The sequence below is a fragment of the Helianthus annuus genome, chromosome 12, assembly GCF_002127325.2.
Source record: "Helianthus annuus cultivar XRQ/B chromosome 12, HanXRQr2.0-SUNRISE, whole genome shotgun sequence".
Taxonomy (NCBI): domain Eukaryota; kingdom Viridiplantae; phylum Streptophyta; class Magnoliopsida; order Asterales; family Asteraceae; genus Helianthus; species Helianthus annuus.
In genome coordinates, this window is record NC_035444.2 from 9,295,490 (window position 1) to 9,354,288 (window position 58,799).

Sequence of the window (58,799 nt, forward strand, 5' to 3'; positions counted from 1 at the left end):
CCCTTGTTTAGAAACATGTTTAGGGTTACATTATTTAACACAAAACTAAAACCAAGAGTCCGAAACTACATTAAAACGCACAAAACCCAAAGTAGTCTAAAATAAAAGTGCAAACTTCAAACAAGTCTAAAACAAAAATAGCCATAGCATAACATAACTTCCAAGTTCAAACAAGATTTTAAGGTTCAAGACTCAAGCGAGTAGTGAACGCATAGGGAAGATGGATTAAGGCTAAGGTGTGCTATTAGGGTGAGAGGGGCACTCCTCTCTTAGGGGAGTCCCCTCTCTTACACACACCCAATCACCAATCACCACGCGTCACGTCAACTCCTCCCTTAACTCCCCCCATACCACCAATTTGATGGCGTCACTCCTCTCTTGGGGGACTTGTTTTTTTTATATAAATATTTTTATAAAAGTAAAACATAATTTAAATAAATTAAAACTAAATAAAAATAAAAAATAGAACATTTCATTTAATTAAAAACAAATTTGAAGGGTATTTTCAAAAGTAATAAAAAAATTATAGAACATTTCATTATTTTTCTTCTTCTTCTTTATATTTGAAAATGTAACAGGACTTAAAAATCAACTCACAAACTCAGCATGTATATTAGATTATCACAAGGAAAAAACAAAAAAAAAAAGAAAGAAAAACTCAAATATATACAAATCTCATCGGTGAACTCTCCACGCTCCCGCTCCCCGATTTGATGGCGGGAACGGGACTTGGCTCACCGCACGCCTCCCCGCAAAGTACCCCCGAACACCCTTAGATGGACACTGGCAAAGAACATACACATATTATAATTATATAAAAGTTAAAAATAAAATTATATAAAAGTTAAAATAAAATTGTGTAAATAGGTTAAACCAAATTACTCGAATTAAATAAATTGTCAACCCAAAAACCAAACCAAAAGACAGAATATGAATTCCGTTATGGTTACAAGCCGAACCAAATAACCGAATTTTTATTTTCGGCTTTACGGTTTCAAATTCGGTTTAATTTTCAGTTGATTAGGTTATAACCGGATAATGAACACCTCTAGCTAACCTAGGTTAATACCAATCCTATTGAAGAATGAGATGCAAAACTGAAGGAAGTATGTTTGAAATTTCAATTATTGTTTTGTTTTAAACTAGTAAATTTTCTCGCGCGTTGCGGCGTCTTTGAAACATAAAGTAACATGAATTTATACCACCTAATGAAAATATATTATATTTAAGTCGACTCGTTTCCGAACAAAACATACGTCAAAACGTAGATCAGCTGAAAACGTAATAAAATAAACACGAAAACTTATTTTATTTGACCTGACTTATTTGCGAAAGAAATATATGTCGAAACGTAATTCAACTTAAATTTATACGACACGTACATAAAAATAAGTATGTAAAAAATAATGTTTTTTATAGTTAAGGAATGGTACGCCGCTACAGTCAAAACATAAATGAACTCAAATTTAGACCGCCTAATGAAAATCTATTATACTGACCCGACTTATTTTCGGAAAAAAAATATTGTTCTAAAACGTAAACCTGCTGATAATGTATATGAAAATAAAAAAAAATGTATTATATTTGACCCGACTCATTACCTAAAAAAATACGTTGAAGTATAAATTAACTTGAATTTATATCGATACATAAAAAAACAAATAAAACTCGATTACAAACTTTTTAGAAAATTGAGTGATTATAGATAGTAATATTAAAATTAAAGGATAAAAGTAAAAAAACAAATAACACAAAAAAACAGCCAATAAGCGATAGGTCCTATAGACTAACTTTTTTTTTTGTATACAAATATAAAAACAATACAATTTCCATTTTTTTCTTTTATGGTCCAAGTCGTTAAAGGTGGTATTGACGCGTAGACCGGAAACAATTAATGGAATGTGACAAAACACATGTGAAAGTTATATAATCCCGTCAACTGAAAATTTGATTTTGCTGAAAAATAATAAATATAAGGCCAAGCTGTAATAAAACTATATGGTGTGGGGATCATGGTTGGGACATGATTTGTCACCTAGGAACATGAATGGAAGACTACACCACCCCCTTGATTGATCCACCATAGTTTGCATAGATTAAACCATGACAACCATGGTCCTCCTTTCCATTTTTCAACAAATCATTTCCTTTTTGTTTAGACAATAAATAAGGGGCTAATGGTTTGAGTCATGACCATACCCAGTGGCGGATCTAGAATTCCGACCAAGCGGGAACGTTTTATAAATAGGCGGTAACGAAATCGAAAAAACGTCAAATTTTTCCAAAATTTACACTAAAAACGTCAAAAATTTTCCGACCAAGCGGTAGCGGAGGCTACCCCTTGTATAATGGTAGATCCGCCCCTGACCATACCCTTAGGGTAGTGGTTTTGGATGGTGGATTAAAGATTAGTTACATGACACTAACATGGAGGGTCATGGTAGTCTTGAGGGTCATTACCATACCCTATAGCCTAAGTAAAATTAAACACGTATCTTAACAAAAATAGTGTACGTAGTTTACCAACTTAAATATTATTCTATTTGTAAGACCATGCCGAATATCAAATCGCTTGCTCTGATAGTTAAAAATGGTGAACTTGGTCTCGAAAAATAAGATGCAACACACTCATTGTGAACCATCATACATCTCCATTACCACCATTATCGTCCTCAACCGCCTCAGAATCTAATACAAACAACACCAAAGGCCAAGTCTTTTCAATTTTTACGAGACCCAAATGAAAAAAAATATTATTTGATGAAGGTCGCTCAATCCCAATGTATTCCCCCAAAATGATAGCCTAAACCGATCTTCAAATTTCAATGATCAAACCGGATTGCCAATTTACAACGAAATCAGAGACATGAACAAGGATGGGGTGGGGGTTGGGTGTTCTTTGAGTTTGATGTAGAGAGGGGGAGACCAAAGAGAGAGACATGAACGATGATGGTGTTGGATGGTTAGGTGCTTTTTTTATTGATATTCTAAGACCAAAGGTAAAAGAGTAAATTTACATCAGTTTAATAAATAAAGGATCATGCTAATCACACACGCCAAAATAATTTTCACACCCCTAAGCGCTCCGCTTTGGCCATAGCGCGGCGCTTAGGGCGACAAAAGGTGATACGAGGTTTCGAATGACTGACTGAGTGACAGACTGACAGACATAAAGGGTGACTAGGTTTCAGTGAGCTCGTGAACCCTAAGCGCCGCGCTTTGGCCATAGCGCGGCGCTTCGATCCCAAATTCTGGCTTTAAATCACTGGCCAGACAACAGTTTCATCACTCGAATTGTTTTCGTTTTCTGTCGATCTTATTTGCTCTATTAGTTAAATTTTTTGAAAAAACGATGTCGTGGTTCAGTAACTATCTTTTCGGTGATTATTCTGACGAGTCGGTTGTTCCTGATTCTTACGAGGGGACCGCTATTTCTGACTCGTTTGAGAAACCGGTGTCGTCCAACTTGAGGGAGACAGAGGTTGTATCTGGCATTCGTTATCGTGATAACACGGTGCAGCTGGATTTGAATACCCCTGTGGAGGACCCTTACGCACAACAAGGTTATTCGAATTTCGGTTACGGTGGGGACTATAGCTTTGTACAGCAGGAGTGTTATCCAAACGACAGTTACGGTTGTCATCAAAGTTATTCAAATTTCGGTTACGGTGGCGAGCAAAGCTTTGTACAGCAGGAGTGTTATCCAACCCAGAGTTACGGTTGTGAACAAAGCTTTGAACATCAAGTCTATTCGAATGTCGGTGACGATGGTGAGCCGGAGGATGTGTCTGTTGACGAGGAAGGTTGTTACCCGGTTACATTTTCGTTTGATACAACGCAGACCTTTTCGTCACGTAAAGAGATGGTGCGTTGGGTACAAGACACGGCAAAAGACAATGGTTACCTCATTGTGACAAAGAGGTCGAATAAAAGAGGAGAGAATTACAAGATTTGGTTTCAATGTACTTTTGGTGGGGAGCATAAGAGTGTAGCTACACAGAGGAAAACGGGTAGCAAGAAAATAGGCTGCCCGTTCGAGATGATCGGGTTTTCGGAATCATCCGGAAGTGTTTGGAGGATCGAGGTGACGAAGGCGAAGCATAACCACACTCCTATTGAAAACTTCGAGGGTCACGCGTATGCGAGAAGGCTTTCTTCGGAGGACAAAAAACTGGTTAAGGAGTTGGCAGAGCAAGATATTCGCAACCAAAGTATTTGGCGAACGCTGGCAAAAAACAATCCGGCTAGAAAGCTTATTCCGAAAGATATACACAACGCTGTTCAGAAGATCAACGCCGAAAAAAATGTAGGTAACTCTCCGATGCAAAAACTTGAAAACATTCTTATCGAAAAAAATTACACTTATTACATGCGCACGAATGAGATATCGAACGAAGTTGAAGACGTCTTCTTTGTTCACGAAAAATCATTCACTATGTGGTGTGCCTTCCCGCATGTGCTAATGATTGACGCCACATACAAAACGAACATGTACAACCTGCCATTTGTTCAGGTCGTAGGCATGACGTCGACAAACAAATCGTTTACGGCTGCTTGTGCTGTAATTTCCGCCGAGAAGTCAGAGAACTACCTATGGGTGTTGCAGAGGATCAAGTCTATGCTGGCAGGATGTATGGAACCGCGCGTGATTTTAACAGACAGGGATTTTGCGCTAATGAACGCGTGTGAACAAGTTTTTCCAAAAGCGCATAAGTATCTTTGTCGGTTCCATATTCAACAAAATATTAATAAGAACAGCAAGAGGAAATTCTCTGACAAGGAGTGGAAAGAATTCGTACGTACATTTTGGACATTGTGCGAATCTACGACCGAGGAAATTTACATGTATAACTTGGAAAACTTTGAAGCACAGCTGAAAGAGGCTGACCGTGAACGTGAGTATTTCTTACATAATTATGTTCAAATTTTATATAATAACAAAAACTGACTATTTACGTTTTTTAATTTTAGAGGTTTATGATTATATGAAGAAATCCTGGTTGGATCCGTACCGTGAAAAGTTTGTATCTTGCTGGATTAACCAAACTATCAACTTTCGCCAGACTACGACCAACAGGGTTGAGAGCATGCATGCAACATTAAAAAGTCACTTTCCAAGTCATCGCAACACACTGGATAAACTTGTACTGTATGTTGATCATGTTGTTGCTAAACAATACGCCGAGATTAGAAGTACCTTTGAAACAAGCCTCCGAAAAGTGATGACGCACCACAAGAAGCAGCCCATGCTTGCATATATTCTCAGAAAGGTTTCAATATATGCGATTGAGCTTTTGAGTATAGAACTAAAGCGTAAGGAAGACGGGTTGAGAGCCTACGGTGCAAGCTGTGGTTGCCAACTTTTTACCAGCAGTGGTTTGCCATGTGCCTGTCGTTTGGAAAAGTTGGAAAATAAAGGTAATTATTATTTTTGAACTTTCTCGTTATGATTTTGCCACCTAATTTGTTTTCATCCACAGGTCAGCAAATCCGGATCACACACTGAAGGGGTATGGTCCCAAAACGACCATTACCCGCATCAAACAAACCCCTACCAGTAATCAAACCGCACCCATGCGGTCACATCCTTCGAACCCATTCGGTTCGAAGATGAATAGCTTGACCCAAGTACGAAAGAAGATGAACATATCGATGCGGCTGGCACCGCATCATATGGCCATTTTCGTCACGACAAGGGAAGCGAGCAAATAGTCTCCACATACGATGATGCGGCCAACACCGCATCTCGCGTATTTCTTGATCACAAGTAGGAGACGCGGTAACTTCAGACGTTACCGCATGCAGCGATGCGGCTTGCACCGCACCCTGCATATCCAGCAAGTGGACTGACACGCCAGGCAAGTGGCTGACACCACGAGGCAAGTGGCGCCGGCGACAGTCCCCTGTCAGAGCTATTAAAGCAATGGGCTGACGTGGCGTAACCCCCACGGCCGGCGAGACTGACACACCTGCAACGGTGCAGCTCGTCGTCAGCCCATCCATCAATCTCCTCCTTCACTCCTCGGCTATAAATACCGACCCCAAACCAGGTTTGAGGTATCTCTACACAACTCTCTCACTACTACTATAATCTTGCTTTGCTTCCCAAGCAAACTACTGATTCTCACGCCGGAGAGTGGTAACAAGGAGCACCCCCCACCCCATCCTCCTTGTTACGAGTCACGGCTTGTTTCCTTGTGCAGGAGATCATCCACCGGTGACCCAGCCAGCGATCTCCGAGAGGAAGGGATTAACCCTTCTTGACGAGACCAGTGTGTTAACCCTGCCCGGTTAACCATTGTTTCATCACACACATAGACGTGTTTTGGAAGAAGCTTGACTTCAAGCCTGCAAGGAATAAAATAGAGGATATTGATGTAGACGCGAAATTTGAAAAATTGAAAAAACAGATCGATCCAACACCCCCTCAAGTGAAAAGGAGCTTCTTTGAAAAGTTTCAGCAAATCCTCAATCCAGGGAACAGTAACAAAAAACCTCCTGCTGTTCTGAAGAAAACTCGTGGTCGACCAACATTGAAAAGGCAGGAAGAAAGAAAGGTTGAAGCTGCTAGACAAAGCTCTTACAATCCGTCAGAAGAAACTTGGGTCGATGCCTCAGACGATCTTCCCCGTCACAGCTCGTACGTATCAGCCGAAGATTCTTGCAGAGGAAAGAATACCAAACCGCTCAACCTACACCCTGATTTCCCGAATATCAAGCTCGGTCCTAAGACGGATATAGCGATCCGCAACTACGCATCTCAGATTCCCAACGTGATCCATCCATACATCGTTAAAATAAAGGACATGAAACCAGATGGTCATTGTGGATTTAGATCGGTGGCTGTTGGGTTAGGATTGAAACAAAATTCATATTTGAAGATCCGGGAACAGCTTTTAAAGGAGTTACGTATGCACGAATCGCTTTGGAGGCAGGTTTTCGTTCCGGAAAATGTAGGACATTATGATGAGCTGGTTAAACGGATCGATTTCAAGGGGGTGGGACGAGCAGGTATCGAAAATTACATGACGATGCCTGAGACGGGGTTTCTTATTGCCCAACGATACGGTGTGATTGTTCACACCTTCGACATTCGTGGGAGCGATACAATTTTCCCTATGCTGGGCGGCCCAAACGAAGCTGATGAACCTCACCTGGTAGTTGCGGTTGTGTTTGTCGACAAGGGTCATTTCATACATGTAGAGCTTGGAGGTTCTTATCCAATGCCTCCCCCAAACCTACTATGGACAGCGAACAGAACAGAGCGCGCAGCAGCCTGGCATACATTATACAGTGATCAGATCAACACGTACGAAATGCTTACGTATCGTGCCCCCGACCTTAATGCAACCCCATATGTTCACGATGTATCTTAAATGTGTTTAATAATAATCACGTTTGTGTTCGTGTATCCTAAATGTGTTTAATAATAACCACGTTTGTGTTTGTTCAATATACGCGTTACATCACGTTAAAAACCGAATGTCACCGACACGACCCAATCGGATTCAATACGCACTTGTACGACCCGAAATGACAACATACATCATAATACTACAATTAATGAAAAATTAAGTCACGTTCATGTACGGTAGGCGGTTGTTACACATAACACTTCTCACAGGAGTACTTGTGATTTCAAACCTAAATGACACGAGATAACGGAATAAGACATCACACGTAACCGATTTGATCCGAAACTTGCCGTATAGTCCATATATATTAAAAAATGATGTATAAAAGAAAAAACGGCAAATTTAGACTATTTATTGACCCGTTTGTTAATTAAATACAATTTTAAAAAATTTAAAAAAACACCAAAACGCCCCGCTATGGACAAAACGCGGCGTTTTGGGTCCAAAGCGCCGCGCTATGGCCATAGCGGGGCGCTTTGGTCCCTCGTTATACCCTGAAGCGGGGCATCTTCCCCCTCACTTCACCCAAACAACCAAACACACACAAACAGTGCGATTTACACACACTCGAGCAAATTTCGTTGATTTTCAGAGCTTATCTACATTATAAAGGTTAGATCTAAAACCCTTAGTCTTCGTGTATCATTTCATTCGATTATATTGCATGATTGTTGTTGATTTGAGGTTGATCCGCTGCCATGGGGGGTTCTGTTCTTCAGAATGAAGAACCAAAGCGCCGCGCCTAGGCCATAGCGGGGCGCTTTGGTTCATGTTGATTTTTTTTTATTTGTTTTATTAAATAATCTGTTTAATTATTATTATTAGTTTATTAATTTTAATTATTATTTGTTTAATAATTATTAATATTTGTTTAATTATTATTATTTAATTATTATTTGTTTAATAATTATTATTTGTTTATTTATTATTAGTTTATTAATATTTGTTTAATTATTAATATTTGTTTAGTTATTATTATTTAGTAATTATTTGTTTAATTATTAATATTTGTTTAATTATTATTATTTAATTATTATTTGTTTAATAATTATTATTTGTTTATTTATTATTAGTTTATTAATATTTGTTTAATTATTAATATTTGTTTAGTTATTATTATTTAGTAATTATTTGTTTAATTATTAATATTTGTTTAATTATTATTATTTAATTATTATTTGTTTAATAATTATTATTTGTTTATTTATTATTAGTTTATTAATATTTGTTTAATTATTATTATTTAATTTTTATTTGTTTAATAATTATTATTTGTTTATTTATTATTATTTAATTATTATTTGTTTAATAATTATTATTTGTTTAATTATTAATATTTGTTTAATTGATCAACGTGCAGGGATGGATTTATCCGATGAGGAGATTGAGCATATTGATGAGGGAGTGGAGGGGGGCGAGGAGGAGCCGGAGTGTCCGTATCTTCAGTTTCCGGTGGGGTCACGGGCGAGGGGGAGATGCGCTAGGTTGCGCACTATACCGATTGGGGAGCACGTAGGCATAGACTGGGAGCTGCTAGCTACCGTGGGGGAGATCGAGCGGGCGCGAGAGATAGTTGGGCTAGATACTCCTTGGTCGCGCCTATTTCAGTTGGCGATGGAGGACTCGTACCCGGAGCTTACGTACGAGTTTTGCTCTACGTTTACATACGCGCCGCATCCGGCGGATTACGTGGAGGACCCTTTATTTCCGGTACACGAGGTTACATTCCGTCTGGCCGGTCACCAGTTTGAGATGAGTGTGCGGGAGTTTGCTGTCCACACAGGTTTGTACACTGAGCCTGAGCTTGATACTGATTTGTATACGCAGGCTGTTACGATGATGGACAGGCAGACGCTTATTAGTTTCTGGAGGGCCATTTCCAGGGTTCCCTTTGGGAAATCCTGGCAAAAGGCCACCACCATTGTAGATCCCTTGTACCGATACCTGCACCAGGTGATTGCGTCGACTATCGTGCCGCGGGGTTCCAGCAAGGAGAAGGTCAACCTTAGTGACCTTTTCTTTCTTTACTGCCTACTACGCCGCCAGCCCTGCGATCTAGCAGCCAGCCTGGCAGAGTACTTTGCTACTGCATACCACCGGCAGCTCCGCGGGTTTCTTCACACTGGCTCGTTTATCACCGCCATTGCACGATCGCTAGGGATCGTGCCCGAGCTAGATCCGCTGCTGTCCGATCCGGTCCCGTCATCTAGGTTGGGCCGCGCGTCAGTATCCGCTATGCAGATCACCCGTACCTTTGATGTCGGTCTGCGGTTCAGGGGTGCTGACGGGCTGATTTTTCAGCCAGTGGAGTTGCCGGAGGTCATCCCGGTTGTTATTGAGGCGAGGCCTGGGATCTTAGCCCCTCCTGATGTTCAGCAGGCCGCTCGGCGGGCTCAGCGACGGGCTCTGGGCATCGATGAGCCTGAGGATCAGCCTGAGGGTCAGGCTCAGGCTCAGGCTCAGGCTCAGCCTCAGCCTCAGGCTCAGGCTCAGGATGATCCGGCGCAGGAGGACCGGGTCGAGGAGGTCCACGTACCACCAGTTGAGCCAGCTCCTGAGCCTCCACAGTACCCGCAGCACGTTTACGCTGACCTACCTCCGGTAGCGCGTGAGGTGGCTCGGGACTTCGACCGGCGCCTCAGACGTCAGGGCGCTCTCATTGACTGGATGGTCCAGACGCTCGTTGAGCTACGAGAGCTCGCTGCGTTGCCTCCACGTCCCCTCCCACCGTCCCCACCGCACGAGGATTAGTACATTTAGTTTGTTTGTTTAGTGTTTTGTTATGTATTATGTACTCAGTTGTACCTTTTTGTTGTGTATTGTATGTACAAACTGATATATATATATATATATATTGCAGTTAATCTTCTATTTACATCACGTTTAATTCTTATGGCTTTCTGTATATTTTATTTAGCGTGTTCGTTTTATTTAACGCTCGTTGAACTTATGTTATACACCTTCTATAAAAATAATGACGTAACGACGTAATTATAACGGCAAATTTAATAAAATAAAATAAACAACGTTTTAATTCAAAAAAGGCAACATTCAATCATTCAAAAACAAATAACGTGTTCGTTTTGTTTAACGCTCGTTGAACTTGAACTTATATTATACACCTTCTGTAAAAATAATGACGTAACGACGTAATTATAACGGCAAATTTAATAAAATAAAATAAACAACGTTTTAATTCAAAAAAGGCAACATTCAATCATTCAAAAACAAATTCCCATTCACAACGGCAAATCTCACATAAAATTTTTTTACTACAAAAATCTCTACCATACTAATTCAACCAAAAATCCCTAACAAACTAACCCACATCAACCCAAATAAACCCCAACCCAAGCTGTTTGTCTTTTTTGCAAATCCAAAGCGCCTCGCTATGGCCAAAGCGGGGCGCTTTGGCTTGGTCAACAGACAAGGACTGACAGAAGTCAGTCCTTGTCTGTTGACCAAAGCCAAAGCGCCCCGCTTTGGCCATAGCGAGGCGCTTTGGATGTGCAAAAAGACAAACCGCGTGTGCGAATAGACCCAGCCTAAATAAAAAGTTAACACTGTTAACCATTTAGACTGGCTCTGAAAATGAATGAATTCATGGATGAAAACAAAAGTTAAGTAACCCCTTCATCACGTTTCTTCTTTTTATTTCTTTAAAGACGCTCTACGTAAAAAAAAAAAACTAATACCCATTTTCTTGTTTGTCAAATTAACTTTCATAATATTAATTATTAGAGTAAAGTTCAACTTGCATCCATGTTGTTTGGTGGCAGAAGCACAATGCCATCTAAAAGTTTTTTTTTTATTTTTATTTTTTTCACTTTGCACCCTCATGCTTTCCATGTATCACACCATGCACACCTGCCATTAAACAGAGTTAGAATATTTAGTTAAGCATTTAATGGTGCAGGGGTAGATAGAAAATTTCACCATGTAAAAAAACCCTAAACACCCCAAATAAAAAAACCTGCTCACATCATGCCACCCCATAGTTCCCCTTTTCCTTCAATCCACTCCCACCACCAGACCACCAGCTCTCACCACCGCACCACACCAATCCGCCCCCACGACCCCTTCCTACTCCATTTGTGGCACAGAACCTCAATCGTTATCCCTTGCTGTTAAGCATTAGCCGATTGAGAAATGTTGGAGCTAATCGAAGAGGTTCCTTTGACAAACTCTTTAACCCTCAAATATTGGAGAAATCTATTTCCCTCCTTCTCTTAAGCACATACAAACCCTAATAATTCAAACAAAATTGTCACCTCCTCTCTTTAACTCTCTCTTTCTATGTTTCACGAAGAATAACAAACAACAGCATCACACACAAAACAACAACAATTCTCAAAATCAAATCTTGATCTCTTGACATTCTGTATGACTTATCAAGGAAAGCACAAAACTTTTTCTACTTTTCTGTTTATTTCTTCTTTTACTCTTAATGATGGTGCATGAAGGTTGTGACAATGTGGTGTATGTGATGGTGTCGTGAAAGCTTTCAAGTGGAGTGTCAGTGGGGTTGGCTGAGGTTGTTTACGATTGTGGTGATGGTTCGCAGATGGGATGAACAACGGTGACAGTGGTTGGAAATTAAACGGGAATTTGAAGTGACCACCAAGTGAATGGATCAGGAGGGATAGGTGGGATTTGGGTCGGAGGTTTAACCACGAGTGTATTAATATTAAAACCATAGGGACGCAATTGCAACGGGAAAAGGTAATTTGGTCTTTTCACAACAATTTTAAATGAAATATGACGTTTTAAGTGATGGAAGAGATGCAAATTATGAAGGATGAAAAGCACAAACGTGCAAAGTACAAAACAAAAAAAAAAAAAAAACTTTTAGGGGGCATCTTGCTTCCGCCATCAAACTACAAAGAGGCATATTATACTTTACTCGAATTAAATATAAAATTTTACTCTAAATTACTGATACATAGAAGGGTTTTAGAGTAGACTGCTAAAATGGTCATTGAGATTTGGTCACTTTTGCCACTTTAGTCTAAAATTCAAACCTTTTGAATTTGGGTCCCTGCGGTTTCAATTTTATTGTCATTTTCATCCAAAAGCAAAATCTGGTCAGATTTTTCAGTTAACATCCAGTTTTTTTGTCTTTTTCCTCTCTTTTAATGAAGGGCTAAAATGATCAGATTTTTTTGATTTGCTATAATAAAACGTTAAAAGACTATTTTGTCTTCATTAAAAGAGAGGAAAAAGACAGAAAAGTTGGATGTTAACCAAAAAAATTGACCAGATTTTAATTTTGGATGAAAAATGGTAACAAAATTGAAATCACAAGGACTCAGATTTAAAAGATTTGAGTTTTGAACTAATGTATTAAAAATGACCAAACATCAAAGACCATTTTAACAGTTTTATGAAGATATTATTTATATGATAAGGCGAATCATTTTTAATTGCTTAAAATGGAAAAGTAATAGATTCTAGTGTTTTACACTTTTTACTGTTTTATGTGGGTCTTGAATGTTGTTGAAAAACACACTGTGTTGGAAAGTCTACGTGTCAGTATATTTAATTTCATCACGTGGTGTATGTACGTCAACCTTACCAATCATATATCGTATTCATGTGCGCATTAATTCATGTCCTACACTATAGTTCACATATTGTGAACGGTGTTTAGAAATTGAATAATTTAACATCTCGTGTTATATTAGTTATTCTATCATTCACACGTTTAGAATAGCATTTTTAATTAATTAATTAATTATTTATTTATTATTATTATTATTAGAAATAATAATTAAGTTAGTCCTTATGATTTATTAGTTTATCGTCTTCATATCTATTTATTGAAAATTACATAATGATATCAAGTTTTACAATAGAGAATGGTTTCAGAGACTACCATCACCGGTACTAATGGTGAAACAATCTACAGAAAATACCAATGGTGCAATTTTCACAAATAGATATGAAAGTTACAAAAAAGGTAAATTACGTGTACAAAGTATGAAGCATTTTTTTAAATGGCAACGCTTACTCTAATATTCACTGAAATATTCTAAAATTTTCATCATTTCATGCACGAAGTACGAACCATATAATTAATTATAATTATTAGTACTACAACTATAAAACTATTATTACAATTACTACTAATACTAACTTATTGTTACCATTTCTAGTGGAATAAAAAAGGGGCAATGACCGCAATGTAAAGAAAAACAACAATAAGATCACCCTGTGTAGGCTAGCGTCCCGTGCCCCCAACATCAATTCCCGAGCGCTAATGGGAGGCGCTATCAGGTGATTCATTTTGAGGGTGGCGAGCACTAAAGCGTTGAAAATGATGAACTGAATGTGGAGATGATCGTTGGCAATGGTCAATTAACAAAAATACAAATATTATATGTATTACACAAGTCATTCAACCAAACTACATACAACCCAATCATAACTCACAAAAGAGTCTAAACCCTCAAACACTTTAAATATTATTTGCTTTTTGTAAAAAAAATGTCTTCCGACTCGCCATGCGACTCATCGGGTTTTGACGCGGGAATGCTCGGCAACTTGATTATCCAAGCCGCTAAAGAGACGGTTTACGAAGTTGAATCGTCTCATCCACGTACAAGACAAGGACCCTTGAACGAGATCGGTTAAGTGCTCATCAATGTTTGTTAACTGATTATTTTGTTCAAAACCCTTTGAATGATGATAGGCGTTGCTTTCATATGAGTCTCCAACTTTTTTTTTTTTGAGAATTTAAGTGGATTTAGAACGCAAGTATACATATTTCAAACAAAGAGAATATGCTAGACGTCAACTTGGATTCTTTGGTTTGAAAAAATGTACCGCCGAAATTCGTCAGTTGACTTACGAAATTGCGACGTACGACACTGCAACGGATGCATGGGACACGTATTTGCGAATGTTGCCGAGATACACTTGAAAATTTATGAGAAGGCACTCTTTTAATTTATTATTAAAATTATTATTTTTGTTGTAATTTTTAATACTTTAATAATATCAGGAATTATCAACCTCTACAGAAGGCGATATTTGAGGAATCCGACGTTTATCGACATCCCACTTTTATACGAAGCCCACCAACGAATACACGGGTTTACCAGGATGATAGTTAGCCTAGACTGTACGCATTGGTCGTGGGCTGCTTGTCCAACTACTTGGAAAGGGCAAACCATCGAGGTGACAAGATTCATCATATGATGTGATAGGCGGGTTGAACTAGATTCATCATTTTAAGTAAATGATGTGGAGTATAAATATGTGTTTTATCTTGTTGATGGTATTTATCCAGGATGGATTGTGTTGGTGAAAGTCTTTCATATCTTGATGACGTCAAACAGGTGTATTACAAGAAGAAGCATGAGTTGGCAAGAAAATATGTCGAACGGGCATTCGGAGTGTTAAAGAAATGGTGGACTATCAACGTCCAACCCTCGCATATAATTGAAAAGAGAAAAATGAGAAACATAATATATACGTGTATTATCTTACATGAAATGATCTTGTAGGACACGTGCAGAGCCTTTTGTGCCAACTTCGGTGATACCTTTCAATCGATGAACCCACTGCTTAACTACCCCTAGAAAGAAGCTATCTAAATGAAGATACTGATATGCGCCAAATGCAACATATAAATTATATCAAATAAGGTATAAAACAATCATTTTTAGTACTAATGTTGGAAAAAGTGTGTTTCTTTGTATACTTTTGATTTTCAGGATTAAAAGAACTTAAATGTACAAAAGGAACAAATTAACGGCAAAAACTAGCATGAATACAAAAGAATGGAAGTTGATACAATATACCAAAACTCCGAGCTTCATCCCAAGACCAAAAACAACATATCAGAAGACAAGCACAGGCCGTGCCTACCGGGCATGGGGTCGTGCCCCACCCAAGATTCTAGGAAGAGGAAGGCAAACAAAAGCAGACGAGAGACACGGGGCCGTGTCTGATGGACACGGGCCATGGTCAACTTCCAGGTACGCAAATCTTGGATAGTACACCAAGTACAATGGCCACGGGGCCGTGTGAGCATCCGGTCTGACAAGCTCATTAAATGAAGACAGAGAAGAAGGAAGGCACAGGGCCGTGCCCACGAGGCAAGGGGCCGTGTAATGCTTTTGTTTTCAGCTATAAATAGGGGTGCTTGGTTCAGTAGCAAACAATCCCTTGGCAAACCACTTCTCTCACATCTGCCACCACTCCACCACCACAATACCACCATCATCCATCTCTAGAGTGTATGTAGTAGTCCCGAGATCCAAGATTGACCGTAAGAGTTTTTGTCAAACAAAGGCCATGCGTGGCTAATCTTTTATATCACTTGGTGAAGACAAGTCATTTATGTATTACTTTTGATTTCCATTCTTTGGTTAACTTTTTAATTGGGTATGTATTAATGACTTTAATAACTAGGTTTTTATATTGATAGTGAACTTTATCCTATCATCTCTTCATGTTTCGTTAATTCACTCATCCGTATCTTTATGGTCTATATAAAACACGTTAACTGCCTGGAAGGGGGTTAGAAAAGTGGTATGGGTAAAGTTCTTGCCTCGTGATCCTGCGAGGACTTGATTCAAGCTTATTAGGACTTCCTTTGAGGCAGATTGCATCAAATTGGGGGAAGTAAGAACAGCTTGGATCCTTTATACATAAATTACTATTAAAACTTTAAACCGGCCTTGTGGGAATGTATCCCTGCTGACTCGGGCCAATATGTCCGAGGGTAGGGTTGCCTCCAAAAGAGGAACATGCCACATTTTGCATTAATAACTTACTTAATTATCTTTCAATATTCCGTCCTTGCGGGACTGTATCCCTGCTGACTCAGACCAATATGGCTGAGGGTAGCGTTGCCTTCAAAAGAGGGACATGCCACTATAATTAAGATAATCTCTTAAAAAACCCAAAGCGCGGAAATCATCAAAGGATACATAAAAGATGAGTCGGAGCCAAGTGATTCTATCTTGTCTATTTGTTCATTTATTTATTTAGTTTCTTTATTTTACTTATTAAAAATTTTTCCTCAAAATTGATTAGATTAGACGTCGACGATATTACGGCACTAAAGACTCTTGTGTACTTGGACGACCCGGTATCTTACCATCACTATACTATGCCAACGATGAGTGCACTTGTCCTAGCATATTGTAGAGAATGATAGTGTTGTATCGCGTTTTATAAATTTAAAACTTGATAAAAGAGTAAAAAAAAGTACTTAAAAATGAATAAAAATCATACACTCTCGCTCCACCTTAATACGTGACAGGGAATCACATTTGAATTTTCGAGCGGATTTGATTGAACATCTATAGAGTAAACTGCAAGTTTGAAAATCACTTATTGGTAAACTGCAAGTTTGTGAAAGAAAAAAATCTGGGTTAGAATAGACGTTTGGTGCAAGGTTATGTCTTTAGATGGGAATTTGGTGCATGAGATCTTTAAAGAGGCAACAACAATAAGGAGAAATAATTAGTAGAGAGCCTTATCTAATTGATTGTGTTGGCTAAATGCCAAATAGTGGTCCATTTGGAAAGTTAGTAATGATAAACTCTTCAACAACACCAACTAAAGTCCTTGAAGATATCAAGGTTACATTCTTTCATTGGATCAAACATATAGCCGTTAAAAAAAAAAAAGATTGAAATGCCCGATGTAATTTTGTTTTTTTTTTATTTAACTTTGTATTATGAGTTATAGCTTCTTGATAGAGCTGTTTCTGTTGTTTTAAAATTTTAATATATTTTTCTATTTGTTGGTCTTGTCTATCTCCGAGGCTTATCGGAAAAGAAATACTGAGATATGAATCATGTAAGCTTTTAGCGACAACGTTCCTCAAGGCGGTACAATAAACGGTCCATCACTTCTATTAAATACCCCTATAAGTTTTGAATCATCAATATCAAGTAAACCCCTACTCAAATGATTTACAATTTCTAGTCCATCCTATCACAAACAAACTATGATAGTACAGTATAATAGCCATCACCACTTTGGTGAGGTGGTTATGGTATATATCCCTACAAAGTGCAATCTCTACATACATAATGAAAGAAAACACCACTGGAAAGGATTCGAACTCGTAGCAAAGTTTAAGAGCTTGTTCTCACCCTAACAGAGTTAGCAGATGTCTTCGTAGCCATCTTAGCCGTTAAAAAAAATGATATGCTATAGTATGTGTAATTTCATGACACCATCCATATAGTAAAGATATATAATTCTTTAATACTTAAGAAAAGAATAAAAAACATAATGAATTAAATAAAACATAGAGAAATTACATCCACTCATGACTCAACCAACCCCACCACCAAAACAACCCCTATAAATAGCCCCCCACATGTGCAATAACAACTTATAATTACAACAATACAAAAATCCCTTTTCCCCCAAATCTCTCTCAGTCACTATATTACCGTTTTCATTTTTCATGGATGACATTATTGACGAATTCACCAACATCGGTGACGAGTATCAGAACTACTGGGAAACCAATATGTTTCTCCAAACCGAAGAACTCGATAGGTAATTCATTATTCATTAATTCATTATTCATCGTTCTCTTTTTGTTTTATCTGCTATTAACTGGACTGGACCGAACTGAATCATATATTAATTTTTCCCAATTCTCGACGCGCAGTTTTGGCGCATTAGGAGACACGGTTTCCAGCTACTACGACTCGAGTTCTCCCGACGGACCGCAGTCGTCGGCGGCTTCGAAAAACATTGTTTCCGAGAGGAACAGGAGGAAGAAGCTCAATGATAGGCTCTTTGCACTTAGAGCAGTGGTCCCCAACATAACTAAGGTGTGGACTCTTGCACTTGATTATTTAACTGTATGAACAGTTGACTGCCGCGTTATTTATTACTTTGAATTATTTGCATAATTGGTCCTTTGGTTTTGTATTAATTACAACATGGTTTATAAGTTTTAAAGTTGTGTGTACTTTTGTTTTTAGATGGATAAAGCATCAATAATTAAAGATGCAATTGATTATATTCAACATTTGAATGATCAAGAGAAGCGTATTCAAGACGAAATAAGGGAACTCGAGGCTCAGAGAGCAGAATCTGGGGTGTTTGATTTTGATCAGGATGCGGTGATTGCGCCAACAGACTGGACGAAAAAGAAAAGGGTTGATCAGTCTTTGGATTCCCGAGAAAGGGCGTTTCCTCTTGAAATTATTGAGGTAAGTTTTGAGTTTTCTTTTTTTAACTTAACACTTGTATTATTTTTTTTATTGGAATTAAGTTAACTTGTATATATTGTTGATAAAAGTGTGCTATGAATTGGGTGTTGACAGTTAAAAGTGTGCTATGTGGGGGAGAAGACAGTGTTGGTTAGCTTAAAATGTAGGAAAAGAAGAGACACAATGGCCAAGATTTGTGAGGTGTTTGAATCATTGAAGCTCAGTGTTCTCACTGTCAATATTACTGCTTTTACAGATACCCTTTTCATGACCCTCTTCATTCAGGTCCTTCTCTCTCTCTCTCTCTCTATATATATATATATATATATATATATATATATATATATATATGGGTAAATGATAAAACGAAAACCTATTTGAGGTAAAGGATAAAACGAAAATCCACTTATTTTTAATTTTTTCTAAAAATACAGGGAATGTAACATATATTTATTTGAATATTTTTATAAAATGTAAAAAGCGCCTACTATTTTTATTTTTAAATAAATGTTCAAAATTTGTATGTTACATTTTTTTGGACATATATATTATGTAACATGAAATTTTTAATATCTTTTAAAAAATAAACTATTCGACGCTTTTTTGTTTTTCTTTTATAAAAATGTTCAAATATATGTATGTTACATTCTCAATTTCTTTAAAAAAAATAAAAATCTTACATGGGGTTTTTATAAAGGTTTTTGAGTTTCTCAACTTAATTTTAATTCTTCCCGGTATACACAATTGTATCTTGTCATAATAACAACATGTTCATGTAGACATGTTTGTCAGCTCTAAATAATACTAGCGTGCAACAAAACAAAACATTCACCCTCACAAAAAGCAACACTTCTTTGTTTCGTAAATGATCAGCATATGAAAAACGTATACTAAATAAATTAATTATTTAAAAACTGATAATTTAATTTATAATTATTTCTCTAGAAGTCTCGCTAATAAAGAATATTATAAACTAGATTAAGTTGTAATTTAATAACTGGCCAATAATTGATAGAGATTAGTGTATCGCATTATTAATTCGTGGTTAAATCACGACCATATCCTTTATTAATTTTTAATTGCATAACGTATACTATTATTGTATTATCATCCATGTAAAGTGATATTAAAATATATAACTTCTTTTTACTTGCGGCACCAAAAGAACCAAATAGACGTTATACCAACTGCTTTTAATATGTTAAATAATACGTTTTTTCAACTTTATTTTCTCTCTCTTGTCAAATGTTGTTGTCTTCCATATACAAATGGTTACAACATTTCTTAACCTTAACCGGTTTTATTTAACATGGCCTTATCCATGGGCGTATCATAATGGGGGCGTACCATAGTGGAGAGTATGTAGTTTTTGTATATAATTTTTTTGGTATATAAGTTTTCAACCCCGTTTTATAGATTTTTTTGGGTGTATACGTTTTGACCCCCCGGTCGAAAATGTCGAGATTGGCCATTGGCCTTATCCATAAAACTTGGACATAAAAGATTTGTCTCTTCAAAAGGGTCATTCGCATATATCAATTTGTCTTTATATTATAAAACTTACATGTTGTTTTATGTTAGATTGTCAATTGTCAATCATGAAAAGTCAAAATAAGATTCTTAGCCTTATGAAGGGTACAACTAAATGGCACAACTTTCATATAATAAACGAGGTGTTGAATAATACTATTATCCTTGTCATTCCAAAATTACAAATCATATATCACACATGTTTATTAATTTAATAATACATATGTTAAATATATTACATTATATTATATTATATTTGTGTAAATCTACATAATCAATGCTCCATAATTTCTACAGGCTAGCGAGGAAGAAATAGAGTTCTTGAAGATGCAAATTCATAATGCTGTATCAGCTCTAAATGATCCTTCAAGCCCAATGAGCACCTAATGTCCTGTTTTTATAAAATAAAACTTGTTTTCTTTGTTGTTTACCTTTTTGGCCTAGGTTATTAGTTATGAAGGAGTATTTTTCTTATTGATTTTTCCTGGTTTGTTTTCTCGTAAGGGTATTTTAGTCCAGAGCTATCAATAACATAACCTTCTTTAGAGGGAGTTCCTTGTAACTTGTAAGAATCATATTTATACAATATAAATTATATAAATTAGTAACTATTTTGTGCATTGTGATTTGTACTCCTAGCTTAGGGTGAGTTTCAAAAAAAAATTTGATTTTTCACTTTTAACCCAAGTATTTTCATATTTTGTATTTTAATCCCTTTTAATTTTTTTTCTTTTAACACAAAATTTTTCATCTTCTATAATTTAACCCAACACTTTATTATATACAACTTTGGTCCCTCATACTTTTTATCTTTCGCAAGTTTTTTGTTTTACGTTTCGTTCTAAATTTTGCGAGTTGACACGTCGTAGCGTGCATGTGAGGTTCAACGTTTTTTTCTCTACTTTTTCGATTTTGATAGGCCCGTCGCAACGTGTCCATTTTTCCTCTTTTGGCAAATTCGCTGCAATGGACGGGTCCTTGATCGACTAAGTTGTTATTTTCTACGTTTTACGCTCCTGTTTAATTTCTTCGCATTAACACACTGTAACGGGTGTGCGTGGTTCAACGATTTTAAGTCTGCTTTTCGTTCGGGGTATTTTTTCCATTTTATCTATTTTATTTTTACGAGTTTTTCCGATATTGGGAGTCGATGCCGGTGTGGCATTAGTGCTACTTGGCATGGTTTTACGAACGTTTTTAACCTATTAAATTTTTTACTAATATTTTGTTTCGGTTTACCCTTATACTTTCTTTACTTAAAAACTATTTTTTACGTGCATATTTTATGTACGAGTAGGTATAAATATGATTTGTTATACATATCGACGTAAACTTTTTTTATAAACAACTCTAGGTCAAATATAATACGTTTTCGTTTAAAAAAACCATTTTTACGTGCATATTTTTTATGTACGTTTCAGTATAAATTTAAGTTGTTCGACGTTTCGACGTAAACTTTTTTGGGAAATGATTCAGGTCAAATATAATTTGTTTATGTGTTTATTTTATGTATGTTTCGTAGAGTTTGTTTCGAACCGAGTAGAGTCAAATTATGGTTTCTTTTTTCCCTTTTATTCGAAACTCTAATTACTCCCTTTCGATTACATGTGTCTGATTTTCCTTTATACCTGTTACGTTTTTTATGTATGAGTTGGGTACACATAATACGTTATGATTGCTCGATATGAATTTGTTTACTTTACGTTTGATCCAATCATAATGCTTATACAAGTTACATTGAGTTCAACTGGATACGTCGAAATATGTGGTTTCATATGGTTAATGCATCATAGAACGTTTGGACTAATCCATTCAATTTTACGATGTACCCGCGCCGCGCCGCAACGCGGGCGGGTCTTAATCCTAATTATTATATAAATATTAAGAGAAAGAATCCCGTACAAGACAAAATCTTAGTGCAAAGCATATGTGAGAAAGAGGAAATGACAAGTGTTCTTGGCAGGAATGGTAATTTTGTCTTTTTTTAAGTGAACTAGTTTCTCTATTGATTAACTTTTTCATTTGTTAATATTATTTTAATAAAAATACGCCGTATTAATGAGCATTTCATTTTCTTTAATTCAAACAATTTATATCTATAGTTTTCTTAAAAAATTACAGGATTTTGAATACTTATTACGTGATTTTGAATACTCAGTACCAATTACGTGATTTTGAATACTCAATACATGACTACGTGATTTTTTAATAACATTACGTGATTACACATTAAACATTAAACATAAATCATTACACATTTGATATAAATTCATTACGTGATTACACATTCAATATGACTTGTTATAACTAAAGTTATTACAATTATGCTTATTACTTGATTACACATTCAATAATAAGAACTTGATTGTTTATGCTTTATTACGTGATTAAATACCTAATATATGAGAATATGTGGTTATTATAGGTTGATTTGGTTAATGTTTTGTATATAATTAATCCTTAATACGTGATCATATCTGAAATATTAGGTATTCCATATGAAATATTATGTATTATATGTTTTGTTTTTACGTGATCACTCAGTGGGGTTTCACATAAAAAAATAATGAAATCATGTAATCACGAAATGGGTATTCAAAATCACATAGTCACGTAATAATAGTTATAATACATAGTCAACTATTGTTACGTAACTACGTAATCACTTGGTGGGGTTGCACATATAGTACTAGGTATGGGATCAAATACAAACTCTTATGTTTGTAAGAACCATAAGAACTAATACATAAATAACAAGTGTTCTTCAATTAAAAATTAGTTTAGGGGTAATTTAGATCTTTTGACCCTATTTATTTATAACTAATTAAAGTTAATTATCAAAATATCCCTAAATCCGCCCAAATTAATTCAAACCAAAATTTGAATTTTGTAACATATCCAGATCAAACTAACCTGCATGAACCACCACCACCAACAAAAAAACATAAGCACACCCACATAAACGACATTAGCACAATCAAAAAAGGAACTTCCATTATTAGCACTCTCGTTTCAATAAAAAGGGAACTTCCATTATCAACGATCTTAGCACAATAAAAAACGACATTAGCATAACATAAGACCATCCACATTATCAGCATTCTCGTTTCAATCATAAAAGGAACTTCCATTATCAACGACATTAGCACAATCAAAAAACGATATTAGCACAATCAAATAACGACATTAGCACTCTCTTAACACCACCGTCTGGGCATCTGATAGTAACACCAACATAAACAATATTAGCACAATAAAATAACGACCTTCCAACGAATTTATTTCTAAATAGGCCCTCAATAACAACACAAAAAAATACCAACAGATACTATTACAAACTAGCACAATTTCATTTCTTTTTTACTTTTATAAACAACACATATTGTTCTAATTTCATTTTTTTTAATTTTATAAACACATATTGTTACATAGTAGCACAATTTCATAACTATTACATAACTAGCACAATTTCATTTTTTTTTAATTTTATAAACAACACATTTTATAAACAACACATACTGTTACATACTAACACAATTTCATATTTTTGTTTTAATTTTGTAAATAACACATACTATTACATAACTAGTAGAAAACAAATTTATTTTTAAATAGGATCCCGATAACAATACAAAATGAAAAAAATAACAACACATAAGATTACATTCCAATATGGTACTCATTTAAAATCAACACAATATATTTTCATATTAGCACATTCCAATTATATAACTAGCACAATTATAAAACACCTTTTTGTAACTTTTTTAAAAGTCATTTTTATAAATAAAAAAAAGTATAGCAATATGTTATTCATATTAAAGACAAAAAAAAATACTTGATTTTATGGTATATTTTTTTTTCCAAAATTAATGAAATATATAAAAGTTATTTTAGTTTAAAAAAATTGGTGGAATTAGTATTTTATGGGAAATGAGTAAATGACTAAAATACCCTTAACTTGATAGTATTAATTATTAATTATAGGGGTTTTATTTGTAATCAATATCAACCCTTGATTTAGACTATCAATGGCTCAGATCTGTTCTTACGGTTCTTACAGTTATAGCACTGTGTACATGATCTCAACTCATTAAATCACGTAATCACGTAATGGGTATTTTAAATCACGTAGTCACTTACTGGGTATCTAAAATCACGTAATCACGTAATAGATATTCAAAATCATGTAATCTTTTTAAGAAAACTATAGCAATAGGTTGCTCGTTTTAAAGATAATGAAATGCTTGTTAATACGGTGTAACTTTTTAAAAAAATATTAAAGTGTGAAAAAAGTATAACCATCTGAAAATCAAGGGGAAGGAGTTCAATGAGAAAAAGACCAGAATACCCTTTCTCTATTTGTTTCTTCAATTCCTTGAACCTCATATTTACCAAAATGTGACCGCTTAATTTTGAGCCATTGATCTTGGGAGATCAATGGATGAGATTTTCCCCTATACTTCGCACAAACCTCATATTTACCAAAATGTCACCGCCTAATTTTGAATCAATAAGTCCATGAAAACTAGAAGAAGAAAATATCTCAACGTCAAACTTAATATAAGAACGCCAACTATTAACCGATAGTTTTGTTTGAAAAATATGCGCAATTGTTAAACTTAACTTCCGATTGACCGATGGATTCAATCCACCAATTGAAATCACCTCTCCATATGCAGCTAGCTTTTCGGTGCCAACAAATGCAACGGGCACACCTCTTTTACAAATTATTTGTTTTCTTTTTCTCTTTTCAGCCATGTGCTCCGATCTTCTTCTTTAGAGCTCGTTTTTCCTCGTTAGCACACTTATAACCTGCAAGATACTATACAACATAAGTGCGATAAAACATACACAAAACAAAACGGCTCGATAAAATGCTAAAAAATATACAAAACTAGTGCATTTACACCGTGTTGTTACCAACACATCACCCTTAGCTAATCTATATAACAGTATGAAATTGGTTTTTTAAAAACATTTTGACTTGGAATTTTAGATTCAAAACGATCCATATATCTTGAAATAACTATATAAATATTTGCAATAGACTAGGCAATGAGGTTCACCTACAATAACACAAACATCATGGAATTAATTAAATACAACATATTCGATTTTGTTTGTGTGTTAAATTGATAAGTTATCAGGTAATACAAGTTTTATGTCATTGTGTGACTGAATTTGCTTGCATTTATATCATTATATGTATAAACAATGACTTTTCTATATGTCAAAGTAGTGGTCTTCTGAAAACTATTTGTAAAACTAGTTAACCCGGGGTGTTTAACCTCCATAAACCATTTCTCCAACTCCCAAAATCTAAGTTTCAATTACTGATACAGAGTTTATAAAAAAGACATGTGGTCTTCATATTTTTCTTTTGAACGACAAATTTGGATCACTGACGGATCACTGGAGTATCATCGTGCCACCAGCGGAACCACCCGATCATATCCATCTCCACTAGGCAATAATGTCTATACACCAATTCAGGAGGAAACCCAATAAATATGGGAAAAACCCCCTTGTGGGAATCGAACCCAGGACCTATTGGTCCCAAAGCCTTATCCCATCCCTAAGATACCACTAGGCTATAAAGCCACGGGCATGTGGTTTTCATATTATGTGGAAATTTTTCTGATTTGTTGGTTCAGTTAACAATGTTGAAACATGTATTATAGAAAGTGTGGATCAAACTTGTAGACGAAGGCTTTTATTGTTTATCACCATTTTGATAATGTATTTACATCAGTTAACGGCAGATACATCTAATCCCTAATGATTTTGAAACACAAACATCAAATCAGTTAGGTTTGGTTTTTGAAAGTGGGTTTAGGGTAAGGGGGGGGGGGTGGGTAGGTGGTGATGGGCGTTGGAGATGGTAGTCGCCGAAGATGGAGGTAAGTTGAATCATTCGTTGGAGATGGTCAAGATGGAAAGGTGTTACTACTCATTAGATGGAAGTGTGACATTATTGAATGAGTTTTCCTAATAGATTAGTGACATATAACGTGTTAGGGGCTGTTTGTTTTAGCTCTTAATCGTTCAGACCTTTTACTGGTTTTGTAGTTAATAGTTCAGGTTGTTTGTTTTGCGTGAAGATGTCTGAATGGTTAAGCATTATACCGAGTCTGAATGGTTAAGACCTCTTATCTGAATTGGTCAGTCATTTGCCTTTGAATGGTTAAACATTATATTGGCTCTTAATGGTTCAGACCTCTTACTTGTTCAACACTTACTGGTTCAACACTTACCTATTCAGAAGTTACCAAACAACCCCCAGTTGATAATATATGAATACTAAATAATTAAAAAAGAAATAACATCTATCATCTTTTAATAGAAAGAATATTAACTACTTAAGTATCATATATGTGTGAGGTTCCCCATCATCTTATAAAGTTTACCCACGACTAGCAATAAATTGATGTATGTCCAGTGAATCATTTGACGGAAAGTTCGATTATATTCGTTTGTTTAGTTACGTTTAATAAATGAACGGACATGAACAACAATTTCCGTTCGATCAATCAAATAAATGGACACAAACAAAAGGTCTCGTACATTTAATTTGTTTGTGAACATTCGGTAATATGTCTATTTACGTCCACTCATGGTCGTTTTTTTGTTTAGTTTATGTTAAATCATAGAAACTTAGATCTTTGAAACACTACTTTGTGATAATTATGTTTATGATTATTAAATCGAACTTGTACCTTTGTTTTGGGATTATTATTATTATTATTATTATTATTATTATTATTATTATTATTATTAAGTGTTTAAAAAGGTGATTACGTCTAAACACTAATAATGTTGTCTTTTTATCTTTTAATATGGTATATACTCAACCGTGTTCGTGAACAAGTTCAGTTCCTTAATAAATGAATATGAAGAAGAAAATTATATTTGATATGTGTTCACGAACCATTATTAGTAAGTTGATATGTTCAATGCTAAAATAACGTATATGAGTAAGACTTCGTTTGATTCAATTTGTCTATAGCCTTACTTGCATCAGAAATATATGATGAGTATGAAGACATATGACATCTATCTTATATATACATGCATAGATTATATGTATAAAAAAACAATCAACCTAACTTTTTATATGCATGTGTTTAAATTTTGTATCGTTTACCAATACATATGTAAATAGTAACCTTCACAAATGTAGATATATAAAAATAAACAATCAAATTAATTTATTTATATACTTTTTTGAGTTTCAGTAGACAGAAGTTATTAAAACTGATTCAATCAGTTGACTAATAAAATGGTCGATTCGATATAATTACTGGTTGGATTACAAATTATGTTGACAAATATATGTTAGTTAAACATCCTTATATGTCTTATATTAAAACAATCCGCCTCTTCAATTTCAATATCAATATTTTACAATAATTAAAAACAATTCGGTGGACATCAATAATTGTGGCCTAATGGTAGGAAGGTTTGGGTTGACACAAGTTCAATCCTCACTTGTGTCATTTTGGTAGATTAGGGAAGGATAGATAGAGCCTAGCCTCCTCACAAGAGGTGCTGGATTCTTTCTTGAGGCCACCTGCGTTTTCGTTCTACCATGTGTTACGCCAGAGAGTGTTCAACTCTCGTGGTGGCACCGCGGTTGTCAGGTGGCAGTCGGCGGTGTGGTTTTCCGAGGGAACCCCAAGCTAAACTCTGAAGACAGCATGGGCTCGGTTAAGACAACATAGTCTGGTCAGAATAGGGGATCATGGCTCTCCAACTTGAAAAGTGCTTTAGCCTCATACAAGAAAGTCGTTGTTCTAAAAAAATCAATTTATTTACATAAAGTAGTAAGGCTACTTGGTATGTGGACCGGCCTAGGGCCGGCGGGCTCCGGCGCAGGGCCAGCACACCGCCCCCTAGGGCCGGCCCCGTCTTCATTGTCGTCTGCTCGCCGGGCTTATCTCTTCTTCTTTATACACAGACACACACATATAATATAGAGGAAGGTTAACGTACATTACGGCTTTACGTACATCACGTACACGACCAAATTACGCATGTTCATTTGAAAATCACGCACGTTATAAACTCAAAAAACCAACATGCGTGATTATTTCATATAACATGCGTGATTATATCAAATTTTCATTTAGCCTGGGTTTGATCAATTTCATCGAATTGGGTTCAAATTTCTTTCTGTTTCACTTCAAATTGGCTATTGTTCGGTCAATATCATCGAATTGGGTTCACATTCATCGTTGATGTTGAAAAGTTTCATCAAAATATCCACCATCGAAATCAAACCGTAGAACAGAGCCTGAAGAAAACATGACCAATCTTTGATTCAGACCGTAGAACAGAGGATGGAGAAACATGACCAAGCTTTGATTCAGATCGTAGAATAGAGGATGCATGAACATGATCAAGCTTTGATTCAAGTAGAGTCAGGGCAGTAACAGTGGTTTCACATCGTAGAACAGGGGATGCGATTTTTGAACTTGGAGGTAGGGCATGCGTGATAACGTGCGTGATTAATTATTTGTTTCATTGAGTTTATAACGTGCGGGTTTTCAAAATAACGTGCGTAATTTGGTCGCGTACGTGATGTATGTTAAGGCGTAATGTATTTTACATTTTCTATATATATATATTTAGACCCATCCTCCACACCCTAGGTCCATCCTCACACCTTCTTATGTAGACGGTTACGTGAAGAAGCATCTTTTAAAGACTAGGCGTAATGTATTTTACATTTTCTATATATATATATTTAGACCCATCCTCCACACCCTAGATCCATCCTCACACCTTCTTATGTAGACGGTTACGTGAAGAAGCATCTTTTAAAGACTACTCTCTTTCGCACACTATAACCGTATAGTCTAATATTATTAATGTCTGCCTGCCACACATCTTGTTCATGCCATCCTAAGATATCTAAGATACCCAATCATCTTGTGCCATGTAAGCAGATAAATTTGCTCTTTATTGTGTTTAGCATGGGGTGACATATACCTAATATTTTCGAATCAGGTTATCCCAATGTCCTGTCTTTTTTTGCATGTGCCAATGATTGCCAACTCATATTATTTTTAAACGTTTTGTTGTAAAAGATAAATGTTATATCTTTTTCATCATTACTCCTTAACTTTTATGTATTATAATAACATTATTCATAGGATAATATATTAAATATCTATAGATAGTAATATCTTTTTCCTAAGTTCCTGATATTTCAGTATATGAATTGTATAAAAAACTTGTCAGTTTTAATAATTAACTAGTGGTATCGGTTTAGTTTGTTAAAGTATCGATACTCGTTATAACAATCAAAAGAGAAAACTCATAAAACAAAGTCATGGTATGTTTAAAATGATATCGGCACGTCAAAATCATAAAATTGAATATTTGTACCGGTAATGTTATTTTGGTCAATACTGATTCGGTTTAGTACAATAACATTAAAGTATGAGTACACCAATAATTGTGTTACGGTACCAATACTCGATATATATTTTACGTTACAAAAAAGTACTTTATTTTGATCACAACTTTATCTTGAAAAAAAAAATCTAAACGGTTTTTAAAAAGGTTAACGGACAAAGTAATTAAAGAAAATAAAACAATTTAAATACTATCAAAAAATAAAGAAAATATATACTTAAAATACTAGTAAAGTAAGTATAATAAACCAAATAAATAAAGAAAACCAAAATCATCAAATAAGTAACAAAACACCAAAACTAAAACATTCAAATTAAAAGTTGTTGAGAGGCTTGATCGAAGTAGCCACACATATCACAAATTGTTGAGGCGTTGAATCGAAGATACAAGCACAAAAAATATGACACGGTTCATCACATGATATCGAAAATTAAAAAAGATAATAATATAATAATAGATTGTTTTACCATTCATGATCACTTCAAATTGAAAACTTACCTCTACCATCCAATGATCAAATGCTTGATATTAAAAATGTACAAAAAGTGTATTTTTCAGACAAAAATTCACTCTCACTACAAGAAACTGGGCTTTTTCGACAAGCCCTTTAGCGACGAAATGAAGTCGTCGCAAAAGGTCATGTATAGAGACGAAAATTGGTTGCTATAAGTTTTTCACAAAATTTCATTTTTCAAAACCTATGGCGACGAAAATTGGTTGCAATAGGGTTGGCGAGTTTGGGGGAAATTATCCCGCTCTGGGGAAATATGTGTTGAGACGAAATTTCGTCTCTGTAGATGAAAATTATTTAATATTTATTTTTTAGTAACTCAAACATATTATATATTATAAATTAGCAACAAAAATATGCAATATAAGTTGTACATTGGGCTTTGGGAATTTTTCAAAAAAAAAAATTGATTTTTTACTTTTAACCCAAAGGTTTTTACCTTTTTCAATTTTAACCCTACATAATTTGTTTTTTCAACTTTAACCCAAAACTTTTCATTATTTGCAATTTAACTTCACAACTTTGTCACTTATACTTTTCATCTTTCACAATTTTTTTGTTTTACGTATAGTTCTAATTTTTTCAAGTTAATACGACGCAACGTACGACTGTCGTTCAACTTTTTATTTTTGTTTCAAATTCTGCAAGTTAACACGGCGCAACGTGCATGTGTGGTTCAACGTTTTTACCTCTATTTTTTCATGTTTGACAGGTTCGTCGCAACACACAGATCCTAGGTCAAGTCAGTGTTGGTGGTCGATGACGGTTGTGTGGCATTAGTACTATTTGACACCGTTTTACGCCCCACCGCAATGCAGGGTGTGTTTTGTGGGGTTTGAAAGAAAAAAATGGTTATGCATATGGTTGTTGTAACCATGGCTTTGGGGGTTTTCCAAAAAAAAAAGATTTTTTTTTACATTTCACCCAAAAGTATTTCATAAATTACTTTTAACCCAAGACAATTTTTTTTTACTTTTAACCCAAAACTTTTTATCTTTTGCAATCTATCCTCGCAACTTTTTTTACTTTCAACTTTGGTCCTTTATAGTTTTCATTTTCCGTTATTTTTTCGCTTTATGCTTGGTTCTAAATTTAGTGAGTTAACACATCACAACGTGCGTCTTTGGTTTAACGTTTTTACATTTCGTTCTAAATTTTGCGAGTTAATACGACGCAACGTGCGTGTGTGGGTGAACGTTTTTACATCGTCTATTTTTTCCCGTTTGATAGGTTTAAAATAACGTGCGGGTCCTAGATCGACTTAGTTATAACTAAAGAATCCCCGTCGCATTGCGGCGCTCGCAATCCTAGTTAAGATTAAAAAGGAAAAGATTGTTAACCTATAGCGACGCCATGTATAGCGACGAAAAAACAGCCTAATACGACCGAGCAATAGGAACGACCCTATTGCGACAAAATGTCGTCGCCATAGCCTATCGAGACGAAATTTAGTTGTGAAAAGCCTATTTTGCTTCGTCGCAAAAAGTCGTTTTTCTTGTAGTGCGATCTACCCAAAAGCGTAACAACTTTACATTTTTCTTTCTCATCTCTTCTTTGACACAGAATAGTGTGACGACTGGATTGTTACATAAAAATCTCGTTGTAAAAAATGTAACATGTTTGTTATGTGCATTACAAAATAAGAACTATGTAAAATATAAATTTTAAAATCCATACACAACAAATAATCTAGGAAACTGCTGTTAAAAAACAATAAAAAGGTGTAACAAGTGAGTTACAAAAAAATGTGAACAACTGAAAAATGTAACATATTATTTCTCAACTGTTACAAAAATTGTGTTAGTGTCAGAAAAATGTTGCAACGAAAAGTGTAACACGTGGCAGCATAATGTCCATCCATTCAGTTTTTAGAGTTTTTGTAACTAACATGGGATACCTATATGTGTGTGTGTATATAATTTGTAGCAGAGGTCTAATATTGTTATATCATTTAGTTACAAGGGACTTTTGTTGAAACGGAAACCTGTAGTTGAGCTTGAAGAGAAAAGAAAACTATGATATTATCTGATTCTCTCCCATTGTTGACTAATGTGGCAATTACGTCATCGTCGTTTTGTGTCAAATCCGGTCACCAATAGTCGTCTCAGCTGTGTTCCTATGGACCAATATCGTCGCCATGAAAACTCGAAAGATATAGCACCATTGCCATGACTCCATCAGGAACGACCACCCGGTTTCTCTCTCTCTATCTCTCTCTCTTTGTACGGTAGTTCACGAACCAGATTGGAGGTGTTGTCTCCGTATGGCGCCGATAATCACCACATTGTATCTCCCTTTCAACAGTGGGTGTAAAAACAAAGCGTAGAGTAGGGTTTAGGGTTTTATATGGAGGGCACCAAATGTGACGTGTGGCTGTTTTCACACTGATGAGGCCACGACCGCCATATAACTTGATCAGAGCCAACCAACAACACATTCAATTCAACCAATCAAAGGGCAACACAAACACTACTCATTTGCCTTCGTTTATTAATAGCTTTTAGTGACTGGTATTAGAAATTTTAAAGGCACACAAAAATGTTTTTTTATTCTATTTAGTTATCAGATTTATTGATATTACATCTAAATCAGAGATTTGTGTTAAAGTTTAAACTCCTATCAATTTGGTTAAACCATTGTCTAAGTAACGTATGATCATTTGTCGTTGCCAGATTTTGGGTTGTTAGTTAGATGTTAATAGTTTTAGAAGATTCAAAACAAATGGGTGTGTATTATTTTCCAATCGCTAACAATAATACACTTGCACTCTTCACAATTTGTATCTATATTCAATTTTGATTTTTAAACTCCCCATTATAATATAGTATACCAAAATCCAAAACGGTTTTCCAATTTTCATCGTTCAATTGAAGGTTCATCGTCCCAACTTATACGTTCAGTCAAAGTTCCATCGTTCAAATCCATACCTATCTACCGATGTTTGAATCCGACGTTCAATACTAACGTTCCAACACTATCGACGTTCCTGCGTCTACAATCCGGCGTTCAATTCTGACCTAGTAAGATACATTTTGGAATAGGAAAAATTACAAGTTTTGTCCTTTATCTTTATATCACTTTTCAGGCGGTGTTCTTTTTAACGAATGTTGACAGGCGGTGTCTTTTACTAGGTATTTTGTTGCAAGTTTAGTCCTACACCCAACCCTGTTAATTGTTGGGTGTAAAGAACTAAACTTGCAACAAAATACCTAGGTAAAGGACTAAACTTGCAACAAAATACCTAGTATAGGACACCGCCTGTCAATAATTAACAGGGTTTTTTAACTAGGTTGGGTGTAAAGGACTAAACTTCAAAACAAAATACCTAGTAAAGGACACCGCCTGTTAACAATTAACAGGGTTTTTTAACTGGGTTGGGTGTAAAGGACTAAACTTGCAGTAAAAAAAAATCTATCTGATAATGAGCTTCCAGTAAAAAAAAACAAAAAACTTGCAACAAAATACCTAGTAAAGGACACCGCCTGTCAACAATTAACAGAGTTTTTTAACTGAGTTGGGTGTAAAGGACTAAATTTGCAACAAAATACCTAGTAAAGGACACCACCTGTCAATATTCGTTAAAAATGACACCGCCTGAAAAGTGGTATAAAGATAAAGGGAAAAACTTGTAATATTTCCTACTTATAATAAACAAACTCCGTCATATCTGTTCAATCCGATGTTTTCTTGTTTCTTCATTTCTTGCATACTTGTTTTGTTGAATATGGATGATAATCAAACTCACTCATCTGTTCAATCAAATTTTAGAACAAAAACATGTAAAGAAATAGATGAAGGGTGGAGATTATTTAGTAGAGATTATCCGTAAATGCAAAACTTTTCCGTTCGAATAATAAGACAGATTGCGTCTTCCTCAAGTTTTGAACGTAATTGTAGTGTCTTTGAAAGGATTTACAAAAAGTTAATCAATTCATGTAAAAAGTAAAAAAATAAAAAAATAAAATAAAAAGATGTGTGATGTGGAATTATAGACAGATGTGGCTCTTTGTCAAAATTATCCAACGCATTTCTTCCATGTTCTCTCTCTCAATGCCCGCCCATAAATCTTGATCTAGATTACATATTCCATGTCCATTGTCACTTCAATTTTGGGTTTTGTGCATTCATTCTTCTAAATTCCTTTGGATTTTCCCTCATATTCATCTGGATCCAATCATTTTGTTTATACACAAAAATTAGCAACTTTTAATGATTAGAGTTCAGGGTTCTTGATCTTTACAAGAACTTTCAACAATTTATGTGAATTTCTGACTTTGGTTTCTAAAAATTCTCACATTTGATCTCAATACTCCATAGATTTAGTGATTCTTGATGTTATGCTCTGTTTTACTCTGTTTTGGATGTTTTTACATTTCTTGATCTGAATCCAAATACCCATAAATAAATTCAGGGTTTTTGTTTGTTTAGTTCATATTTGTGATTGGAATCCAAAAAATGTCATCTTGTTTAAGTGGAAGAACTTATGGATATAATCTTGAAAACCTTGTTAAACCTTCATCATCATCTTCAAATTCAAATTCAAATTCAAATTCATGTTCTTCTTCATCAACTCTTTCGGGTTCAAGTAGGGGTGTGCATGGGTCGGTTTGGTTCGGTTTTTACTATTAACCATAACCATAACCGCTAGTTCGGTTATGGAGTTTTGGTAACCATAACCATAACCAAACTTTGGTTACGGTAAATCGGTTATGAAGTCGGTTATGGTTCGGTTTTGGTTAATTTCGGTTGAGTAATCAAGCAAGGTTTGAAATAAATAGGGTTGTGCACGATTTGAACTTAGCTTGAGCCTATTTTATAAGATAACGGAGACTAAACTTGTTGGTTAAACTACTGATTTGGGGTTCTTTTTAATAAGGTAATTCTCAAACAAAAAAAAAATATGGACATAACACCTTAGTTCTTTATCAAAATAAATGGCATCTACATCAAGATCATTTTGTTACTAACATACTTTTATCTTAGTAAAAACCCTCTATATGGTTTTGTAAAACACAAATCCATTATATAAAGTTAACATTACAAGTTCGGTTCGGTTTCGGTAATATCGGTTAACCAAAGCTTCATAACCATAACCATAACCGATTGAGCGGTTATACAAAGTTTCATAACCATAACCATTGGTTATATTGGTTATCGGTTATTCGTGGTTCGGTTATGTCGGTTATGGTTCGGTTATCGGTTATGATGGTTAATTTGCTCACCCCTAGGTTCAAGTGATTCGCTAATGCCCGTCTCCACTCGAAAGACACGAACCACTCGAAAAAGGCCGAATCAAACATACAATGAAGCTGTTGCTCTGCTCTCAACAACTTGTCCCAACATTTTCTCAACCACTAAAAAACATAGTAACCACTCCACATTACCAAATCAACATTCTTATTTGTTTAACAATCCAATAGAATTGCTTTTACCCAAAAAGCCCAATAAGGAGAAACTCGGAATACCAAGGGAAATCGAGTTTAATGGGAATTTGAATTGGAGCCCGAATTCGAGTTCCTTGGAACAAGGGAATCATGACGATTTCGAAACAGAGTCGATGCTTGATGAGGAAATTGGCCAGGGGATTGATAGTATTTTGGGGAACCCGAATTCGGTTGTCGAAAAAGATGACATTGCCAATGGAAAATCTTGTTTTTGTTTCGATTTCGATTTCAATTTCAATTTTTATTACAACCCCTGTTTCGGGTATCCGGTGGGGGTGGGAATTGGGGGAAATTTGGAGTGCAAATTTGGGTTTGGATTGAGAAATGGAGTGAGGGCAATGAAGTATGTGGGTGAAGGGGACTGGTGGAGTTTTCCGGCGGTCGATGTGACGCCGGAGGCAACGAAAACGGAGAAATCGCAGATTGGAAAGAAGGAGAAAGTGATGAAGGTGGAACCGGAGTGTTTGATCGTCGGAGAGGAGCGTTCGGGCATTGAAAACGGGCCGCGGTTGATGTTAAAATTGAGTTATGACAAGGTTTTGAAAGCTTGGTCGGAAACAGGGTCGCCGGTGCCGGAGTCCCCGGGAAGTGATATTCATGTAAGTGGTTTAAAATTAGATGTTATGTTTTTTTACATGTTTACTATAGTTAATAAAACTAAAGTAGAACCCCGTGTATTACACGGGTTGAATAAATGTAATTTTATATACTAAATTAAAAAAATTATTTTTTAAAAATCTCGTTTATTACACGGGTTGAACAAATGTAATTTTATATATTAAATAATAAAAAAAATTATATCTCTAAGAACCTCATGTATTGTACTGAATAAATGTAATTTTATATACCAAATAATAAAAACCCGTGTATTGTACGGGTTGAATAAATCTAATTATATATACTAAATAATAAAAAAAGTTATATCTTTAAAAACACTGTGTATTACACAGGTTAAATAAATGTAATTTTGTAACCTTGTATATTTCACGGGTTGGATAAATGTAATTCTATAAACTAAATAATAAAAAAAATATATCTTTATAAACCCCGTGTATTATACGGGTTGAATAAATCTAATTATATATACTAAATCATCAACATCATCATCATCATCATACTCAATAAATCCTACAAATAGCAAAGCTAAGGTAGGGTTTGAGGAGAGTAAGATGTATAGGCTGCTTTCAGTAAGACTCCCGACTCGATAGTAGTTTTGCATCAAGCTTTGGACATAAGGCACATAACACTTAGCAATCGGGACAAAGACCGATTAGTGCATGTTCCCTTTTGTCTTTCTGATATCAACGCCACTACGTGATGATGATGATGCATGATTAACCGTCCGCCGCTTTTAACGTTATTTTCACAAATTTAGTGAAATAACGTTAAAATTAGTGCAATTTCACTTTTGCCCTCCGAGCGTCCACACATATATACATTATTAAAAGTTAGATTAGATTATATATGAAATTAAGTGTATAACAAAAAGTCTTTATAAATTTCACGTAGAATTAATTGGAATCCTTTATACGTGTGAGTAATTGTGATTAATGAATGGTTGAATTTTGAGGACACATTTAAAAAAATAGAAAAGAAGTCTCAAACCAACAACAAATTACAAGAAAAGAGATACAAAACTTGTAATTTAGAAAGATCTCATTATCTCATTGATCAAAAGATTGTGACTAATTTGAAACCTTAAATCGTGTAGCATCATGTAGACTTATACAATAGAATTTGAATATCATGCAAGAAAAAAAAACATATACATTATTTTGATTTGAGGATAGTACCTAGAAGCCTATATGTTATTGCCTTTCAGAAAATAAGAATATTTTATGAGATAAGGCTAAACTAAATAAAAAAGTGTCAATTTGGTAAATAATAATATTAAGTATGAAAAGGTAGAAAATTACAAATGTAGACATCTTCAATGAATGATACATGTTCAAAATCAGGTTTCTCTTATTATATAGTATAGATTAGATGTTATGGCTTTTTTTTATATTAAAGCAAATTAACATGAATAATGTTTCTATACTTTTAATGTCTTTAGGTAATATTTTCAAATTAAAACAACTACTAAAAAACTATTTATATTAGGTGTAGGGTTGTGATGGATGCAACATAACACTATGTGTTAAATTTTTATATGACATGTATATGTAGGCCGTACAGCTAACGACTTATCAAAAATATAGTCAGTGAAAACACAACATTAATTATTGTTATATCCTTTGTTTAAGAGGCAAAATTAGAGAATGGAGGGGTACGAGAGGCTAGTTTTGTTCGTTATAAAGAAAAAAGGCATACGCAATTTTTTTTCAAAAAAAATCAGGTATTAAGTTCGGAAAGTCAATGCTGATTGACGACCTAGATCTAGATCGAAGGTAAAACTTTAACTAATAGGAAAATCTAGTAATTGGATTTTGTATGATTAAAAATGACTTGGTCTTGCTTGTCTCCTTATCATTCTTAAATTCAAGATTTGATTTGTTATAATTTGTTTGTTGTTTTTTGCAGGGGCGATTTGTTAGAAGGTCAAATTCTCCCACTTGTGAGGAGACATGAGCAACTTGACTTTAAACTTTACCCCCTCCATCTTCTACTGTTTTTACCTACTATGGCCCTCAACTTTCTTCTTTTTCACATTTCAACCTTTTTCTTACACCACTTAGTTAGTGTTGAGGAATAAGAATAGGAAGGGAATAGAGAGAATCCAAAACAATTTTGTCACATTAATCCAAAAATAACTCTTTGTTCCTTTTTAATAATTATATAAATAGCCTCGTAGTATCAAATTTATGAGTATCATTTCTGAACACTAAATTATTACAAGAATAAAAAAACAACCATTCATATTTTTTATATGCATTTTCTTGTGATATATAATGTTATTAAACGATACTTCCCATGTCAACACCTTTTAATCCCCGGTTATGCTTGAGTTTTTAAAGAATTAATTTTTTTATGTTATAAAATAACCGATTAATCATTGTTGGAATCTAATACATCGAAATAGAAGGTAAACGGCAACAAGCTGCGCTGCTAGCTCATTTTTAATAACAAAAATAAGTCTTTTAAGAACTACAATCAAAGATCTTGGGGTTTTAAAAGGAATTAAAACATGTACATAGATGTTTAATTGAAGGGCTTTTAAAGTTAGAAAATTTTTATAGTTTTTATAAAGTCTCATAAATTGAGAATTCATCTTTAGAGGGGACGGTGTGATCTCGGTAAGTGGCTTGGGGGAAGAAGTTTACCGAGTGGGGAATGATCGCCGGCCCTAATTCGGTGAGTGGGGACTTAGTAATTCGGTGTATACTCACCCATGCGGGGAAGAGGAGGGAAGGAGGAGAGAGGGGGTCTAATGGTGGGTCCCAACCCCTTTCAACCAATCAATTTTTTTTTTTAAATTCTTTACCACTCTCTAGGTGTTTGAATCATTGCCGGTGATTGAGTGCAAAATGGGGAGTGAAATGGGGACTTGACATGGCATGATATCATTGGGTAGAGAATGACTCAAACACCCTAAAGTGTTTGAATCATACCCTTCACCCTTATGAAAACATTATATGTTGTACAATTGGTCTAGAACAAGTAGTTTCAAAGGAATTAACAAACCTGGAACAGGACAAATTGCAAAATTATGATGAAACCTGGATTAATCTCTGAATCGTATGAGAACTATCAGATAAACCTATTTGCAAGTTACACGCAATGATTTATCGGATTAGACAGAGATCACTCTTGTTGGAATTGGACTTGGTGATTCTGTGATATTGAATAATGAAGAGCACTCCTTGTAACCGTATGTCTTCTGTTTGTGCGCATCACACTGTATCTGATCTAATATGGGATGGATCCTCTTTTAAATAATGATACAAAAACCTTTTATTGGGTATAAAACAAAGTCACGTAAAAGACTTTATAAATGAAAGTCCAATACACCTTTATGGACTTTTCCTAAATCACCATCATCGGCCCAATAAAATAAAACATAATGGATTTTTAATTCCAATACAATTAGGCCCAGAACAATAAATAATTCAGCCCAAAATTCTTACTATTATTAGATTACCATGCCCAAATAACGCTCGTGTTAATCGAGCCCGCATTCCCGCATCACCTAACTCGATTAATCACCGATGTTATTATCTTGATCGACAAGTTAATCCAATACCCTAAAATCCGTTGATAACACTAAAATTACCAACATTATATACATATATATACAAGTCAACCATGAGTCCAATTTGTATATGCATGCTATATATCTCACCTTTCTGATAAAAGGTTCTTAATCTTTCTAAGCTCTTTCAAAGCTTCCAAAGCATTTTCAGACAAGTTCTCTGCAGATTCAATCACCTGTATTATACACAAGAGCAATTTAAGAAACAAAACATCAAAAAAAAAAAAAAAAAAAAAAAAAAAATCGACCCGCTTAATTGTAAAAGAAATAACATACAACCTCGATGTTTTCGAGCATGGATTGCGCAAGAATCTTAAACTTATTACGATCAACAGCTTCCGGTAGCCCATTTTTCTGATCGGATTCATTAACAGAAGACGTTGCAGCCTCGGATTTGTCTAGTGAACCCTCAGGCCCGGTTTTTGCGAACCTCCACAACCACTGAAACTTTCCAGGTGAAGATTGCTCATCTCCCAAATCGGCCACGGGCCTTTTAGTAATAATGTCATTCTTTACCTCGTTAAAAGACGAATATTGGGTGGTATTCGACGTTGGTACAGGTGAAAAAACATCTTCGGTAGATCTATACAACCCTGATGAAATGCTAGTGCTTGGGCTCACGGTTGGGCCCGGGCCTGGTCCAGGCTCGGGCCCAATAACTGAAGAACTGGATTCCACACTGCTTCCGGTCTCATTAATATTACTATTATTGTTACTATTATTATTATTATTATTATTATTATTATTATTATTATTATTATTATTATTATTATTATTATTATTATTATTATTATTATTATTATTATTATTATTATTAGAATTAGAATTACTATTTTGTTCACTGCTACAATTTCCACTCACTAATTTCTTGTTTTCTTCTAAATGGGCTGTTTGATCATCCACCAAATTTCTCCTAAATGGGCTGGTTGATCTAGTTACCTTCGCTAATCGCGCTTTGACTTTCTCTGACCAACCCCTAATCCGATTTCGAACTTGTCTACTTATCCCAACTTGTTTTCGGTCTTCGGCTTCTTTGTTCATAACGCGCCACTGTTCTTCCCAGTAGTTCTCACGAACCCCACCGCGAGGACTCGCGTGTGCAGCCTGGTCAGATGAAAGACTGTGACGGTGACCCCTCGGTTCCAAAACCGAGTTGAGAGCATCGGTTGCAAGATTCATCAAAGATTTCGCTTTCGTTAACAATTTCCGAAGATTTACATCTTCCGGAAAGCTTAACAATCTTTGAAGGCAAGAAGTAGCGTTTTCAGTTGCGAGAAGCGAAGAGCGTAAATAAAGTATCATTGAAACCGCGAGTGCCGAAATAAACGCCCCCCTTAACGAGTTAAAGACGTTAAACTTTACTTCTTTTTCCTTTTTTAATTTAGTGTTATCGAGTGCGAAAATTTCATCCCAAATGACTAAAAGGTCCGCAAGCGCAAACTCGCGTCCAAACAGAACGCGTAGCCAACGAAGAGCAAAGTACTGCGGTTCAACTCCTAGCTCGACTAGATGAGTGTATAACGAAAAATCAACGGTCGAGAGTAAACGGTATAATGCAGATGACGCTTCTAAGACAGGTGGCAACCCGTTTTCGGGTGAAGGAAATTGTGAGAAAAAATTAGCCATAGCGACTGCACCTTCATCGCCATTCATTAAAACGTCGAACATAGAATAAGCGTCATGTTCGATGAATTTTTCGGATAAAACAATGCCCAATTCGCCCTCTGCCCCGTACGCGTCACTAAACGATATAATTGTTTGTATTTTAGGATCAAGTTCATTTAGATGATGAACCTTTACCATATCCTTTTGGATTCCCATATTGTCTTCATCCTTTTCTAAATCAGAATTATAGGATAAATCGGTCACGTTTAACGATAACCCGTCGAAATTGTCGGTGAAGTAATCCTTGTATAGCTTTCTCACTTCAGAAAGACGCTCTAGATCAGCCTGTAGAACATATAGAAGTGGAGCTAGAAGTTCATGCATCCCTGATATACAAAAAAGGTTAATTGATGTGCATAATATGTTTGTTACAATATATTGGGCCAGCAGTTTTTGGGGCTAGGCCCATTAGCTTAACCCATTAAGTGTATATATCCTTGATTGCAACACACTACTAATTGGAACATATGAAAATTACGTGTATAACATATGAAATAATAGCAGTTTTAATATGGGAAAATTACGAAAATGTCGGTTGACCAAACATGTTTTCAAATTTGTCACGCTCCTGCGTCCTTGGAGCGGCACATTATGCGTGGGATGCGTCCTTCAAGCGCGGGATGCGTCCTTAGAGCAAAATCCAATAGAAAATGGACACGTGGCCATGGGATGCGTGCTTCAAGCATGGAATGCGTCCTTCAAGCACGGGATGCGTCCTTCAAGTTTCTGAAGCGTGAAGGACGCATCCCGCGCATAATGTGCCGCTCCAAGGACGCAGAAGCGTGACAAATTTGAAAACATGTTTGGTCAACTGACATTTTCGTAATTTTCCCATATTAAAACTGCTATTATTTCATATGTTATACATATCAAACTGAAACAACACATTACCTTGCCTATAACCATAGTTTGGATGTCGAATACACCAAAGCAACAAAATTCTTCTCAACACGCCTTGGCGCTCGGGTGTCTGGAAGTAGCTACCATGTTCAGGATACAAGCGAGACAAATCCTGATCAACCGTTCTCTCTAACTCGGCTTTGTGAAAAAACTGACCCCACATGCTATCTGCATCAACATTATCTCACACGATCAAATCTCGCTTCATTATTCAAGATTTTCGTTTTCTTGCTTACAAAGTGATGCATACTTAATCTGCAGAGGATATACCAGGGTTTTGTGACAGTGGATTGTCCATAACAAGATCACGGAAATGTCTTTCGTCTCTTGAAATAGGAGGACTGATTAGAAGCCTCCTCCTTAAAGCAGCATAACTGGAATTACATTACAATAATATATGTAAATAAAAATGTGAAGTTAGATCATATATCACTTTTATAGAGGGTCATTCAATACAGAACTGATTTATTTAAGGTAGGGAACTACAAGAATCACATAAACACTCGTACCTGTTACTTTAAATGTGATACATAAGACTAAGGGGGTAAACAAGCAAAGTCGCTCATGCGCTACTCGATGGCTTGGAAAAGAGATCGAACCAAGCCGAGCTTAAAGGAGCTTGAGCCTAACAATAAGCATGTTTAATAAACGATCCCAAGCTCGAGATGGTTCGCAAGCCTAATATTTATAAAACTTTAATTTGACTTATGTATATATAATAACTATTATTATATATAAATTTTATGATAAACATAACTAATAATATACATTATGTTATATTATAGATTTTTGATTTAATTATAAATATATGTAAAATATATGTAAAACAAATAAATAACATGTATGGACTATTTGGTAAATAATAAATAAGCCGAGCTCGTGCTTGAAAAAACTACTCGCGAGCCAAATCCGATATACAAGCTTAAGACTCAAAAACTACTCACGAGCCGAGCTTGAGCTTTAGAAATAAAGCTCTAAACAAGCTGAGCTCGAGCTTAGGCGAGCCACGGCTAGTTTACACCCCTAGCTTATAAGACTATTTTGTAATCCTATAACCTTGTAATTATGAATAGTTCTTTAACGAACACACCCCTAGTTATTAAATAAACACCAAAACTTGAAGAATGAAGATCAAACAACAATCACTTAAACCTTACAAACCATATAACCCTAGTAGTAAACTTTGTATATAATAATAAAATGCACAATAAGAACCAAAAAAAAAGCTGTTTGATCACCAACAAATAAAACCACGTACCATACCTATTCATGCAAATTCACCAAATGTAACACATAAATTCTAGAAAACCAATACCTTCTGCGGCAATTAGCGGTTACACGACGAAAATCATCGATCGAAGAAGAGGAAGAAGGTAAAATTCCCAAATCTATACGCCATTGCACCCCTCTTAGATCACCAAAACGTCGATAACTTCTTTCTGGTGACAATTCTCCCCATGCAGATGATGATGATTCCGGTAATGTCTTCTTATTCGGCTCGATCGGAGCCGCAGGTGACATAATTCAATATACCCAGAAAATAAATTCACAAATTTGATCAGAAATAAAATAATTAACCCAATATATACAATTATGTGGGGAATCTATAGATTTTTATTTTATTTTATAGAAGATAAGTTTGTGAACAAGAAGAAATGATATGTGATCGATTTGAGATGATAATTAAAAAATATACGCACATGAAATATGAATACCAAATGTTGAGGAAATTTAAGAAAGAAAAAAAAAAGGAATGAAGAAGGACGGAAGCGGAATTGGTGGGAGATAATAAAATTTTTAATTTGAGTGCAAGAACATGCGAGAAGATGAAGTGGTGTGATCAAATTATTTATAAATTGAACGGAAAAAACGAGTGTCACGTCATTATCATGTAGTAGCGAAGGTCTTACTAACTAAACCAATTAAAAGTGTAACGGTATTTGACGCTCATCATTCAACATGAACATGATAATCCCTCTTTGGCGCTCGTTAAGGGGGCAAGGCCCCGAGCTTTGGCGCCTGTTACAGGGTGATGCAGCACAGTTTATGGCGCCCCATGAGGGTCATGTGACAATGATTTAACATCCATTACACATGGTCCTAAAACATAGTTAAACGGTTGACCAGAATCCACCGTTCATTGTTAAAAGGTACTAAGGTAGTTACAGACCTATGGTTGCATGCTTCCACAATGGATCATTGTAACAATTGTAACACATACGGTATCAACTGGTTGAACCAAAATTGTTGGCAATTACTTGAAAACCGACAAAACCACTTCGAATTAGGAAAAAAATGGTTGGACTTATTAAAAGAATTTTAAAACAATATTTGGCATATACAAATAGAAAAATTGAACTGAACGTCACTAATTAATTTTTAGCCAAAAGAAATACAATATAACTTCATGGATATAGTCTCATTCATTTTTAGTATGACACATTTTCTACAAGTTAAACTTCGGATCTTTTCTTTGGTTTCAACTTAGGCTTGGTGGTGTGGGCTAATGCCTCTTTCCACATAAGCACTTTAAAGCCTCTGTCACTGCCCACCGCCCCATGCTAGCCAGAGAGGGATGTCAAAGAGGGCTTTGCCAAGCCCAGACCGGGCGCGAGCGGGAGAAAAATGGGGTCCATGTGCAAAGAACCATTCAAATATTTTTTAATTATTAGTTAAGCTACACTGATTTAATTAAAGGATAGACCCGTTAAAGCCTCACTGTCTAACTGGTAGTAATATAACATTTTTACTAGCTCATGCTAGTCATTTAGTCAAATCACACCATATAGCCTTAGGAGCGATGTGGGGATACTAACAAAAAAAAGTATTCATTATTTTGTAATACGTGTAACGTGTAGAACATTTTCTAATTTCACTATAGGGTAATTAAGGCTTTGATGAAGAAATATGGATCTTATAATATTTATAACTTTTTTAGTCTAATAATTAAATGTATTAGATAAGCATCATTTTTTAACTTTATTTAGACAAAAATAGTAATTTTATAGGAAAAATCATTATTTTTAGTTGTCTTATTTATTATGTGTTTACAATATCATCTGGTTCTTAAATCACGTCCAATCAGTAGACTAGAAATGTGCTTGATTCACGTTGAATCAGGGCATGCAACTTAAGCATAACAACGGCTAATGGATTGTTCATGGATCTTGAACGGAACGGCTATTTCTTGTAGGTAAGTATAGAATTGGGCGATTTGGTTTCGCTTTTACAACTGCCCTAAATCTAATCTCTTCTCTATTGTGTGTTAATTGCGATTTGGTGCAAAGTTCAAAGAATAAAAGAACTTGATGTTGAAAAGTGTGGCACTGGGTATCAAAGTTCAAAGAATTTTCGTTTGGAACTTGCAACTTGCTGTTTCAAAGTTCAAAATCAAAGAACTTGTTTCAATCAATCAATCTCAAAGTTCAAATAACATGCCAAGTAATTTTCTTTTGTAGTTTTACCTAAATTACTGTTTATTAATTTTTACTGTTGCCATTTGATGTCTCTGTTGCTCTTTCAATTTCAACAATTCTTTTGTAGTTTGCCTAATTTTCAGTTTGCTAAACTGCCAGTTTGTTGTGAATTAGGATAATCTTTAGTTCAAAACGGAGACTAGTTACTAGGGGGTGCACGTTTTGGTTTTTTCGGTCTTAACAACGGTTCATTTTCGATTTTAGCAATGATTCACTTTGGTTTTTTGGGTTTTGGAATATAATTATGTAAGATTCAAAAAAAAAAAAAATTATAATCCAAGATTTAAGAATATTTCTTAAATGTTTATAGTTAAATTAATATATTTAACCTTTTTAATTAATATTATTCACATAAACCAAACATTCGAATCTATTTTTACGTTTTTCCAAAGTTTAAAAAAAGACATTTTCTTTTTATAATACTTTGAAAATCATTTAATTTTTATGTTAAATTTTGTTATTTGTTGTACTTTTCAAAGATAAATAAATATGTTAATCATCATATAACTTTATGAACGAAAAGATTTATAAAACATAATCATGTATTACACTTACAAGTTTACTCATAATCATAAAATAAGTTTACCCCATAACATTTACAAACATGATATAAGAATAAACTTTATCTAAGAACCCACATTCGGATTCATTCATCAATTCTTCAGTTTTTATCTATGTGTGATCGTGTACAATGTAGTGTGTTATTATAGTGCATATCTTGAAGAAGAATATGTTATAGAAAGTATCCCATGGTTGAAAATGTTTAATCTGTCACTCTCTAACTTGAACACATTAAACTCATTGGGTCTACTCTACTAACGGATTAGGCTAGTTCCAAACCATGACTAATATACACATCTTAGGCCAACCCTATCTCGATCATGGCTCCATCAACATGTGTGACCCATAACCTAATTAAAACCTATCCTCACGTCGACAATTAATGTACATCTCCGTGATAGATCTCATGGTCCCCCTATTTGAAGGTGTCCTTGTTCAAATATTCAATGAGCCATCTCTTAGTAGCCCCTTGATTTTGAAAGATAAATGATACACCCATTCAAAATCAATTTTAATGTCACATGGTGACGACGGGCCAGTGGGAAAGCCCACTTTACCCGCTTTGGGCCTTTCTCTTTTGGAGCCCAATTACTTAAAAGCCCACCGGATAGAATATCCTTGTTCATTAAGGTTTCTTCTTCGTTTGGGATGAGCGGGAAACAACTAAGGAGAAACAGGCTCATTTAATGCTTGATAGAAAGAGTATCCGGTCAAAATCACTGTACTTATCCGGCTGAGCATTAATGGAAAGGGGCATCGCACCGTTGGGGGTCAGACACGTGTCTGACCTTCCCAAGAAACTCCGAATACCGTCGGATAACATGGGGAAAGTCCTCGATTAGATAAGGGCTAGCCATTATATAAGAGGAAGGGAAGATAGAGCTCAGGTAAGTATAATCTCCGGCAACTCCTCATTTACTACCCTCATTAACTCCTCCCTCATTAAATCCCGACCAACATTCCTCTCATTTATTGCATATAACTCGTTAACTAGATTCACACCAAGAGAGGATCTTTCCGGTGAGTATCCTCATCGGAAAATACTCCTTATCTTTCCCGGCAAGTTTACTTACTCTCACGCCGGAGCTTGGTCACGGATCCCCCTTCCGGGGTCCCCCGTGGCGAGGCTAATGGTTTATTCTTTTGTAGTAAGCAAGGACAGAACCTCTTGACGTCACCGAAGATCCAGCCAACGCCAGCCGGAGGTTGGGTATTCGACATTGGCGCCATCCGTGGGACCTAGGCTTGGCCGGTGCTCCCACATCTAGGGGTGTGCAAAAATATCCGAATCCGAAACCGAATCCAAAGTATCCGAGAATCCGAATCCGAATTATCCGAATTTTTGGATATCCGAAAATTCGGATATCCGAAATTCGGATAATCCGAATTTTCGGATTCGGATAGTGATTTTAGAAATTTTCGGATATCCGATATCCGAAACTTTAATTTTTTATTTTAATATTAGGTGTATACATATACCCTTATACCTAATAAAAACCCTAATTGTTTCTCATCTCATTCTTTCAGCCGCTCACCCCCATCTCCCCCTTTGTTACCTTAGATCTATAATAATCAAAGATCTACAAACTTCTAATGTTTATATACCTACAACCTCACTTACTTACACATCACCTTAGCAGATCTGTAATCATGTATGGAGAATAAGATGGACCCTTCATGGGTTCATTCTTTAATTAGTTGCAGAGATCTAAAGAAAGAGATGGATATGTGGGTTCATTTTTTTTTCATCACCTTAGCAGATCTGTAATCATGTATGGAGAATAAGTTGAACCCTTCATGGGTTCATTATTTAATTAGTTGCAGAGATCTAAAGAAAGAGATGGATTTGTGGGTTCAATTTTTTTTTCTTATTTTTTTGATAATGCAATATCGCAGGGTTCAGTTCTTCTTTCTTGAAAGATGATGCCATATTTCATTCAGCAGATTGCATTTTGCTTGTAAATTTGATATTTGATTTTTTCAATGGCATATTAATTTCTTGTTTACAATAGCCATGGATTGGATATTTGGATGGAATGTGAATTTGTGATAAAGACTTTTATTTTGTAATATTTTTTTTAGAATTTGGATATCCGTTTTATTATCCGAATCCGTATCCGAAATTTCGGGTATCAGAAATTCGGATATCCGAAATTTCGGGTATCCGAAATTCGGATATCCGAAATTTCGGATACGGATTTGGATAGTAAAAATTAACTATCCGAATTTTCGGATATCCGAAATTCGGATATCCGAATTTCCGGATATCCGGTTTTGAACACCCCTACCCACATCAACACTCGACGTTCAGAGAGCAGCTTATCCTGTCAAAAACAACATGGCAACCCCACATAACTCACGTGTCACCCAGACGGCACAAAACGATTTGGACAAGGTCACCGTGGAGGATATTACTCATGAAGAGGGTAACGAGAATCAGGTAGAAAATCTGGAAGAAATGGAACATGTCACTCCTAGTTTCGTGGCCATGCACAGGGAGAAGATAATTAAGTATCTTGAAGATTTGAAGAGACAGGAAAAACTAGACAGCCTCAGGGCCAGGCTTTCTTTCGACACAACCTCTAATCAGGAAGGAACGAACCTTCAGAATAAGAGCAACAACGGGGACCAGCTAGAAACGTTTATGTCTGCCCTGAGGCAGATGTCTTCTGAAGAAAGGGAAGACCTGATCACAGGTCAGAAATCCAAGGAAAAAGAGAAAGACAACTTGGGTGATGGTGGCTGGGACCAACCATACCTGCCACGAGACTTAGCCGAGGTCTCAAAGTTCACGAGAAGAATATCAGAGGCACCTATGCCTCCCAAGACAAAGCTGCCCCCAGGCTTTGATCGCTACGATGGAACGAATGACCCAGAAGACCACCTGCACGCCTTCCGAGGAGCGGGGCAGTTAGGGAGGTGGCCCATGCCGGTATGGTGCCACATGTTTGTGCAAACCTTAACAGAAGGAGCCCGGCTTTGGTTTGATAGTCTCCCCCCGGGGAGTATAGACAGCTACGAAGAACTAAGCGAGAAATTCCTCAGGAACTTTGGCCAGCAAAGGAAGGTGGTCAAGAATCCAAATGAAATCCTTCACATCAGGCAAAGGGATAGCGAGCGGATAGACCAGTACATGGAGAGGTTCGTTAAAGAAAGTATGAACATCAAGGATGTCCCGGAAGTCATGAAGATCAGTAGTTTCATAAATGGGCTGAAGCATGCACAGTTGTGTGAAAAGCTGGGAGAGGAATTCCCACCCTCCTTCGACAATCTCATGGACAGGGTCAGGGCCTTCGTCCGGGGAAAAAATACAGTCAGCAAAGCTAAGGAGACGGATGCCACACCCTGGAGGGTCGCTCCGGCTGCAAGGCCCCCTGAGAAAGGTACACCCTATTCCCGAAAACCTACCTTTGATAGAATGTTGCATGACAGGGCAAGGCCCTCATACTCCCCCTATAGACCTCGAGGGAGAGGTCCCCCTTCTTACTCCGACAGTTTCACCCCTCTCGTTAAGACTCCAAGCGAGATACTAGCCACGGAGAGGGTGAAGAATTCTTTCCCAAGGCCACCCCCCATAAAGCCAGGACCAAAGGCACAACCGAACGAATACTGTGAGTTTCACAAAGGCTTTGGGCACAAAACCGATGACTGCATGTACCTCAAGAGAGAAATAGAGGCCGTAGTGAAAACGGGGAGACTGGCCCATTTGGTCAAGGAAATCAAGGAAGGGGGAGGGGATCGTAAGGGAAGAGATGCAAGGGAGCCGGGGAGAGCAGATGTTGATATGATTAGGAGGAGAAATGAGTTTGATGTTACCCGAAGTGTAAAGGCCAGGATCCTAGGCTCCCCGAACTGCATGAAAACTCCCATCCTTATGCCATACCTAGAAGAAAGTGAAGTTCAACGACTCCTGCTGAATATCTCAGCTGTGATAGCTGGACACTGATCGATGTCGTAAGGTCGGTCAAAAATAAAGTTAAAAGTGTCCTATTCACCTTTTACTAGTAAAGGGCAAGTAGGGTGTCGAATCCACGGGGAATCAGTGGAAAGTATGAAAGTTCGTTGCTTTAATTACCATCTACGTCTAAACTAATTGCTTTTTGCAGTTTTGAGAATGATTGCGAAAACAAATGTAAATTAGAGTTGTAAACAATTATGAGAAGAAGGACCAATCTCCGGGTTTTCAGGTTATGCAGAAAATCAGGTTACTTAGTTACAACCAGTTGAAAATCACATAGACATGATTTGTAAAACTTGTTTTGATAAATAATTAACAGACAATATATTTGATTGCAATGATCCACGATCGAAACCGAAAGATTGATGCAAATGAATAGTAGTCCAATTAATTACCAATTTCAGATTTCATACACATAGTCAAGTTCAATGATTAAAGGTTTAAACAATGACATCCTAGAATTTAATCCCGGTTGTTGATGAACAAACCAAATAATTGATGAACACGAATGAATACGATAATCAAATAATGTTTAATCAAAACAAAAACAATAGGAACGACTAACCGAAAGTTTAATCGAATCCTAATCCCAAAAGTTGTAACAATAAGCAAACCAACGTTTCGTACATAAACCCTAACCCCGAAGATGATCACAGGTGGTTTAGCCGCTCATGCTCTTGATTTGATCTTCAATCTTGATGAGAAATTGCATGATTGATGATTAGGAGATGATTGGAAGGTGTGGAATGGTGGAAGAATGCCCAAAAATCCCCTAATGGTCTCCCCAAAATCGTCACAGGTCGAATGGAATAAAAGATCCCCATAAAAACCTAATTTTCGCATATTAAACCTGATTTCCGTAACCCCTGAACCGTAGGCTACTGTCAGATCCGTAGGCTACTGTCGGCAGCTTATTCACAAAACTGTTTTCTTCATAACTTCTTCGTTTTAACTCCGTTTTCTTCCCCGTTTGCGCCCACGTCTTTGTAATCCAATTCTCTATCATATCATGCTTTGATATCTTTATTTACTCTCCATTTGCATTCTCCAAAACAATTCTAATCTTCACATTTAACCTGCAAAGCATCATTTTCTCATAGTTATCCAATTCCACACATATAAACACTCAAATATGCATAAGATTGGACATTAAACGCATATAAATCACAATCCAAATACCATCCATCACATCCCCACACTTGACCTTTGCTTGCCCTCAAGCAACTCCATTCGAAACGTTATCACGGACAAATAACGAATACCCCAAACGCCCCCACTATGCATTAGCTAGGGTCCAAAGTCATACCCCAACTTTGATTAGCATTAGATGTGTTAATTCAGCAAGCAAACACAGTACACATTTTTGAAACAGAACTCGCCCAACTAAGCCTAACATGCTCCCGGTTTTTATTTTCATGCAACACACCCCTCACAATCTGTCGCTCCCCTCGATTTAATATCTGAACTAGCATGTAATGCGCTAGTATGAAACACTCATTAACCGAACATGAAACTCTGTATTCATATGCTTGTATGACAATCACACCTCCACTCTATCACATAGACAACGCACATATCTAAAGGACTTACGGGTTTTGAGCTTAGGGTAAAGGTGGTGATTTTTGATTTTTTTTTTGCTATTTTAAGTGGCTAAACGAATAGGGAGATACCAATACATGACAATCTTTATTCACACTAACTTAATAAATAACAAATATATATTTTTCTCCAGCCGCCTATTTCGACCATTTGGCCTATTTATTTGACTGAATTTTCTCTTTTTCTCTTTTTTTTTTCTCATCGCTACTACTTTTTTTTTTTCAACAACATAAACAACTGAACACATAGATTGTCATTTACGGTTGGTAATGTAACGGGTCGGTTTGGATAATGACTTGGGTTTGACAAACGAACAGGTATAAGGCTCAAAGTTGGCTACTATGGTTAATTTTTGGGTAATCGGTTATCAAAGGTGTAAAAGAAAAAGGAGATCCTAATGTGCCTTTATCATTTATGTGCATATATCTAGTCCAAAGTCTTAGCATGTATCGAATCACACAAGTTCTAAAACAGAGAAACATACGACCTACTCTCAACAAATGAATATATAAATCTCAATTCAACTAACAGTCTAGTAGGCTCAAAATCTCACTAACGTGGGGAATAAGGTTACCGATGTGTGCATGCATTTATTACCAACAACTTGTCACCCCTAGTTAGGCAAGTTCTAAACATTTTTTTCTAAAAACACCTGCTGAAAACGGCTCATATTACTATTCTGTAAGATTAGACCATGACTAAGGACCCGCGCACCACAAGCAGAGACGAGTAGATGTACTGAAAAAGCCGCTTTCACGCCCGATTAAACCGCTTTTAAGACAAAAATTTAAAATTTTTCAATTTTTCAAAAACTTCCCTCATCCCCACACTTGGGATACATTGTCCCCAATGTATAGGTTTTATGGTCAAATGTGTGATTTACCAACATGCAATTTATCCCATTCAAGCGACTCATTTCAACCACCCATCCATCTACACAAGACAAAAAACCCACTAATACCATACCCAACACATAGTATAATTGATGTGTGTAAAATGCAACATATAAAACACATCAATTAAGGCATAAAACTAACCCTTTTTTAGTACTAATGTTGGAAAAAGAGTGTTTTTGTCTTCCTTTTGTATTTTCAGGATGAAATGAGCTCAAAATCACAAAAGAAGCAAAAAGACCACTAATTTTACCATAAATACAAGAAAAGGAACAAAAGTAGACTGCCCGGACCCTCAACGGCACCTCCCAAAGCAAAAAGAAAGAAACAGAGTCTGAACACGCCCCGTGTCCAGCGAACACGGGGGCGTGCCCAGGAAGCAGCAGAAAAGACAAACAAGTAGAAGCTTCCATTGCCCACCACGGGGCCGTGTCCATCGAGCACAGGGGCGTGGTGAAAGTACAGCAGGCGCATTAATTGTAATTTTCAATTACAATTAATGAGGAGAGAGAGTGTCAGGCGGGCACGGGGCCGTGTCCAGCGGACACGGGGCCGTGTCCAGCCTTCTGTTCAGCCTATAAATAGAGGAGCTTGGCTTCATTCTCTCTCATCCCTTGGCACACCACCTCTCTCACACCTCATCCACCACCCACCACCACCATAACACCATCATCCACCACCATCATCCATTGTCCATCGTAGAGTGTGTGAGTCGTCTCGGGATCCAAGATTGATCGTAAGAGTTCTTGACAATCAAGGCCATGTTTGCCTAAGTCTCTTACATCACTTGGTGAAGACGAGTGTTTAGTATAATACTTTTTATTTTTAATCTTTTGCACTTTTTATTTGGTTTTGTATTAATGACTTTAATAACTAGTTACTTATGTTGAAGGTGATCTTTCCTTATCGTTTGTCCGTGGTGTCTTGGCATTATTTTACTGTCTATATAAAATAAAAGATTTTCACCATTCATATCTCCACGGTCTATATGGAGGTATGTTGGCTACCTGGTCGGGGGTTAAGGGAACGGTTTGGTAAGGGTCTTGCCCTTGTTCAGCGTTTAGAGGTCCTGCTTGGGACCTGGGTCAAATTTAGTAGGATCTCCTTCAATGCCCATAGGTATTGGATGGCGGGGAGCCAAACTCTTTGACCCCCTCATAAGTTAACTACTATTAATACTATAACCCGGCTATTTAGGACTGTATCCCTGCTGACTCAGACTACTTAGCCGAGGGTAACGTCACCGCCAGAAGCGGGGCCTACCACAATTTGCATTAATAACTTAATTCATTATCTTTCAATAATCCGACCCTTTAGGATTGTATCCTTGCTGACTCAAACTACTGGGTTGAGGGTAACGTCGCCTTCAAAAGAGGGGCCTACTACAATAACTAAGATAATCTCTTAAACAAGTGCAAAAGTGCGAAAATAATCAAAGGTTATACTAATACACGTGTCGGATCCAAGTGATTCATCTTGTCTATCTGTTTTTATTTTATTTTTTATTTTCAGCATTTAGTTAGTTTTTATTTTTCTTAGTTTAAAATATTTTTCTAACCTTTTGATTTGATTAGACGTTGAGGATAAACCGGTATTAAAAGCTCTTGTGCCCTTGGACGACCTCGGTATCTTACCAACACTATACTACGTCCACGATGGGTGCACTTGCCCATATGTGTGTTTAGTGTTAGTGAGTATCGTGTTTTATAAATTTAAAACTTGGCTAAAAGTGAAAAAAGGGCTTAAATATACATCTAAAATATACTACACTTCACGCACATCAAGTTTTTGGCGCCGCTGCCGGGGACACAAGGATTTTAAGAAAGTTAGGAATCAACGGCCTAATCATATTTTTATTTTTCTTTAATTTTTTAGGATTTTTTCTTAGATTTTTAGCTTCTGCAGAGCTCAGCACGGGGCCGTGCCTGGTCGGACACGGGCCGTGCTCAGCAAAGTTACTGGCAGTTTTTGTTTTTCAAGTTACAGAAGGCTGACCACGGGGCCGTGCCGGTGCAACACGGGGCCGTGTCCAACTTCCAGTAACTGGGATCTGGAAAACAATCACTGTATTTCCGACCACGGGGCCGTGTTCGCTCAACACGGGGCCGTGGTGAACCTTCTGACCGATATTCTTTTTTGTTTTTATTGCAGGACTTGGAACCCGACACCATCCTCACATAGTGTATGAGCTCCAGTTCCAATAAAGACATAAAAGAACCGCTAGAAGAACCCGAACGCTTTCTCAGAAAAAGGTTAAAAGCCAAAAACCAAGAGAAGGTTTCGGGTGATCCACCCCCAATGGCGGACCAACGTACCCTTATGGATTATCTACGGCCCACCGTAGGTAATCTAGGCGCCGCTATCAATGCTCCGAATGTCGAAGCCAATAACTTCGAGCTTCGACCGCATTTGATACAAATGCTCCAAAACTCCGCAACCTTCCACGGGCTTGCGGACGAGGATCCTCATCTACATATAACTAATTTCTTAGAAATATGTGATACCTTTCGGATCAATGGAGCATCAAACGACGCCATACGCCTCCGTATGTTTCCGTTCTCACTAAAAGACCGAGCGAAAGCTTGGCTCAACACCCTCCCAGCTGGATCGGTAAACACCTGGGATGAACTAGCCCAAAAGTTTCTATATAAGTATTTCCCTCCTTCTAAAACTGCTAAATTAATGGCTGAAATTAACACATACTCACAAGAGGACGGGGAATCCTTATATGAAACATGTGAAAGGTTCAAGGAGCTATTACGCAAGTGTCCCCATCATGGCCTCGCAATATGGCAACAAGTATCCACCTTCTACAATGGATTGTTGCCACACACTAGGCAGACACTTGATTCTAGCTCCGGGGGACTTTTAGGTAATCGACGCCCACACGAAATATATAATCAAATTGAGGAAATTGCTCAAACCAATTTTCAATGGCACACTCCCCGGGGAAATAAGTCTATCGCCCCGGGCGCCCATAAGGTCGACGAAAGCACCTCTTTACAAGCCCAAATCGAGGCCCTTTCTTCAAAAATAAAAAAATTAGAAATGACAAAAACAGTCTCGGTTATGGCTTGTGAAGGGTGTGGTGGGTCACATGAAAATTGGAGTTGCATGAAAGAAACGGACGATCAACAAGAAATGGTAAACTACATTGATAATAGACCTAGGCCGTCGGGTCCTCCAATGGAAACTTACAACCAAGGATGGCGAAACCACCCAAACCTTGGTTGGAGGGAAACCGGCAATAGTAGTAACCAACAAAACCAACGAACAAACTTTCAGCAATCAAGAAATGAGTCACAAAATTTCACTCAACAACAAGGTGGACGAGAAAGGCTCGAAGATACTATATCTCGCCTCGTCTCCGAGACTGATAAGAAAAACTCGGAAAGATTTCTACAATTAGAATCTAATTTTAGGAATCAACAAGCTAGCATTCAAAACATAGAAAAACAAATAAATCAACTAGCACAAAATTTTTCCGAGTGACAGCAAGGCGCATTACCTAGCAATACCGAAACAAACCCAAAAGCGCAAGTTCACCTCATCACACTACGAAACCGCACCGTAGGGCCTGCAGAAGTACCTCCACCAACGGGAGAAACAATGCTAACACTTCTGCAGGAAAAGAACTCTCCCCCATCACCAGAGCCTACCAAGGCTCCTCGAGTTCCGTACCCCGGTAGGTTAATTCGTCAAAAGACCAATGAGCAATTCGCAAAATTCGAAAGTCTGTTAAAACAATTGCATGTCAATATTCCTTTTATCGAAGTCCTAACCCAAATGCCCAAATACTCTAAATTTATGAGGGACTTCCTTACACATAAAAAGAAAATTGAAAATTTGCAATTAGTTAATTTAGGCGAAGAATGCTCTGCCCTCGTACTCAATAAACTACCCCAAAAGAAAATCGATCCCGGAAGTTTCACGATTCCATGTTCAATAGGGGAATCACCCGTTCGCAATGCCTTGGCCGACTTGGGGGCTAGCATTAACCTCATGCCCTCATCGATGTTCAAAAGGCTTGGCTTGGGAACCACGAGCCCTACAAAAATAAGCATACAACTCGCTGATCGATCAGTCAAGTTCCCACAAGGTGTCATCGAGAATGTCTTGGTAAGGGTAAGCAAATTCGTTTATCCCGTTGACTTTGTCATACTCGACATGGAGGAAGACACCGAGGTCCCCCTTATCCTAGGGAGACCCTTCCTTGCCACAGCACAAGCAGTGGTAGACGTGAATGAAGGGACACTGACTTTGAAGTATGGGGACGATGAGGTGAAGTTCGGAGTTGGGAAGAAAATAGAGGATGACGACCCAATCAATTACATGAAGGTTATTGATTCAAGTTTGGATGCCGCTCTCCGACGGTGTAACTTGGGAAGCAAGGCACTCCACTCAGAAGATATATAACCAGGAATCAGGTCTAGCCAAGGACCCTTATAAACGTGGCGCACCACGGAGGCATTCCGCGGATCTATCCTTAGTCTAGTTTAGTTTAATCTTTTAATTTTTGCAGAATAAAACACACTCATGGTGGTAATGGATGAAAAAGGGAACGAGAAAAAATGGAACCATGCACGAAGAACAGAGCAACCCGACAAAAATCTCCATCACAGAAGGCTCAACACGGGCCGTGCCCAACCAACACGGCCCGTGCTGAGCCCCTGCAGAAAAATCACCCAGTTCAGGTAACTGGACACGGGCCGTGTTCAGCGGACACGCCCCCGTGTCCAGGCTTCTGTTTCAATTCTGTAATTTTTGTTACTGGCACTTGACCACGGGGCCGTGCCCGGTGAACACGGGGCCGTGTCCAGGATGCCAGTAACAAAAATCTTTGCTTTTTAACACACTTTTATACATTCTAATCAACCAAAAACTTTATTTTTGGACACATTGAGGACAATGTGTAATTTAAGTGTGGGGGGCGATGCTAAAACCTTGAAATTTTGCAAAATCCTAAACACAAGCCTTACACAAAACTCTATTGGAACCGCTAAACACCCCAATTTTTTTTCAAAAACTTTTTCAATTTTTTTTTACTTGTCTTAGTTTAAGTTGGGAATAACAAGTTCTAAAAAGGTTATATTTTTACAAGTTTACAACCGATAGCGTCGTGATAAAAAAAGGAACCAACATAAGAAAATTATGAAACGGCATAACAAGTCTAGTTTAAAATTCGATTATATATGCTTGGTCACATTAAAAACCCATTCCCACAAAAGTGAGTTTTGAGCCTTTATTGAGCATAAAAATACACATATTTAGATTAAATGCTCATTTTTCGTTTCTTGTGTGAATAGCCGCTTGGTCCTTACAAATCTAGAACTTGTCACGACGATACATTCCCGGTCCTTACCAACTTAAACCCAAGTAAGTAAATGATGGAGGCATTAGGACTAACCATTTTTCTTTCAAAACCATTATTTTTCATTTTTTTACCTACCCAAAATCCCCCTAGATAGCCCCTTTGAGCCTAAACCTTTCATTTCATTACCCCAAAACCCTTTTTACCCACCAAAAACCTTTTTATTTATTTTTTTTAGTAACAAGTTCGCTTTTTCGTAAACTCACCTTTTTATGTGACGAAAAAAAAAATATATGATGATGAAGTCAAAAACAAACAAAAGCTATAAAAAGCTTGTTTGAGAAATACTTCAAAAATAATAGGTCACTAAAAACAAGGTATTTTACGAAAACCGACACTTGCTACGATTTTCGCCCTTTTTACTAACCACTAACCAACCACCCACCTTTAAACCCAAGCCTTCACCCAAAAAGTCCTCTTGATATTTACAAAGGTAAAAAGTTAAAAAGGAGGAGGATTGATTGTTTGGCAAGCCTATGGAAAGACGTAAGTTCCGTGCCGCTCTCGAGTGATTCACTAAAATATACACCTTCGGCCGAGTGTTGAGTGATCTCCCGTGAGGTATGTGAACTTGTATATAAATGGAATTTTAATAAGGCATGCTATGCCCAATAAGTAATTTATCTTATGAAAAGTTCAAAATAAATCATAACGAATAGGATTGTA

At 36.5% G+C, this 58,799-nt stretch overlaps 3 protein-coding genes and 1 non-coding gene across 4 annotated transcripts; 2 read left to right on the forward strand and 2 right to left on the reverse strand.

Annotated features, from left to right (window-relative positions):
- Positions 1–17,782: 17,782 nt before the first annotated feature.
- On the forward strand, positions 17,783–20,751 carry LOC110894021 (transcription factor bHLH35). The gene is made up of 5 exons (XM_022141180.2): positions 17,783–17,945; positions 18,061–18,226; positions 18,380–18,610; positions 18,725–18,895; positions 20,438–20,751. Exons 1-5 carry the CDS (start codon positions 17,851–17,853, stop codon positions 20,525–20,527), a joined length of 753 nt encoding a protein of 250 aa, XP_021996872.1. The 5' UTR covers positions 17,783–17,850; the 3' UTR covers positions 20,528–20,751.
- A 14,568-nt stretch (positions 20,752–35,319) lies between these two features.
- LOC110892398 (protein CHLOROPLAST IMPORT APPARATUS 2-like) lies at positions 35,320–38,089 on the forward strand. The gene is made up of 2 exons (XM_035981168.1): positions 35,320–36,117; positions 38,042–38,089. The coding sequence occupies exons 1-2, from the start codon at positions 35,320–35,322 to the stop codon at positions 38,087–38,089; spliced, it is 846 nt and encodes a 281-aa protein (XP_035837061.1).
- An 879-nt stretch (positions 38,090–38,968) lies between these two features.
- On the reverse strand, positions 38,969–44,110 carry LOC110892399 (TBC1 domain family member 5 homolog B). Its single transcript, XM_035980760.1, has 6 exons — positions 43,591–44,110; positions 42,546–42,649; positions 42,267–42,443; positions 39,990–41,701; positions 39,801–39,886; positions 38,969–39,702 (listed from the first exon to the last, which is right to left on the reverse strand). Exons 1-6 carry the CDS (start codon positions 43,794–43,796, stop codon positions 39,690–39,692), a joined length of 2,298 nt encoding a protein of 765 aa, XP_035836653.1. The 5' UTR covers positions 43,797–44,110; the 3' UTR covers positions 38,969–39,689.
- Positions 44,111–55,438: 11,328 nt separating this feature from the next.
- LOC118485250 lies at positions 55,439–55,545 on the reverse strand. The gene has a single exon (XR_004875555.1). It is a non-coding gene; the product is annotated as a small nucleolar RNA R71 (small nucleolar RNA).
- Between the last annotated feature and the right edge of the window lie 3,254 nt (positions 55,546–58,799).

Excerpts from the sequence above, each read along its gene's own strand:
- LOC110894021 (XM_022141180.2), top strand. The coding sequence starts at position 17,851 with ATGGATGACATTATTGACGAATTCACCAACATCGGTGACGAGTATCAG. Across the intron at positions 17,946-18,060 it reads CAAACCGAAGAACTCGATAG|TTTTGGCGCATTAGGAGACA; the intron begins GTAATTCATTAT and ends CTCGACGCGCAG. Across the intron at positions 18,896-20,437 it reads TCATGACCCTCTTCATTCAG|GCTAGCGAGGAAGAAATAGA; the intron begins GTCCTTCTCTCT and ends TAATTTCTACAG.
- LOC110892398 (XM_035981168.1), top strand. The coding sequence starts at position 35,320 with ATGCCCGTCTCCACTCGAAAGACACGAACCACTCGAAAAAGGCCGAAT. Across the intron at positions 36,118-38,041 it reads CCCCGGGAAGTGATATTCAT|GGGCGATTTGTTAGAAGGTC; the intron begins GTAAGTGGTTTA and ends TGTTTTTTGCAG.
- LOC110892399 (XM_035980760.1), bottom strand. The coding sequence starts at position 43,796 with ATGTCACCTGCGGCTCCGATCGAGCCGAATAAGAAGACATTACCGGAA. Across the intron at positions 42,444-42,545 it reads TCCACTGTCACAAAACCCTG|ATAGCATGTGGGGTCAGTTT; the intron begins GTATATCCTCTG and ends ATGTTGATGCAG. Across the intron at positions 39,887-39,989 it reads CCATGCTCGAAAACATCGAG|GTGATTGAATCTGCAGAGAA; the intron begins GTTGTATGTTAT and ends TGTATAATACAG.